This window comes from Dicentrarchus labrax, unplaced genomic scaffold (genome assembly GCF_905237075.1).
Source record: "Dicentrarchus labrax unplaced genomic scaffold, dlabrax2021, whole genome shotgun sequence".
Classification (NCBI taxonomy): domain Eukaryota; kingdom Metazoa; phylum Chordata; class Actinopteri; family Moronidae; genus Dicentrarchus; species Dicentrarchus labrax.
The window spans coordinates 26589691-26659763 of NW_026136705.1; the positions used below are offsets into that span (position 1 = coordinate 26589691).

Sequence of the window (70073 nt, forward strand, 5' to 3'; positions counted from 1 at the left end):
CTCTGAGTGTCCTCATTTTCATAAGTGAGGTTTTAAAGCAACATTAGGCAACTTACAAGAGAAGAAAGAGATACAGCACATCATTGGTGTGACCCCACATGGCCTCAACCGTATGGGCTCATTATGAAGAATGTGGCTCCCTCTGGCCAATGTGTTGGGTTTTGCATTAGTATTTAAAGGTAGCTTTCTGTTTTCTGCTTTCTTTGTATGTTACACCTTTGTTTGCCTTCATCTAACAACGTGCAAATAAATAACAGAATACTGGTACTATATTCCTTTAATTCATTTTATAGTCAATAAATCGATTATGAATGAAAGTCATATTAAAAGTGACATTAGCAGACATGAATTAAAAATAGAAAAACATTTAAAAAGTCAATATAACAAAAAAATGCTGTCCTCTTCTGTATTTCTGTGTAAGGATTTAATTAAGTATGCATTTGATAAACTGTAACATGCCCAGATATTAGTAATAATTACAAAAATGCGATACAAGCTTATATAATATCTACTGTGTAAAACAAGTTGAGACTTTTATACTGAACCTCAGGCAAGAAATCAGTTAATAAATGTGCATCCATTACCTATAAGACAGAAGACACTTTGAAACTGAATGTAAGTTTTAGTCTCAGGGGGAAAAATAAAAGGGAAAGACTAACCCTCAATAAATTAGTATTACAGGCAGATTGTCAGTCAGTAACATTTTGTTTTAATTACATGTTAGCGTTAGTAAAAGCCAAAGCAGGTAGTGTTGAAGTAGTAATGTAGTGACGAAGAGCGAGGAGAGTGGTCATGTGTTCTTGGCGCTGACGAGAACAATTTGGATGTTTCTTCTCCTCATCTCTCTGGACATCTGACACCAGCTGCAGGAGTTACAGAACGTGGCACACAGACAATCCCTACACATGGTGCCCTGCAAACAAAGCACAGCGACGTCAGATCAACAGGTCATCGATCGGATCTATAGGCTGGATCTTACACAGTTGTGAAGGGGTTGAAGTTTGTGATGAACCACTGTACTTTAATTATGAATTCATACACTTGGTATACATATTTCCTTCCCCCATTTACTTATCCTCAAATTGAATTTGTAGCCATGAAATTCTGATACTGTCTTCAAAGGGTAAACAAAGGTTCCCTAACCTTCACAAAGTAGGATAAGATAAACTCTAAGTAACCCTTCAGGTGTAGAAGCACCCCGAGGACAGAAATAAGTATATATAAATAAAGAAATTTAAAAACTAAACAACTAGAATATTATATAAAATAAAAAAGAAGAGAAATAAAAATAGAAACGATATATAAACAAAGTGACCTGCTGGTGTGGTCAGTTGTTATCAAAGCAGTGCATTAAGAGTAATATGATACCATAACACCAGATATAATACATAATATGATTAAGTCATTCTTTGTCTGTATTAATATATAAATATTATGTATTGCATTATCTATAATATAGAATAATAGTATAAAGTGGATGTTTAAACCCAATCACCTTTCCCAGACTCCTACCAATAAATAATTAACCACACATTTAAGGAGGAGAGGACTGCAAATGATTTATTCTAAATGTTTAATGGGTGAATTGTCCCCTTTTGTCTCATATATAGTTTCACCTATAGTAAATAAATGTCAAAAGACTACAGATTGGGACTTTAAGGGGACTGACAACAGCAGAGAACCGTGGCCTTACTTTGATGCCGTAGCGCTGTCGCATGGAGACCCTCATGGACATGGTGATGGCAGGGATGCCACCGAAGATTTCCAGCAGGGGGAGACACAGACACTGGCCGTACTTCTTGGTAGTTACACAGGCAAAGCAGGGACAGCACCAGAAAGCGAAGCAACCTTAACCAGGGGGGGAAATTCAAGGAAATGCAACATATTAACAACATGGATACTGATACAAAACACACACACACACACACACACACACACACACAAAGTAAATTAAATCCATGTCTTACCTTAACAACTATTCTGGTTTATTGCAACAACAATGGACTAACATTTCACATGGTTTTGAATCTTTCTCATAACTTTGTTTCTTTGGTGTACAAATCAACAAATAAGATGGTTTTGAATCAGTAAGGGAACAACTTTGTACTGTAATCCCTTGTATTTTTATGTAGTGTGTTTTTAATTTATAACATACATTTTAGAAAGAAAATACAGAGAAACAATGTAATTTTTATTAATGTTTACTTAAAAACTTTAAGTAACTAGATAAATATGTGATAACGGACTTAAAAGGACATCATTCCATCAACATATCTAGCTGTTTATCCTCCAGCGCTTTCACTGGTCTGATAGATATGTCACTTAAGTGCAGACACTTACACTCAGGTACGTCTTGAAAGCAATCACATATCCCAGATCCCCACTCATCAGATTCTCGGGCCTCCATCACAGGCTGAGGCTGCGTGATGACCATCTTGGAAGACATGATGGCACCTAAATGAGGAACCAGGATGTAGAGTTCACGTTAAACATGTTTAGTATTAGGTTACAAGCATGCACAAAATGCCAACAACAAATTCCTGGAAGCAGGCTTCTACAACACTGAAACTAAAAAATAAAACAAATATATTTAATATTTAAGATATTGGGGTTTTAAAAAAGGGATTTGAGGATTACCCATTCTTTATAAATCAAGGAGATGCTTTGATAAAAGAAATGAAATAGTAAACTGAGGACACAGTATTGAGATTTTTGGAGTGCCGATATACCAGTTTAGAGGTGCAACTTTAATGCATTTGGTCAAACAAGCACATCGTTGAAGCGTATGTGGAGGCTGTGGCTCAGAAGGTAGAGTGGATCCTCCACAGGGTTGTAAGTTTGATCCCCAACTCCTTCGGTTCACATAACAAAGTATCCTTGAGGAATAACTGCACCTGATGGTCACATAAGCACCACGGTAGCACCACGCTTCCACCAGTGAGTGTGAATAAGATGCAAATAGGAAAGTGCTTCGGATAAAAGTACCATAAAAAATAAGTAATAATGAGATGTTTACGTTCAGGTGACAAAGCCACAAAGTTCCCAGCAGGCAGAGGTCAGGGTGAATAGACCTAACCAAACCTTAACTATAGTGTTATCAGAGCAGAAAACAGTTTTACTTTTTGTTTTGGAAGACACTGACGAATGATATCTGATGATAAGCTTCTGATAGGGGTGTCAGATAAGAAAGCACTAATATGTGTCATTGTGGGGGGAAATTTAAAGCATATTTTGTCTTTAAATTTTAGGGTTTTTTTAAAGTTGAATAATCTAAGTTGTCCAAACAAAATTTGTATTTTGCCATTTCCCCGAAAATTTCCTTGGTCTGTAAGGAAGCAAGTGGTAACCTAGCAGTGGAAACAAACGTGAACCCAGGGTTTGTATAGACAATCAGAAGCCGAAGAGAGAGCGAAAACAACTGTCCAGCTTGAATTTCCACCTTTAATGTTTCACAGCTTTGAGTCTGAAAAGTCTGCAAGGAATGTCTCACTGTGAAATCAGCATGATGTGCTTGAGGCCTTCCTTGCTGCCTTTTGATTTCTTAACATGTCAGAACACTTTGAGCCGTCAAGTTGTTGTGATTTAATATAATTACTTTTGTATTCTACTTTCAAAATAAAAATAATATATTTTAAGCCAGTGTATTTTTTATGAAGATTATATGACTGTATCAATGGCAAAATATCTAAAACAGCTCACATTAGACTGATCTATTGGGATACAAATAAATAAATAGTAATTCTTATTTAAATATTTTATGACATTGTTTTAAAGCAAAATCTACAAAGTGCATAAAACCATGACATCAGATTATCATTACATTAGATGACACACCAAATGATGACAACACTAAATATAAACAAGTTAAGAAAAGACACATATATAGACACTTATATATTTATATATTATAACTGAAGTGCACAATGAATGTCTTACCTGTGTATTGGTGTAATAAGGAAGCTCTGAGTTGGACGTCCTGTCACAGCTAACGTCTCCACAGACAAATTTTCATTTCTCAGTTAGTTCAGAAATACCTGCAGACAACAAAACACCTGAGAAACCGGAAAAGCCGGTCCGTCCAGCACTCCTTTACTGTAGCTGCGATTATTTATAGTTACCTGCAGAGGATCGTCACATGATCACCGCCAAACCCGTGAGATCATGGCCTAATGGCTACAATAATGTGACACTGTTTTAAACAACACATTCTGGATGTGAACTTCCTGGTTGCTACATTTAAATAAACTTAGATCAACATGCACCTTCCAGTTGTCTGGAAGTCTGCCAATGATTTCACTGCTTAACAAGAAGAAAGAAACGGAGCTTTTAGCTTGATAAGTGGATTTATTTTCCTAAGAATGTGACAACGCTGTATGGATTGCATTTAAACCTGGCCGACATCCAATCGCAGTGTGAGCCGGTCCACTTCCAGATGTGGTCTGAACGATGCGATTGTAGGCTTGCATTTACACCTGACATCCAGATGGGATATCCAGATACGGCTTACGTGTTATTGCCAGGTGTAAATGTGGGTCAGTGTGTTTCCCTTCCCTTGCGTAGTTACCCATCTTCTCTTCGTATACGACTGTTAAACATTAGTACAAAATGGCAGCTCTACAAAAGCACTCTTGCTCTTTGATTCTGAGGAAGTAATGTGGATTTTGTACGGTGATGAATATGGAGGATATTAAGGAGAGGGATAAACACACAGATGGAGAGGACTGCTCCATTAGTAATTTTTCCATAATGGTAATAGTTACAGTTGGTCTGGGCCTACGAAAATAACCCATATGACTGTTCTAAAGACGACTCATTCGAGTGTTCTCTATTTGGTTTAAGACAATTAAAACTAGTTAAGGTTAGTAAAAGATTGCTTTCATGATTAAAAGAAAAACACAAGCTGCGACTTGCAGGTCAGATAGGATAAGTCTCTTAAACTCAGAACTTCTTGGTGAACTTTGTTCTTTTAAGAAAAGCAAAGAATATTTTATTCTCTAACCAAGGACTCTTAAATACCAAGCAGCTACATTTCTCTTTTATGGGATACAGTAAGTAATAATGGCCCGGGATAAAAAACCTGTGATATAAAGGTCACACAACCAACAAGTCAACCTGATGGCTCCCAAAGTATTCAAATAATTGAACAGGTGGAAGTGATGTAACAGGTGGTTTTGGGAGCAAAAGGGTCACCTGTATGTGCTCGTTTAGAAAACCTGGGCAGGAATCGTGAATGAATAAACCTCTCCCATCCTTTAACAATTACTGTTAAGAAACATTTTAATGAGGCACAACGGCAACCGCAAGCCACAAACCACAGTAGCCCTTACTGGGTGTACTGTGAATGAAGGAGGACAACACCCAAATAACCCTCCATAGAGAGCAGATTCTATCAAAATAAAGGGTGAAGAAGGGTGTATTAAATAAAAGTCAGACAAATGCTTGACAATTGAATTGACATCAGAGCTCAGAAACAAAAACTGATCTCCGGTGGCACGGAGCTGCCCTACCCCGCATTCCTGTTCAGTCAACAAAGACAGCTGAATTCCACAGTGATTACCTGCTTTACATAATCATCCCAAATACAGTGACACATTTTCCAGAAACACAAGATACCACGTAAGTCAATGGAGCGATCTGTTCATTCAGGTAGAACAATGAAGCTTTCATTGACAGATTCATTATGAGTGTTTTAATCAGCTGTGGCTCATTGATATGTCAGCTGATCGGCTCCCAGCTGATGAGAAACACCTATTCATGTTCACACAGGTGCACAGGTAACAGGTGCACCTCGTCCATATTGTTATTGTTCACTTTGCTAAGATCTGGTGTTCCAGCTATCTGTGTGTGCTATAGTGGTGAGGGTAAAATTGGATTTTAAACAACCCTTTGCATTGCAAACACTGTTGTTTAACAGTTTGGTGTTTCTTTAACTATACTTTGAGAGAGTCGGGTGCATAAGGAGGAGCTCATTTATTTTTTGTTCACATTTTACTCTTCACTTTCTATCAACAGAGGTTGTTCAGATCTATCCACAACACCAGATAACCTTGTTTTATGTAAACTTTGTTCATAATCAGCTTCTTCTTGGGCACAATATTTTAGAGGTACAGAAATACATAACACTTTCTTCACCAGTGTTGAAAGACTTGTCTCTGCACTTTTTATGATGCCCTGAAGCTCATCCTCAACTCTAATTCATTCAGGTCTATAAAAGCATGGAAGATGGTTATTAGAAACATTAGAAACTTTTTAACAAGCCTTTCACAACCTTTCGGCAGATTAAAAGTTCAGGAAGATAGAAGGCCACTACAGCGTAGGTAGCAATTATTCATCATGCCCGTAGGCAAACAGTCAAAAGTTCCTGGAAACATTAAAGGAAAAATGTGAGAAATGTTAGAGCAACACTGCGCAACTGAGGACTGCAGGTTCCAGCATTAAAATAGCCATAGTTTTTGCACTCTTTTCCCCCCAGCTTGAATACAACTTCAAGGCTGGATTATTCTCCATTTTTCTTATACTTATTCTTATACAGATTTCAAATAAAGCTAAACCACTGTGTCGCTTTCTGACTTCTCTACTCTGTTTGTAGCTCACATTTATTCCAACTGATGACGAGTCACAAATATATACAGTGGTTTCATTCTTTAAAAAAAGGCTCTGTAATTTCCTAAAACAGCTGTCACTGTGGTCTTTAGCAAACAGGAGTAAATAGTAAACTTGTGGACTATTTTCAGCAGCGAATTTATATACTTTTGGTGTTTCAGTATCTTCTAAAAAGGAACACGTCACCCAGTGCAGTGGTGTGGCCCATTAATGTGTTTTAAATCCTTTTTGGAGTAGAATTAAATATATCAGACTTTGTCTTCATTGTTAGATTTATCTTTTCAAGGGATTTGTTGATAAAAAAAAAAAAAACAATAGTCATAGAGAAAGCTGTAGCCACTGTACTGTAAATGAATGTGAATTTTGGCGGTGCTGCCTGCGTTTCATCAGGTTTCCCATTACCTTTGACCCAGATTGATGACTACCATGAGGCAGCAGATGCCGAGCAAACTTGACCCTTCTGTGCTATGATACAGCTCTTGCTCTCCCCCTGAACTTTGATCCAGGACGTTCTATGAATGTAGGTCGAGCTGCTAGTCCACATATGAACAGCAGCTTTTAAAGGCTGATGATCACATGATTTAGTGAAATACTTAAATAGTTGGAATAGTTCAGAGCAGTTTTAAAACGACCTTATGCTCATGACTTGCATCTTGATTCGCGCAAATGCAACAGCTGCAGACACGAAGAAATCCGGGTTGGGGTTTTGGACAATGCATTACTTTTGAGCATGACATATACGACACATATGTAGACACATAAGCTCAGACAATGGGCCTGCAAGAACATTTTCATATTCTTTCCTGTCAGCTTTGTTCATACGAGTGTTACAAATTGAGATTTAAGAGAAGATTGAGCCAACCTACATAACTGCACCTTAATGAAAATTGCTCTTTTCAACTTCATGAATACCACCTGTTCATGAAAATTCCTGTAGAGCTTCTTGTTCTGCTCCGATTGTGGGCAAGTTTCATTCACAGAAATGCCAAGCGTAAAAAGGAAGGGCATGAACACGGATCAGTAATCAGCAGGCAAAACAAAACAAATTTAGCAGGGCGAGTAGGCGTATTATAGGGCACCTGAAACATCGGCATTAACAACACCATAGAAGAACCTCAACCATGACACAAATAAAGAGGAGATGACTTTATGGGAGGCAGTCAAATCAGTGCGGGAGTCCTGGAAATGGAAGGTGTTATGAGATAAAAAGTTAGTCAGCAGCTGAGAGTCTGATAACTTCTCTCAGTTTAATGACAAGCCATTGATGTTCATCGTACATAAACAGAATAGTAATTTTACTTTAAGTTTTATTTTATATTATATTGTTTTAGTTCACTTCTGTAACATATATTAACTCTAGATTCATCCAGATTAAAGCATTCCTCTCCTAAATACAAGAAAAGTTCTCTCAAATCACTCAGAGTCAAAAGCAAATCTCTTCTTGCGTGAGGTCCAGTGTGCACAGTATATTGAACTACACATACAAACAATGACTTCCTGAACCCCCGTTACTTTATTGCAAAGACCGGTTGTTGAATATGTGGTCACTCAACAGACACACACAAACACACCTTGATACCCCCAGTGTCCAACGGTCCACCTGCTTTGTCCACAGCATATAAACCTGCTGAACTCAGAAGGTGAAGATCAGAGAGCAAAATGTCTGTTCAGAGCAAACAAACCGCAGCCCTGCTGACGGAGGTTACAGTCCATAATCCAGACCTTGTGTATGAAATCCCAAAAAAGGTTTTTTTTTATCAGAGGTGAGTTCAGCAACAAGGCACGTGAGCACAAAGACAACAGGAAGATGATAAGATTCATTTCAATGAAATGCTGGATTTAGCAGCAACCCTGTCTCTAAACAATATTTGCTTTTGCCAACCAGAGCGTCATTAAAATGTTTTATGTTAATGGTCTATGGTTAATAGACAACTCAAAGCACTCTGTTAAAGTCAGGAACATCTCTCAGTTGAACACTAAACATTTCAACGCCAATTTGAGGCATGAGGCAGGACATATATAGATTTTTGTTATCTTGGCTCAAACCTGCATTTATTTTATTTTTTTGGCCACTTGGGGGCAGTGCAACATGCTGTAAACTCAACATATTATTACCAAATAAAGTTGTTATGGCTAACGTGTTTGCAACATTCATTCAGTTCAATACTCATATTTTTTAGCTCTAGTTTTAGTCTCTACCAACTCCTGAGTAAAAATTTAAAAAAAAATCTTAGCAGCTAAATGCTCCACTATGTTCAGTAGCTAGTTGCTAACTTTGTCTCTCCGTCATGGTGCTGGGAAGGCAATGTACAGTCGGTTTATCAGATCTTTTTCACTGAAAACGGCTACCTGCTGTGGCTGAAAAAAAGTTCTTGGGCTGGAAAGGAAGGAAGCATGCTGGTTACAACTCAAATGTGAACAGACAGACCTCCATAAGATCTGATGAAGACCACATGGTACAGTTGAAAGCTCAGGAAATATCTCCAGTTGTTTTTTGGTTTTTTTCCTGTTGTTTGGATTTTTCAATGTAAAATGTATATGCATCACTTTGGACAGGGCTAAAGACAAACAGATAAAGTCACTCTATTAGTATATTTTTCTTGGTGTCCCTTTTATTTTGTCCTCAATCAATATATATTTACATAAACCAAAGTAACAACAAATTGTTTAACTTATTACTATTACTAATTACTATTACAAATATATAGCTGTGTATAATGCCTTTTCTCTTTTTTCATATAGTGTCATTACCTTAAATGAGGGCTGACGTAGAGAGAAGGTCAGGGTTAGTGCGTGACAGAGAAAAAGAGAAAAAGAGAGAGAGAGGGAGAGAGAGAGAGAGAGAGAAAAGAGAAGGGGGGGGAGAGAGAGAAAAGAGAAAGGGGGTCAGACAGAGAGAGTAGCGGTGGAGCAGTCAGTCCTGAAAGGAGGAAGCAGAGAGAAACGAGGATCTCAACCTGAAATCTGGTATTACCTGACTCTACAGCTATGTGATATTTTATTGTGTATATTTACTTGTACAATATGTTGATGTATAGATACACTGGAGGAGTTTGCATGATTGATGATTTTGAGGAAGGTACATATGTATATGTATATGTCTATATGTATATCTAGATAAAATAGAGACTAAGGAACACCTCTGACACTGTTTGGTGGTGTGAGTAAATATAGTACCTTGGTTGGATATTTGCACCGGTGGTTATTACTATGTTAAGTAAAATTTGATGGTTACCATCTTCATTGATTCTTTAGGGGTCCTGTTTTCTGCTTGTTACATATAATTTGCTTTGCTGAGTTTGTTTTAATAGTCATAGTCGCCTATGGCTTTGTTTGTGGTGAAACTCAACAAACTGCTTCCAAAACCAAAACCAGAGATGATGGATGAAATTAAGCCCTTAGAAAACTTCAACCATGTCACAAAAAAGTGCACTGATTATTATGGAACTGCATACTACTGTGTTTTCTTCTTTTCCTTTGTCCTCTTATTATTAATCTTTTCCATATGTTCCTGCAGTACCTCTGCAGCCAGGACCCCGGGGTTTCCATCTTCTAGTCTGGACTGTGGCTGCTGTCGGGGTCTCAAGTTTTGCTCTTGTCTGCCACAGGTTGGTTTAACTTGGTTGGTTCATTTGCACACTGAAACATGACTAAGCACTGGAGAAAAGATCACCTTTTTAAGAACTGCTGCTGTGACACTTACACTGCTTTGCATTGGTTTTGCTTATAATGGACATTCATAGGATTTTTGCCTCCCTCTAGTGGAGACCAGATGAAAACACAGAGACTTCCTCAGCTGCAGCAAATAAATAAAAAAGAATTATCACCAACTGCAACTCAATGGAGAATTTTATAGTCTTTCAGCTAATTGTGTTGATTTTCCAGACAACCACAACCTCAACCCAAAGGCAGTTGTTTTTTGTTTTTTTGTTCTGATAAACCCACTGTGCACTACCAGCTGAGCACCAAGCAGCAGACAGATAAAGTTAGAAACTAGCTGGTGAACATTGTGAAATATTTAGAAGCTAAATAGCCATATATGTATCAAATGCTTTAAAATGTGATTTACAGGTGCTTTAGAACTTCAAACCAGCCGCAGAAGCAGAAGTGGAGACACTGAAGAGCTAGACACTGTTCCTTCTGGCCTGAGCAGGACGTCAGCCATGTCTCTACTCTCGGACCCTCTGGGGAAGCTGCACAGCCAGACAGACTCTTTCCTCACTGCAGCCAGGCTTCTTCGAAGAGGATGGACGGAGGAGGGGAATAAGACAGGGTTGCAATTTTCCTATTTCAACGGCTCAGCGCCCTCTCTCTCCAGGTCAGATGGAAATCAGGGTCCAAACCCTGCTGAGATTTGCCCGAAGGACCACAAGAGCAGACCGGTAACCGTTGTGAACAGCAAGAAGACGACTGAGGAGAGAGAGACGGACTGTAAAAAAAAGGCAGATGAAGTGAGACAGACAACTGAAGGCGCAGAGATCCGTCTGTCTTCCTGCTACAAAACACAAGCAGAAACACAGACGAGTCTCCGCAGTCAGACAGGCATTATTTGTCTCTGGGCGTCTCGCTGTCACACCACATGTAGACAGTCCAGAAGGTTCAAGGCCCCGATGCTACCAGTCATTGCTGAGATGTAGACTAGCTGCCATTTGTTCCATAAAGGACAATGAATCAAAAGAAAGGCACATGTAGAACACTTGTTTGTGCTTCTTCTTGGTTATGATAAAAGTACTAGAGTCTATTTAGACTTTACTTACACTTTGTGTTAAATGGAGGACTTGATGAATTGAATACTCTTGTGGTAATTATGTGATTAATTGGACATGTGGATTTATTTGTATGTGTGAATAATGCGTCAATGCTGATTTTGTTCATTAAAATGCAGATATGTAACTGTTGGTTTAAGTTGGGGCTCTGTTCTAGTAAAAACTTTAATTATGGGTGTAGAATCAATATTAAAACTAAATTGTGTTTGCTTATTACAGCCTTTTATAATTCGTCATCTAGCCATTGCAATCTACAAGTGAGTGTTAGCAACAGCTGGAATACTAAAGCTAAAATACTTATGTGAAGCTAATACATATTATATATAATTGTGTGCCTGCCAACACACCTCTTTCACCTAACTTGACACTCCTATCCCTTAGCAAATTCAATTTCATTGGCACTCTCGAGTTAGTAAAACACCAAGATATACTTCATCTACTGACAATATTGAATTAGAAAAAAGGGGGAAAACTAATATTATTCATAATTATATAAAGAACAAAAAAAAACTTCGTAATTACAAGTTTTTACCTGGCGTTAAACTGTTGACTTGGAATCACTGCTTTTAAATGGGAACAGCGCCACCCTGCCATTACAACTTACATTGTGGTTAGAGTGTGTATTACACCCGCACTGGTAAGAACTACCATAGAGAATGAGTGGAGAAAGTTAAGAGAATACTCGAATTAAGCGATTGAACGTCGTTCACCTCGGTTGTCGACGGAAAACTTTACGGTTCGAAACCGGGTGGGAGCATCTAAAGATTTTTTTTTTTAAGTAGGCAAAATTATACTAAATGTGTAAAACAGCCGCTAAATCGCATCCATGTGGTCTGTGCTTTGTCAATGAATGTAAAAGTATTAAAGTTAAAAAATATATATATATTAAAAACATGGCTTTTGGGTTGGATTTTGACCTTCCCTCTATGGAGTTTGGTTTCTAACAGACACAAAATAAAATAAAAAAAGGTCAATAAGTGTTTCCGCCCGGTTTCGAACCGGGGACCTTTCGCGTGTGAGGCGAACGTGATAACCACTACACTACGGAAACGGTTCTTCTACGTACCACGTGTCCCTCTACTTATTTCCGGATAACACACCACAACTTCAATTAGTCCATTTTACTTTACACACACAGGACCTATACACATACATTCATGGTTGTGGAGGGATGTCAAGAATGATAAGCTGCCGCATAGTCCAATGTCCTGAGCAGGGTGTTTCAGTGGCTTGCTCAATGGCACTTTGGCAGGGCCCAGGAGGCGAAGTGAACTTCTGATTCCCAAGAGATTGTCCACAAATCGGTCTCAGCAATTCCCATAAATAAACGTCTTTTTGATGCCCAATATAAAATATATCCATCTTTGCATATTTATGAAGATAGTTTCATATCCTAGGTGCAGATTATAACTGTTCACAGCATGCAACAAACCCCTCAATCTGAAATCTCTCTATAACAGTTAATGGATGTCTACAGGTCTTGCTTGTGCATGTGTAAAATAACTGAGTGGATTACAAAAGTAGTTCCGACTACCAGAAAGACCCATTTTGATTTGTGTGATCCAACCACCCTTACAAACGTCCCACTAAAACACCCACCTCATGGATTTATACCGTTTTGTGGACATTTTCTTGTGCCCTCGAAAGTTCTGAAAACCAAGTGTCCAAGCACCAGATCATGAGAAATTAGATAAAAACCTAGTTCTCTCTTCTTTAGGATACAATTAACAGTAACATTAAGCATTAGAAATACACAGATCATTACAAACAAGAGTGTTTATTACTAATAAATTGCCATACACTAGCTGAGGAGACTCCAGTGGCCTGAAGTATGTCCAGAAAAAAAAAAAACGACATTTATCTTAAAACTTTCTAAAACCAGCGGCACGTGACAAACAAACTAAACCAACATAGAAATTTTAACAATTTGCTTGTTATTAATAAAAAAAAAAAAAAGTATGTAGTCAACAGAAGTTGTGTGGTGTAATTTTCCCACCATTACATCCCACACATCTATGTTTCAGACGTTAACCTCCCTGGTAAATTCAGCACATCCTGGAAGGAGCTTGCAGTCGTTTGTTTTCAGGAATTCTAACTAGTTCAAATTCTGTTGATATCACATAAACAGGGGAAAAATACCAAATGGTCATCTGAGGGCAAGGCTTTAGTTACGCAGATATTAAATTTAACATTTTTTTCCATTATTACAGATCATTGTTTGTGTAGCTATACAATAGAAATCAATATTAAAAGTTGAATTAAACTGAATTTTAATCCCCAAACCCATTCACCAACTTTTTAATCTTCCACCCCAGAACCTGGAAACATCAGAACAAAAAAAAGTTACTGAAAACTGTTTTTATTTGTCAAAAAAGCTCCTTTACAGCGCCAAGATTTTCAACCTGTAAAGCCAGCAAACATGTAAAATACACGCCTTACAATACATTAGAATCAAAACAGGTACCAAAAAGTACAGTAAAAATTACACTTCCATTGATGGAAATGTGGAGGGGGAAGAAAAAAAAGAACACCAAAGGGAAAAGTAAAACCTAAAAATGAAAGGATTTAAAAAAAAAAAAAAAAAAAGGAAAAGTTACATTTCGGATGTTTTCTGTACAAATGGTCTTCTGTCATAAAAGAGGTCGAGTCATGCCCAGTGTGTCCGTCCAGCTGTCGGTCTCACTGGATCACTGGAGTCCTGAGGGAGGAAAAAAAACGGGGGACATATTTAAAAAAAAAAACCCAAAAAAAAAAGGAATTTAAAAAAAAAAAAAAAAAAAAAAAAAAAAAAATTTTTTTTTTTTTTTTTTTTTTTTTTTATAAAAAAAAAACAATTTTTTTTTTTTTTTTTTTTAAAAAAAAAAAAAAAAAGGGGGAACCCTCGCCCCAAAAATAAAATAAAAGTCCTGAGGGATGGACAGACAACGTAGTAATGGTCACATTTTATGTTAAAAAAGGCACACCTGCCTCTGCTTATGGGAAACGTGATGGTATGTACAGGATGGTATTCATAGCCCTGGCATACCTTGCACTACCATGTGATCATCAGTATGGCTTGTAGCTGGTCTGGTGTGCCCCCCGTCTTGGGGTTTTCCCGTAGCTGGCATTGCCTTGGTCTGTCGGACAAAGAGGACAGACGGGTCAGACACAGACAGGTTTACATTCAGAAAATAAGTCAGGCAAAGAGAGTACTATTCAATCAATGTTGAGGAATAATCAAATACGTTTGGGCAATAGGCTTATTTCCAGAGAATCATATGAGCGTTTCTATATCAATCTCATGTCTGTGTGTTAAGTAGAGTTCATTAACTTAAGTGAAAAAAAAAAAAAAAAAACACACCAACAAGCTCCTCTAAAGCTCAACATGTTTGTACACAAGGTGGAGTTACATGCTGTAACCAGATGAGTTTATCCAGCTGCCCAGTATTTGCACCTCATCGCCAGCTGTAGTGTGGGCTACCAGATATGGTCAGTGAGCACAGGTTTTGGTTTCTGTACAGGCAGGACATTACCCAATCTGGCAACACCACTGTTATGACAAGAGTATGGAAAGCTTTGCACAATCACTGTGTCCAGGTTAAAGAAAATTGCAGGGCACAAAGAAGGGAAAAAAAACACTTTACTCAGTACAGCATTTAAGTAACATAATCAGCATTTTATTCAAAATGTCCCAACACAATATACAGAGTCACATTTAAACCCATACTGACCATGTTAAAATGGACTGAGTATTGGCCAGATGTAAATTATTCCTCACGTTGAGTTATACAGGCTTTCAAAGTATTTACCATAAAAGTACCATTGTCAAATCATTACCCAGCATCCGCCTGTAACTTAAGGTTACATCAGTAGAGATAAATTGACACTGGTGCATCCATAGTCCCATTAGTGAAATCCATGTCACCATGATCCACTCAAAAACTGCCCAGTTGGTATGCATACTTACTGTAATCATATCCGGGACCATATCCATAGTAACCAGAAGAGTAGTCGTAGTTGCCATAGCCGCCATATCCACCATAGCCTCCATAGCCTTGGTTACCGTATCCCTGGTTCCAGTAGTTTCCATAGCCCTGGTTCCAGCCCTGTCCCTGACCTGAAACACAAAGTGCACGGATCACATGGAGGCTTCAGTCGAATCAATTCGCCAAATATATTTTTGAACCAAAAAACCAGAACGCTGTCCATAATTTGACAGATTAACACTAAAGGCGATTTAATGCAACATAACTACATGTAGATAACCTGTAGTATACACCCCGTCCAGTTGGTGGCGAGTGTACATTTCAATTAGCCATTTACTAGTAGTCTTGTCTTTGATTTCACATGCATGACCTTGACGTCTAGCTGGCTTAAGCCATTGCACTGGTAGGCTATATCACTACATAGCTAGCTATGGTGAGGAACTGATACAGTGGAGAATGAGACAATACTGATAACATTTATCAGCCAGTGGAAGCTATGTTACAGGGGGAGCAAGTGGCATCAAGAAGGTCAAAACCACCACATCTGGTTGGTGTCGTATTTACAGTGTCTGTTCATCTTTTCTCTATGCCATTGCAAAAGCATAATCTGTATGTTCTACATGTTAAATGTTAGTGATCGAATTGTTTAAAATTCTATTAAACAAGCCACACATCTATTAAAGAATTAAAAATACCAGGTAATAGATTAAAAAAAAAAAAGTCTAATGCAACTTCTGGTCTCAACAGCCTGAAAAACAACTGTATAACCACAATATGCTGAAAACAACTTAGATTCTGGGAAAAAATAAAATCATTTAAGATACACTTGGGATCAGAGTGTGACTATGAAATGAGAACAGTATTCAATTTCTCCATAGTACTGAACTTTTGTGGGGAAACTGGGATTGTTGCATGTTTTTGTATCAAACTGACCCAGAACATAACGTAAACAAAAAAGGTGCAGATGCCTTTTTCTTACCTCCACGGCCCCTGCCTCCCCGTCCACCTCCATAACTACCGCCACGTCCCGCTCCATACTGCTGCTGCTGGTACACCTCCTTTGGCTGGGCGATCTTTAGCTCACACTGTCAAGATAACAGAAATAAATAGAATAGAACGCTTTTATTGTCACTGTACACATGTACGGTGAAATTAAAAAGAGCCTAACTGTAGTGCAAAAAAATATATACAATATAAACATAGGACATGAAGTAATAATACAAAAAAGGGAGGTAGGGTGTGCAGTCCTAAGGAGGGTGTACATTTGCTAAATAAATACGGTGCTATATCCAGTGTTAAAAAAAAACGTTGGAAGATTAAATGCTTCATACAGAATTACTGCAACGTTATTAAAATGTTCAGCAAATTCAGCAAACATTTACCTTACAGAAGTCAATTGTACTTAATGGCAGATTTATATTATATGAAGTATTTTTCAGAATGAAACTGCTTACAAAAGGCACTGCATATTCTTAGCCCAGGGCTAAATATACCACAGGCTAAGAATATGCAGTGTGAAAAGCCTTTAGCCTGGGGCTAAGACTGCTTTCAGCCCTGGGTCTTAAAAGCCCAAATGCAGATTTAACAATTCTTTTGTCATTGCAACATTGCAGGTTATCACACTCCTCAAGACCTTTTGTCACGTTCATCTATGGTGGGATAAAGTTGTGACCACCACAACCCCCTACTAAGTTACCAAGGGGTTGCAGTTCACATTGCGGGGTCCTTCCAAAAGGTAGCTAGGAAAGTGATGGACCAGACCATACAACCTTAGAGTTGCAGGGCAGTATCACAAATCACCCTGTCTGTGTGTGTGTACATGTACATACCCTGCCACCCTGGATGTTGTGGTATTTCTTCTCCAGACACTTCTTGACGCTGGCTTCATCTTTGTATGTGATGAAAATGAAACCCCTCCTTTTCTTTGATTTGGGGTCAATGGGCAGCTCAATTGTTTCGATCTAGAAGAAGAAAGCAGAGATTATAAGCTCAGGTTTGTTTAAACACTACATACTATTAAACGCGCAACCTGCAACGTTTTTTCAGCCACTTCTTCATTAGCTAGTATCTTAATTAGGAAACAGGCTCAATGATTAGATCAGTAACAAATGGTTGCATGGCAGTCAGGATTAAAATTGAAAACGATCACTTCAGAACCCATTCGGTAGTAATATTTAATTAAGTGTAAGTGCCTTAATGACAGTACCTAGTGCAATGGTTCCATTATAATAATTTAATTCTGTACTTCAGTGGTTCAACCTGGGGTTCAGGGATGTGCAGAAAAACAGGGAATATTTTAATTTCATTGACTAGAAGTTAACCCAATGAGACTATGCATGATGTACATAATAGTTCTGAAGTAACCAAATCTGAGACTACATCTAGTCAAATATGGCTCTGCGGCCTGATGTTAATTCATTTGAGGGTCCTTGACACCAAAAAGTTTGAGAACCATCACCATAGGCGATGGGTGCCATGCCCCACTACTCACAGTTAAATGACTTAACTACATGTGGCTGAGCATACAGGACTATACTGGAAGAAGAGAGGGTCTACTGTGTATCAGCAATTTTAATGGCTCTATTCAATTAAACTGACCTCTCCGAAGGCCCCGAAATATTCCCTGATGGTGTCCTCAGTTGCTTCAGGATTCAAACCCCCAACAAAGATCTTTTTGGCGGGCTCTTTCTTCATTGCCATTGCCTTCTTAGGGTCGATTGGACGTCCATCCAGTCTGTGTTCCTTCTGCTCCAGCACCTGCAGACGATACGTGTTAACATGGTTAGTACGGACACGCAACAATAATGAATCAAGACTGGGAATTGCCCCTCCATCATGTGACAGTTTGGCCATGTTTTTTTTTAAGTGTGTGAAACCTAATTAAATTTTGAGCAACACAAAAGAGATCAACATGACTACTTTGTCTGTGGTCCACTTTAAGAACTGCATGCTCATTAAAATTTAATTAGAGAGCAGTCACAACACTTTACAATCAAGCCTATTTGCTAGCAACAGCTTTTGCTGGTGTGAAAGCTTGCTGTGTGTATAGAAACAATGCTCCGCACCAAATGCAACTGACGATTAAGATGCACGAGCAAGAGCAGACATACCTTGTCAACACTGGCGGGGTCTTTGAAGAGGACGAAGCCGAATCCTCTAGATCGGCCAGTGTTTGAGTCCATCTTGATGGTGCAGTCCGACACCTCGCCAAACTTACTGAAGTAATCCTTCAGGTCTTTTTTACTCGTGTCCCAGCTGAGGCCGCCCACGAACATTTTACTGCAAACACAATGCGACACCTTGCCATTTATGTCTTACTCCTGTACACTTATCTTATGGGGGTCATGGACAAGATCAACTGGAAAGACATGCTACTAATGCCTTCAATACCCTCTGTTTAATTCAGCCACCAGTGAAACAGTTTGTTTACATTTTAGTGCATACCAAACATGCTCATTCATATGAGTGAGACGGGTCTCAGGGACTCAACACTAACCCAGCATCCTCTTCTCCTTTGCTGGCATCGATCTTGCCTCCGTCTGTGCCATTGTCCTGGCCTTCCTGACCCTCCTGCCCCTCCTGGTCCTCCTGTTCCTCCTGGTCATCCTGGACATCCTCTCCAACCATCAGCTCCTGCTCAGCTCCATTCTGGTCTTCCTCTCCCTCGTTGCCGTTCTGGTCCGATGTCTCCATGAGGAGAGTCTCAGCATCTGCCATTCTGACGGTGGGCTCTTAAAGAGACTGATAGGACAAGACAAACTTTAAATGACCTTAGAGATGAATGAATACTGACTAATGCAACAAAGGAGCATCAAATACTAATAAAAACAAACGAAGCATGAACAAACGCGTGCTTTCATCAGGTCTGATAAATTGTTTTGTGGGAAAATGATTGCAAACAAATACAATAAATCATAACTTAATCCTACTTTATTAGTAGCACTATCAGCAAAAAGCAACTGACACCGTTAGTATGGGTTTATTGGAGAACTTCAGGTCCAGGACCAGAGTATAGAAGCCCAGTTGTTAATCTAACCTTGCATAACACATTTGGGTGAACGCAAGGGGTGACCAATTCATTCAAATGCATTTCGTTACACACATGTGCCCAGTTTAAATGATAGCATTAAGTATTAAAGCGGAATATAAAGCTCAGAGCTAACACACCGTTCCTTTGCATGGTTAACACAATTACTTCTCTTTGTTTTAATTACTACATCTTTCGTCTTCGTAGTGGTCACAAAGCTAACTTCACCCTCCGTGCTGCAGGTAGCAATTACTACGAACATACACTGGTCCGTTTACGTGCACATTAAGACTTTTGCATCCAACAAAAAGAATCAATAACCCGGCGTGAATCTCCCATGGTCCAGTGTTCAAGCGGACCGCGCTTTGCATGGTTGCCGCTCGCAGCAAAGCGCAGGCCCCGGCTAACAACCGAGCCATCAAAAAAAAAAAAACCCTAAATCAAAACAACCAGCAAAAACACGGCATGCACTGAAAGATAAAGACCCCCACAAATGAGCGCCACAAAGAACAATGGCTGAATTTCTTACCACAATAGGCTGAGCGCAATAACCGCGTTAACGTACTTAGCATCGCTGCGGCTAATGGACAGCTAGCTGGATTTACTGCTAACTAGAAAAAACACATTAGAGACAAAAGCAGCGCGGGGACAAAGTCCACAGAGGAGAAAAACCCGCGTTAAGAGTCTAAACTTCCTCACCCGAGTTCACTTTAAAGTCTCCACTAACAACAATGTAAGTCTACTTACTTTAAGGGGGGAAAAAATACCGGAGACGCCGACTCGCTGCTCAAAATGGACACTCTCCAAATTCGCCGCTAACTCGTGGCAACATATATACGACCGGATGTGGCCGAGCGTTGGGGGACGTCGCAACGAGGGAGTCTGTGATTGGACAGTCGGCTCGCTTTCGAGAATGAAGACGTAACGTGATTGGTTGATTGACTGGCGCACTGATGACAAACAAACACAGCAGCCAAATGTCCTTCCTGTTTCCATCCTGTCGTCCTCTCGCCGTTTCTTTGCGCTGCTGTTTGAGATTTAAGGACATTTTTTTATTTTTATTATTATTATTTTTTTAATCGATGCGTTAGCTTTGCGTGTGCGGCGTTTTAATGCTATGGCAACGGGCACTCTGTTGTATGCCTTTATTTTGCGTGGCGGATATGAAAAGTGTGAAAAACAGTTGTTCACTGCGGGGTTTCATCTTTCTGCGCAGTTTCTATTTCAGTACAGTGTCTGTACACCGGCAGACACATTAGACTGTTATTGTTATTATGTGAAATTGTAGTTTAAAAATGTTTTTGTTGTTTTGTAATAAACAGATTGTGATGTTTACATTCAAATAAATTACTTTTAACAGAAGAAAAGAGGTAAGGCGGTGAAGCCTCTGTTTTTCTTGATACGATGCACTTACACGAATGATCTTCTAACACTGAAAGTGCTGTGATGCCCTTATCGCAACTTCAAATGCATTCGCTTACCTTTCAAAGAGTTCTGTTTCTTTTCACACGTTACTTTTCATTCAACTATCACACAGAAAGCATGGGGCATTTTGGGGATCATAACACAACTGCAGGTTAGGTTCACCTGGGAGTCTTCTGCAGTCTTGTACATCTGACTGTATTCATTAGGAGTACATGTAAAGATACATATCAGGTTGTTATGCGGTCATGGCTGAGAACAGATGTAAATAGGGTAGGGAAATTAGCTGTGATGTAAGGTGTGCAAATGTAAAATGGGAAAATCCACATGGTTGTCCAACTTTGTTGCAGTGTCATATTGGACAATGTACTATCAGAAGGGCAGGAATATCCACGAATATCAAATAAAGTGATATTTGTGTGCACAAACTCAGATTTAGTCCAGTTACACTCAGTAATGACATTACTGCAGCCATACCAAGGTTGGATTTTCGGTGTCTGAACAGGGAGTAGTATTATTTTCTTTACATGTGATTTTGATGAAGAAGAGGTTTGAAAGCACTAATTATTTCGAGCATTTTCTGTTTTGCAAATGGAAATACTGTTTTTTGGTGTCTACTACACGGGGAAAAACTGAAGCACCCTACATTGTAACCGGTAACGGGAATTACATTTTGACAGAGGAATATAAAATAATGTATTTGTACCTAATTTGTTGGGCTAAAAGTAGTCACCTACCTACCTACTTCCACCACATTGTCACTCTCATGTATTATTATTACATCAAAGACCTTAAATATTCAGTTGGCTGCACCTAAAAAAAAAAAAAAAAAACTAATTTCTAAAGGTGCAACTCTGTTTTTTATTCCAAGCAAAGGGGGTAGCCTGAAATGACCTTGCTCCAATGCATCAGCTCTTATTGCATCACTCGTTCCCTCATTTTCTCTGCTATCTAGAAATGCTTAAAATGCCCCAAAAATACTCAAATTGGTTGTATTAGGTTGTATTATTAGTTCTATTTCTCTGTCTTTTCCGTTATTTAATATGTTATTTAGATTTTTCTTGTGTCAAAACAAGCTAGACAAAAACAGTAAACACATTTAAAGATAACAGTCTGGTCATGTAGTCCTGATGTAATATCGCCACACCTCCAGTCCAAATCACGTCATCAGAATAGTCACTTAGACATCCATCCCATTCAGCTTGTGGAGGTAGTTTATTTCTCCTTTCTTTTTTTATGATTGCTTTTTGGGGTTTTTTATTGCCTTATTTTTAGAGTGGATGTATGGCAGGAAAGTGGGGGAGAGAGAGAGAGAGAGAGAGAGAGAGAGAGAGAGAGAGAGAGAGAGAGAGATGGATGGATGACATGCAGCAAAGGGCCGTCGGTTGGAACTATTGGGTTGGAGAATTTATCTTATAACCAAAGTATAAAAACATCTTAAAGGGGCACTCCACCAATTTTACACATGAAGATTAATCAGCACAAGGAGTACTACTTTGTGAAAACTGTGACGTGTATGCGGGTGAATGATAACCCTGAGTGCAATCAAAGATCTGGGTACTGCAAAGCCTCCAGAGTTTGAAACAGAGATGAGGCTGATAAATGAATACATGTTGTAAAAACATAGAGCGCTGTGGTCATATGAAACGCAGCAAAACTGGCAAATCCTGGGGCTTAGGGCGAGTGTTTACTCCTGCCACTGACTGCTTCTCCCCGGCAACATCAACTATACCTGCCAACCAGGGGCAAGTCGAGGCATGACCTGAGACATAGGCACACACACACACACACACACGCACACAGTAAAATGTAGCTGTGGAGACGGTTGTGTTTCTCCAGCAGTGGTCACTTCTAAACAGAGCGATGAGAACTGCAGCGACCGCAGGCAAGATCACAGCACTCATCTATCCACATATACAGGTTTTATACAGGACGTCACCAGCAGTTCTCTTTAAACCAGGCTGTTGTTCACATGTGTGCAAATGTTTTTGAAGTGTTTTTGTTAATCCAATCATCTGGCCGTGGACGGAGCTTTCAGAAGAAGAGTTTACTTCATTAAGAGCACAGCAGCTGCAAAACCCAACCAACGTTTGGATGTTCCAGCAGTCAGCAACAGCCAATCAGAGTCCTGCTTTCTTGCCTTCTTTCCCAACTCAGCGTCATGAAGAAGAGTAAAACGACGTTGGGAATAAGAATCTATTCTTCATCTATAATTGATTGAATCATGGCTGCCTCAGTGATTGGTAAACTAATTTAATATATATAATAATATATAATTTTATATAACATCATCTAATTGATATTTGCTAATTACCCAATATGTTAACTTGTTAAAATGCCAGTGCCATACAGGAAAAAGACTAACCTTGGCCTATTCCCAGTGTGACAGAGCAAGAAGGGGATGGCAAGGATTCCAAAAACTGATTTTGATTTCTGAGAAATCAATGTTTTTTCCTCCTTCAACATATTCTTGTGTAACAAATGAGCACTGGCTTCAGTAGTTGAATGAGGAAGAAAATTATCCTGTTGATGCCATATAACCAAATCTGGGAGCTCTTGGGGGTTCAGTAAGTACCTTAAAATGACTTATATTTTTAATTGTATTTATTCTTTTGTTTTCATCTTTGTTTGTGCTTGAGCAAAAATAAAAAATACATATGAAGCTTAAAAATGGTATTGCAGTGAGATGACTGGATAGGCCTACTTCATCAAAACTGTAACAAAGACTGTTTCTTGGCTGGGACTACACTGGTTGCCTGGCAACTGCTCAGAACCAGGAAGTAGTCCGAAACATGACCCTCTTCGTTTTTTTATGGATTAATCGAACAAGATTAAATAAATTTCCCTGTGTTTCCAGCTTTGTGCTAAGCTAACTGGCTGCATGATCATCAATCTGATCAAATTCAGAAGAATCAGTCTATATCTACTGTGTTGGTCCTTTCACACTAGCATCTACTGCAATGTTCCTGATTCCTGATGGGTATGTATGTGTATGTGATTGGGGTTGCTGTGTAGGCAGTGTTGTTAGCTGATTGTTCTTAAACTCCAATCACTAACTACACTACCAATACAACCACCACCACAAACAACTGCTCAGCCACAGTAGCTTCAACACTGAGCTGTATTGGCAGTAGATTTAAAAGCACGATTGCTTGTCCCACAGACTTCTCCTTGAGATGTTACACAAAAACATGTTAAGACAACTACAGCACATAGAGGCAACAAAATGAAGCTTTAAAGCTTTTTTTATTTTAATGAGGAAATGCATTATTGATTGTAACACTAACATCTGGCTAAATTAGTGTTAGTGACACGGACGCATTTATTTCTTTTCAATGACAGTTCAATGTTACTTTATTCACACTTTCTTTAATTTAAAAACACATTTATAAAGGCACAATTACTTAAAATACAAATATGTTTAAAAACATGCTTAAACAGCATTACTTTAAACCATGTACGAATAATAAACTCGTATCCTTTAAAGATACATAAACTGTACTGAAACTTTTTTTTCCCACCCCTGCAACCAGGGTCTAGTTTGCTTTGGTCCGGCATCATGGCTGCCGTCCTTGCTCCGGTCCCAAACAGTAACCTGATTTTTATTCTAGGTTGAAGGCTTGGCCTGCTCTAGGATCGGGATTTGCTGACCCAGTGGTACTTATCAACACGAGGCCCAGAAAAGGTGAATGTGGGTCGATAAGACTTGAAGCCTTTCTGGCTGGAGAACTGGGAGGTTGGACCTCCAGGTGGAGGAGCGTGAGGTGGGAATGCATCACCAGCAAAGGCCTTCCGCTTCTCCCTTAGCCAGGTCTGAGGAGCGGCTGGAGAAAACTCGCTGAACTGTGGACAAGAGGAGCAAAAGGGTTTAAGATTCTGTATCTACTAACTGCTCTTTTCAGCTGTAAACTACCATAGGTTAATAGAGTTACAGCTCTTTTAAATGCTCAAAGAAAAGCAGAAAATGTCCAAATTCATTCAGCAGAATTCAAATGTTCTGTGGTCAAAACTCCTTTAGACTCCAGATACGAACATACCAGTAAGGCTGACTTAGCATCTCAGATTCATCAAATTCACAAACCGAAATATAAAAAGACAGCAAGTTATTGTTTCACAGGGTGGTGCTGGAAACCAGGAACAATGACCCTTCAAATATTGTCACTCTGGGGTTGCTAGGCTCCTCGCAAAGAAACCAGAAGTCACTGCCAAGCAAAGATAATGCTGCCTGCCATCCGACTGGTCCAGCATGTAGGATTTAGTGACATCTAGCAGTGTAGTTGCAGATCGCAACTGTCTCGCTTCACTCTCTCATTCCAAGCATGAAGGAGAAACTATGTTGGCTGTGAAAAACATGCCAACGCCCCTATCTGGAACCAATGTTTGGCTTGTTCCCTCTAGGCTACTGTAGAAACATGGTGGTTAAACATGGCAGACTCCATGGAAGGCAGTCCACAGCATCTGTAGATTAAAAGGCTCATTCTAAAAAAACAAAATTATTTTAGGTACACACACAATAATGAAAGCAGTTCTGCATATTGTATTCCATTTCTGACAATAGTCCTGTCCATCCACCTCTGTATGCAGATTTCTCTCACTGTTTATAAAATGACAGCTGACTTTGAGGGCAGGCCCATCCAGACAGTATGCTAGAGGGATACCTACAGCATCATATTTTGAAGATGAGGGACACTGACCTAGCGACAGTATGGTTTAAGTCACAAAGAAATCATGGTTATAGTTCATAGAAACATTTTTTGTAGTCAACCTACCCGGTAGACGCTGTTGGGGTTGCTGACAGTTGGGATGGTTTTGGGCTCAGGGTTGGTGGGCGGGACTGGAGCAGGGCAGAGAACAGATAGGTTGCTGCTACTCATGCTGGTGTCTCTGCTCCCCCCTTCTTCCTCCTCGTCTGAAGAGCTGCCTGATTGGACGTCAAGGCTCGCCCGCTCCACGGCGTCATGGATTCGGCGGGAAAATTCACCATCTCCACGCCGACAGCTGTTCACCACTGAGACGCAGAATGGAGTGCTGTGCTCGCCGTACCTGCAAGGAGGAAAAAACTAATAGGAAAAGAAAATTGCAACCATATTTTGCACCAGTGATAAAAGCACTACTTCTAGTCGGACACTGTCAGCAACATCAGCTCGCCAATGTTCGTGAGCGTCAGGGCTCCGGTAGCGGTCCTGTCATGTTTGAACGTGAAGATTTAGCATCTAGTTTTTTTTAAATCTATACATAAACTGTAAATCCACAACTTGCTGTCTTTGTGTTTACAGAGAGTTTGTGCTGGAACCATTTTTTGGCCAGGAAAGTCTCATCACTGAGGTTGCTAGGCGACTCCAGGAAGACTACAGCAAGTCACTGCTAAGCTACGCTAACTGCTTGCAGCTCTAGCTTCATATTTAGCATATAGACATGAATGGTATTAATTGTCTCATAAATCTTGGCAAGACGACAAATTCTCCCCCTCCAAAACAGTTAAAATGGACTTAAAATGTAAACTATTCATTTAATTTTCCATCAATTAAAATGGGCTGAATGAGCTTTTAACCTAAAATAAAGAGACATCATAATATGACTAAAATAATCTAATTTAGCAATTACTTGGTTGAAACCGTAAGCTAATAGTGAGCAGTGATGGTGTGAAGCCAAAGCTAAAGTGTGGTTCATGCTTAATCCCCCAAAAAAAAAAAAAAAAAACAAATTGCTCAAATTACACATCCTGACCTGCAGGACACCTCTCCAGGGTCAACCCACACAGTCAGCTCCTGTGGAAGGCCCAGATCCTCGTACCGCACTGCGCCCCGCTCGCAGGCCTGCTGCAGAACTGGGTCCTGCAGCTGCATACGGTTCATACGCAGACACCTGAAACACAGCAGTGACAATCGGCAACAAAACACTACTATGCATCGTCAATATTAGATTAGAGGATTTTTGTTGAAAAAGTGGAATATTTAAAATTTCATTAGGTTGGTTCACAGATTAACAAATTTTCTTTTACCTATAGCGCCATCTGTAGATCGCTATAGCTTTATTCATCCAGATTTTTAGGTATATCAGATTTGTGCCTCATTCCCAATAAAGTAAAGTAGAATGAAATTCCATTTGTGATGCTCAGGAACAAAAACTACAATCCCAGTGAAAAGTGCTGAAAGTGTTATCAGAGTGACAATAACTACTTTTTATTTATAGATATAAAAAAAAAGTTACTCTGGATAACAAGAACATGCTGCAACATGCATGAACAGGGTTCAATCTGATGATTTCTTTGGTACAAAGTAGTTTGTAAAGTCTATTCAAGAGTACCTGGGTACTTTCTGGACTGTAGTGTTGCTGCTGAATATTTTTAAAGTCAGACTGAGTGACATCCGCTGAATAAAGGTGAAAATTGTGGGATAATGGTAAATGCTACAACCTCTAACAGTAGCAAAAGTAGAGTCATTAAGTCAGTTCCCCTACCAATGTCTGATAACTTTTGCCACCCTAAATGTGTACTTAAGTGTGAAAGTGTGCATTTTACTGCTCATGAATAAAAATGTCCATTCGTAATAATATTGATGTGCATTTGTATTTATATTTTGTCCCTCTTTGTCCATTATCTTACTTTGATTAACTTGTTTTTTTTTTTTTTGGGAAAACTTAAACTAATCCCCCCCACAAAGAGAAAAGTTTACTGACCTGTAGGCCTGACCCTTGGTGGGTGCGTTTGGGTGCCAGTGGTTTTTGTAGTTTTCAAACAAAACGGAGGTGAGTGCGGCAGCAAAGCGCTCCCTGCCATCATTATCCAGACAACCATATCTCTTCACTAGCCGAGCCACAAAGAACACAGCAGCAGCAATCTCCTCCTTCATGGCTACACGCTCACTCACTCTTTAACCTCTGCCTTAACAAACCTGACCGGACACCGCAAACTCAAACCTGTACTGTTAAAACCTCTACAGAGAATAAAACATGTGTAGGGTAATCCTACTGTTATAGAAAAACAAAATGATTACATAAAACTAACAAGACAAACTGGAGGCCATACAACTTAAGCAAACACATTTGCTGGTAGAGCTCTAGAGAGAGCATTGATTTTTCTAAAGCCACAACACCAATACATAACAAATCATATATATCTCCATATGTCTAAATCTGTGTATGAAGCAGCAGCTTGTTCAGTAGTAGAAACCTCACACACATCAGATCCAAAAAGAGTCACTCCCTCCTTAGTTTCTCATGTGGTTTAATAAAACCACTGTTCAGCTGTGTGAGCTAAGCTGACACACCTGAAGCTGGTTGACTTGATTACTATGTCTGTGTGTGTGTGTGTGTGTGTGTGTGTGTGTGTGTGTGTGTGTGTGTGTGTGTGTGTGTGTGTGTGTGTGTGTGTACGCACAGCCTGACTGCTTACGTCAAAGTAAAAAAGTAAACCTTTCTCTAAGAAAATCAAAAAACTGACCCATTCTTTGCAGCACTTAAGAGAAATGTCCCACATGAAAGAAATTAGAAGACCGCTGTATGGCACAGAAACTAAAAAGTACACTGAATTTGTCTCTAAAATCTCCACACAGTAAACTTTTAAAGGTCAGTTCACCAAAACAACAGAACAAAAGGAGAGTTACGTCAAGTTTCACAAACATCCCTCCACGTTAATTCAAGAACTTCACATATTTAATTAAATTTACCCACAGAACTCAGAAAACAACTTGTTTACAGATCATGTAGAGACAAGGTGAGAAACCCAGTTGAAAGTGCTGATGTGGGGCTTTCACACAGCAGCTCAGTTATGTGTGTACACTACAAAACTGAATTATTAATATTTGTATTGATTTACAGGCTTCCAATGAAAATCAGACTGTGCTGAAATATACAACACAATGCATGTTGGGTAGGGACATTATGCTAAACAAAGACAAAAATTGAATGCACAGGAAGTAGAGAGAAGAAAGGCAGAAGCACAGAGGGTGTGTTGACTCCTTTTGTAAGTTGTTAAGTATGATAATATTGGCTCATGTTAAGATCAACTTGTATTTTCTGTTACTGTGCTCTAATGCGCACAGGAGATGCTGGATGAAGTTAAACTTGGAGGAAAGAAGCCACACCATGTTAAATGTCCACGGTGCAATGAATTCAATATTATTTAGAGGAGTTTTTGTTAATGTGGAGGTCGGTGTCGCTCTCCGTGTCCACAGTCTCCAGTGTACAGACACATAGATCCGCGTCTGTACCCTCACTGCAATGCTTCATTATAAACTTAACTTGTGTGGGTCACATCTCTCTCTCTCTCTCTCTCTCTCTCTCTCTCGCGTCCAGTCACACCCCCAACTGTGACTTCCAGCGTCCCTGCACGCAGTGGTGTGTGGGAACGAGAGGAAAGCTGAGAACAGCAGAGTACCCGAGGTTGAAGGCTACGGGATGGAGCTCTGCATGGGCCTGCTGGATGAGCTGGAGAGCCAGTGTTATGGGCTTTGGGTCAGGCTGAGAGCCCCATTGGCCTACTGCATGCTGGAAGTTGTTTATAGGATTTGGGTTAGGCTCAGTTGGGCCGTTACTGGGGATGGAGACATGCTGGAGGTATGTCGTTAATTAGATATGAGAAAGATTAGGGGTGAGACAATAACTCGTTAATTCGGAAAAACAGAGTAGATTTTTAATTTATGGAAGAATATCTCATGAGATAAGAACTCAGAAGTTAAAGAGGTTGAGACGACCTGATTGAATGTTATTTGACCTCACTTTAACTTCAACTGCCCATTTGATCATTGTCAGATCTGGCCTGGGAAGACGTCAGAAAATCCGCCTATACTCAGCATGTATTCATCAGGACTCGTACTGAGCGCTCACGTGAAATTCCCTCTGATCAAAAAAAATGAGATATGCATCGAGCCGTATCTAAGGTTTTTGGTTAAAAACCATTGGGAATCGGTGGAATCTGGCATCCACGACACCTGTAGTGCGACTATACTGGTTGACTTATGTCAGCACATCGTTAATTTGTCTGCCATGACTATCATGGAATCACTTAGACCTGTTTTTTCAGACTGGCACAGGAAAGCCCCTCGGATATACGCGCACATAAACCCTGACCAGTGTTTCTTTGGCATAGATGAGAAGAATGTCCTGGCTAATTTGCTAAACATCCTTCCACAGTGTTTCTGCAATTCGTTGTATACAAATGTTAACTGCGAAAACTTAGGCAGATTTATCGAGTTAGTTGCAAGAGAAGTGACGGCAAGAGTCAACTGTCGCATTGCTGCGATACTGAACACAGCGGTTTTGCCGATAATACCCTCACATTTTCAGTGTAACTGCATCTCTTTCCCAACGCTTAATACTATGGTTGGTTTAGTTACTCAAATACTTAGATGCTCGCGCCTAGTGAACTGCCATTGCACACCGCTGTGCAACACCTCAGAGATTCCAGCATCACTCCACTGCAAGGCAGAGGAGAGGCCAATGTTTTTGGTCATTGAGCAGGGACCTTGTGAAGTAACTTATTCAACTTCGAACAAAAAGCTAATGGTAATATTGACAGCGATCAACAAATGTTCAAGAGTCAAGAATGCAGTTGTCAGGTTCTTCTCATCTGTGGACAAAGCTGTTGTGAAGCCCTTCCAGGCTTGCTTCAGTGATAGCTCCAACTCTTGAACAGATGACCCCCCTCTCCCACTTCTCCCAGCCCCACCTCCCCTTCTGGTTTTTTTCCTCCCCACATTCATGTATATCCCATATATATATATATATATATATATATACATACAAAAAAATATGACATTTCATTAAATTCAGTCTTGAAGAAGCTGATAAAAGCTTTGAGTTTCTGTCTTCTTCTCCTGTCAGATGGCTACACAGATGCAGATTTGTAAGTTAATAACAATTCCCACACACAAAAGTATTTTCAGAATCAAAAAGGTGAAACATTTTGACTGATGCCTTTGAACTGAAGCCTCTGGAGCGTCGTTATAGTTTTATTTTTGTGTATTTTTTCCCAGTATTGGTAAGGGTTTACTCCAGGTGCTCCGGTTTCCTCCCTCATTAATTTAATATATATATGCATATAAAAAAATATAATATGAAATTTCTTTAAATTTAATCAAATTAAAATTGAAGTAACTAAGATTTAAGGTTGTTAATGTCACCTTATTCCACACTGTCTGACACTATATTGTGTATCATTGCTCAACTCTTTGTTTAAGGTATATGATGTTGGTGCAAAAGAGAGTATCATTTTAGATACATTTCCCACAAATCTCCATTTAAGAGTTTAAGACATAATATATTTACTGGTGTGAGGATTTACATACCATGCAGTTCATTAGAATACACACAGAGAGGCAGCACTTAGTTTTTTATGCACCACATTTTGGAACAACTTCCCTAACAACTTCCACTGTTAGCCTTTGCTGTAATTTTTACACTCAAGCACCATAAAATGCCAAATGTTGGCTCTAAACAGATTAGTAAACATTGGATTATTTTAAGCAGGAACCAGTTATTGTATTCTTTATTCAGACTGAGTCGGTGCAGTTTGTTAGCAATCAACAGTGCCTCTCTGGTCTCAGCTCTGAAGTCCAACTCCTCCCATCTGAGAGACCTGGACCTGAGTGAAAACAGCCTGAGGGATTCAGGAGTGAAGCTGCTGTCTGATCTTGTGGAGAGTCCATACTGTAGACTGGGAGGAATATATATTATTTTCTCAATTAACTTCAATTCCATTAAGTTAATTAAATAATAAATAATCAAAAATGTCCCTCATAATGTCCCTGATCCCAAGTTGATGCTTTCAAATGACTTGTCCAAAAATATCCGGTTCACAATGATAGGGTATAATACAGAGAAAAGAAGCAAATCCTCAAATTTAAGTAGCTAGACAATGTTTGATATTTTTGTTTGAAAAATGACTTTAAAAGATTAACTGATTATCAAAATACTTAGTGTTTATTTTTCTTTCTTCTGTTGAGTTTTTTTCTAATCAAATTAATCAACCAAAATGCTAAAGAGTTGCTTGTTGTAGCTTCTCAAATGTGAGGATTTGCTGCTTTTCTTTGTCAAATGATAGTGAACTAAAAAACTTAAGGTTTAGAGCTGCATAATTCTACAGGTGCCATGTAAATATTTCTGTTTACAATTAAGTATTTTTGGGAAGTCTCCTTAGTGTCATCCTTTCACTCAACAGCTTCATCTTGTGCTGACATGTAGACACTACACAACATTCTTCTTCAGTCTTGAAGAAGCTGGCAAAAGCTTTTCTCTGTCCAGTTTCTGTCCAAAGATTCACAATGAGTGACTCCATGAATTTAAAAATTCATTCTCAGATTTTTTCTCTGAACTTACATATTTTTTATGCACATTTAATATTAACATCCAGGATATTGATTTTTACCAGCCCAACCCAAAAGAGCAAAAAGAAAGAATCTGATACAGAAACAATCACAGCATATATTTTATTTGAGTGAACATTGAATTTATATAAAGCCAAACCCATTCTGTCAAAGGAAAACAAAAATCTTAAAACTTCCACCATAGAAATTCATCAAGTGAAACAAGCGTAAAGGTTATAGACAACAATGACACACAAAAAGTGCAAATGATGGAAGTGAAGAGAAAATTTACAAAAATATTTATAGATTTTCTTCTCCTGTCAGATGGCTACACAGATGCAGATTTGTCAGTTAATAACAATTCCCAGACTCAGAAGTATTTTAAAATCAGAAAGGCGAAACATTTTGACTGACGCCTTTGAACTGAAGCCTCTGGAGCGTCGTAATAGAAGTGGGACACAAACTCTCCCTTTAAAAACCTACATGAAGTTTGTTTAGTAGAGGGTGCACAACTTTGGCCTTTAAAAAGGAAGAATTCCTTTAGAAAATGTGACTGAACAATCATATCAGTAAACAAAAAAACCACAAAAAATCCCCAATTTCCCTGCAGACCCTCAGGCTGCGATCAGGAGGAATGATGCCGACAGGCCAAAATCCAGTACTAAATGAATGGTCGCCAGTCTTCTTAATTTGATCAATGTAACAGTGCTTTTGTTTTGTTCAGCATGAGACAGGGAAACGGTGCTCAAGCGAGGACAAACAAACAAGTCACAAGCAGAGAAAAAGATTGTTGTTTGAAGAAGTTCTCTTGTCAGGAGGGAACTATTTTCTGACTTCTTTCTATCAATCACAAGCGCTCTTTCATAAAGCGCTGCTGCACAATCATAAGAAAAAATTAAAAAAACCCTACTCTTAACAAAAACATTTTATTAAACCAAGCTTTCACATAGAGTGATTTGGACCATTTGGATCTACTTTCCTTATTTTTTGGAGCGTGAGGATTGTTCAAGACAAGTCTCTTGATTCATACTGATGTCAAAGCTGCTAGTTTGCCAAAATAACCTTGACTCATGCTCCCCTTTCAAGCCTTTTCTGGAGCTCTCAAATGAGCAATCTCCCATCCGTTTATGAAGACCGTGAGATGCAGAGTACAAATGGATTGTGTGAATCCAGGCCAGACCTAAGACCAGGACAGGATAAGGAAAACAGCGGGACTCCCTTACATGGCGGAACATCTAGCCACAGTGTCTAGTACCAAGGAGTCACATTCAGATCTCTGCTGGTGTACCCTAAAGACAGGACCCTCCCTGAGAGGAATACACACTTTATACACACAGCTGGTGTGTGACTTAGGAAACGGATGACTTGTCGTCTGGGGAGGTTGGAGACAAATCAATTTAGACTCATCAAAGTTTCCGCCCCTACTTAAATGACATCATTAGTGAGATATTTTACTGCAAACTGATGCAGGTATGAGAGTAAAGTCTTGGACACACCAGCATTTAAACACAGCCCAATTTTCTGGCAATTTCTGTGTATTCTGATGGAATCATCGCAGTTGGTGCAATTAGCTTGTAGGAAGAAGTGAATACACGCAAATCCACTTATCAGGTCAATAGTTCAACAAATTTGTTAGCCACATATTTAACCTCGCAGATTCATTATGCTGTACCACATCCTGGAGTGATGGGCTGTAACTATATCTTGAAACAAACAGCTTATCCAGCTCTTCTGGGAAGTTACGGTGCCCGCCTGTTGTTTACAAAGAAATTGTTGCAGTTTTTCCCTTTAAGAATGATTTTAGGTTACTGCTATGTCCAAAAAAACAAAACTACAGCCACTCTGTATTAACATACAGATAAATAACTTAATTCAAAATATGTCTTTACTAAGAGGTCTTTACTGATCTCCAATGGTTTAGCTTCTCACCGTGCTGCAGTGACATACAGGTGTACTCCAGACCCCTGTGACATCGCTGTTGGGTGTGGTTACAGGTGCAACAGAACACATTTCTGACCACACCCAACAACGATGCTGTGTACGGTCAGAGGTGAAACACAGCTTTTCAGCTTGGTGCTGATTTCCTTGTAAAGGAAGCTCAAATTGTTCACCATAAACATACAATAGTGGTGAAGGGAATGAATTATTAGGCAAATAAGTGACAGCATGTGGTCGACTCAGAGCACATAGTAACAGTTCAAATTAAAAAACTAAAATAAAAATCAAACATGACAGTGTTAGAATGAAATGCTTTATAAAGAGATTTGTGCAGGAATGGACAGCAGCATCCGCTGAACTGTATTCAGGTTCACTGAACACAGAGTCAAATAAATAAATGAATCATTCTAGAGTCAAATCAGATCCACATAAAAAGCAAAACTAAAAAGAAAAAAAGAAGCCCTTAACAGAACATTCCCAAATATGGCTCTAAAATAATTAAGCCATAACGACAACTTTAACAACACAATAATCACAGAGCTGAAACACAGGGCGTTTTAAAGGCTGGACACAGTGAACACATCAGGCTGTGATGTGACGCTGATCAGCTGAGGATGACACGTTCTTCAAATGAACATGATTGATGAACATCGAGAGCGAAAGCTAAAATCAGTCGGCTCCTTTTAAACAAGCACTCCTGGTTGTCCAGCAGGTCTAAGGGTCAGATCACCCAAATGACTCAAAGTACCACAAGGGATACGACTAGAGGTAAGTAAGTATAATGTTCTGTTGGTGATTTGGGCAACTCTGACCCTTTACATATGATGACATGACTTTGTTGTATAGACACACGGTCTTATAATTTACCAGACCAAGTGTCACAATAGCATTTACATTCACAGCATGTGCAAAAGGTACACACAGAGCAACTTTATTACCATAAAAGAAACCTTTACAACTAGCTTAAATAAGAGTTTAGAGATTTGTGTATTGATTTGTTTCTCAATGTGCTGCATCTCAGTCCAGTTTAATGTGTTTCACCTTCCAATGAACATTTATATTCTGACAAAACTACATGTCCAACAAATTCTGTAATATTCAAGCTAATATGAATCGATCTGAAAATGCCAATGTCCAACAGGTTTCCATCCACAGTGGAATTTTGCTTCTAAAGATTTGTTTTTCATCTTACAAAGCCAACACAATTATGGCTGCAATTAATGATTATTTTCATAGATTTGTTTTTTCCATTAATCAATTAATTGTTGATTCTATAAAATGTCCAATATAAGCGAATGCCCATCAGAATTTCATAGAACCCAAAGATGACCTCGATGCCCTCAAATTGTTTGTTTTGTCTGATCAACAGTCGAAAAACCCCAGATATTCCATTATGAACACAGAAAATAAGTAGAAAATGAAAATAAACTGTTTGGAACTTTTACTAAATAAATGAAAATGTTCTTCCTTCCTTCCATTTTGGTAGTTTAAAAACAAAATGTCTCAGCAGGTGAAAGCATCAGTGTGGACGAAACCCAAAACCAAACACAAAGAGGCGTCTTTAATGTATCCGTATTAATCTGGAAACAGCCTCATCTCCATCTGACCTCTGACCTCAGCCTGAGCCATGACCCTATTCCCATGATTAATCCATGCACCCAGACTCACTCTGCTCTCGCACACTGAATATCTGTGAGCTGATTTTCACTCACTTAAAACTCACACAATTTTTTGGAAGGTAAATGTTTTAATGGTAGGTTGCAGTGGTTGATACTGTGATACTTTACTGTACTTGAGTGCTATGCCTATCTGTTAACAGAAGGTTGAAATGGCTCAGAAAAGCAAATGCACTGAAATGTATTTGGTTTTTTTTAATCTTCAATATTGAGGACTGTTACCTCAGTCAGTCACTGAGAGATAAATGATGCATCAGTATAGGCAGAGGGGCAACATTACCACAGAATAACATTATGAACAGGTGACTAACGTAAAGCCTAAGGCTGTAACAGTGCAGGGCTCCAGGACTGTAACATATCTTTACATCAAATTCACCAGAAAGGCAGAAATATGCTGGGAACGATTGACTCTACTGTTCTCAGGAGTTCAACCACTGACTCCAAGACACACTGAGAACACTGCTGCCTGTCAAACCAGCTCCACTCCGCTGGTTTACACTCTTAAATATAACAAAGGCAACTACAGTACAGACCAGGGAACAGCCTTATACATATGGTGCAAGTGCCAGTGCCGTTGAAGCTACAGATTGTAAAATATTTGTCATAGAACTACTAGTTTGTGCTCTAACAGAAGACTTGTCTCCATCTCAAAATCATTTCGGGACACCCATCTGAAGTTATTAAGCCACAAAACATCGCTGCCAACATGAGAAATGTCTGACTGACCATCTAAAAAAACAAAATCTGAATAATTTGAGAAACTGAAACTTTCCCAAAAAAAAAAAAAGGAAAATAAATAATACAAATAAAATATAACATTTTAAAAAGGTTCGGGGATGCAGGTGGATAAAAGGAGCCAGGTCACCTGGCGTAGAGGCTGCACTGTGCAAAGTCAAACAAGGGACAACACGTATTTGCACATAATCCGTAGCATGTGTTAGGACTACTGCTAAGATATGGCTTCCCATAAATAATTATGTTATGTAACAAAAAAAAATGCATTTGGTCTGTTTGACACAGGAAGTTAAAAAAAAATGTGATTCACAAAATTCAAATGTTGTAAGAATTATCTGCAAATTAATTTAACCCAGTTTGGTAGAAACTTATTTTTGGCACAAAGGCCCTCTTTATCCAAACCAGCTGCCACTTTTCTATTCATGCCATCACTTTACCTCAAACGAGGGACACAAAGGTAAAAATAGCAGAACAAGGCATCATATGTACACCTGGACATGCGTAAGATAAAATACATCCACCTCCATGTGTGACTGAGTCTGTACAGTGATTTACATTATGTACCGGATCATTCATTAAAATTATGGCAGCAAGCACCGCTCACAGCTCCCAATACTGACAAAATAAATGTCTCTACAGCAAAAACAAACAAACAAAAACAAAAAAAACTTCATTAGCAGTGACTGACCTGGACTGAATATGTCCTTAAAAATAAAAATTTGAAGAAAAAAAGGCTTTGTTTTGTTGTGAGAGGCTTTGGTTCAGATTTCTGATTGTTTCAGGTTAAACTTCATGTTCAGAGTTTGTGTTCCAATATGACTAGAAATTGCTTTCCCTAACAAAAAAATGATTCAGATAACAGTTCATGTGTTGAGTGTTTTTCTGGCAACTGACCCACTTAAAGATTAAAACTGCATTGTGAAATTTCAGAGGCTTTGCGACACCTTAATATACTTAAGATCACGAAATACTTATGGGAGTGTCACTTTCCTTAGAGAGACTAACTCTTCTGGAGTGCTGTTGAGAATTATGTCCTCCCCTTTGTCAGTGTTCAGTCTTAATGCTGTTCTATCTCTCTCTCTCAGTACAGTAAGTACCTGTAACAGTCAGTTTGTCTTCCATGCAATTCCACAAGATAAATCTGACTTATTTTCCGAGCACATTCATGCAGTGCCCATGCATTTAAAATACAGCGTTCCTACACGTCATTCATTTTAGAATTTCCTATTCATTTCTTCTTTTTCCAATCTCCTCAAACTGAGTTAACCATGCATGTCTGAACTGACATTCTGCAATTCCTGGACTTATTAATAAATTAATTTCCCCATTTTTCCAGACCCGTGTAGGAATCCTGAGCAAAAAAATCACAAGCACTATCTCCGTTTGTCATTTAAGAAAGGCCAAAGTTCACAAGACTCCACTCACCCAATCCACAATGATAAACTCTGTCTTTCTTATCAGCTCAAGGAAATAAACTCAGTCTCCCAAACTTTCCAATTCTTCTGCTACAATCAAACATTTAGCTGCCTGGGGAGTTTCAACGGTGGTTGAGGGTGAGAGAAATCATCAAAGCAGCAGTCCTTAAAACAGTACGAAAACAAAACCAGTGACAATAAATAAAACACTTTGCAAAAAAAAAAAAAAGAAGAGAAATCAACATAAGATTTAGGTGGGCAGGAAGAGATGACTGATACCGTATTGTATCATTCGTATGAATTTGAGGGGAGTGTGAATATACTGGTGCCAAAACTCCAGGTGCTGCCGTGCTCACACCCCACTTATGCCCGTCACAGTCTGACAGTCCTGTGAAGTCCCACTTCCTGCTGGTGTTAAAATGGGAGCTTCTTCAGCTGCTCGAAGGTGATGAAGAACTGAGACGTGAGTTAAGGAAAGCTTCATGATTGATATCACAACAATAGAAACTTCTCAGTGTACTGACATCAGACTGTGCAAGATGCAGTTACAAAACTGTACAGCTGTGTAGTTAAGATCAAAATGAGGGCCAAGTTCGGAGATGTGTGTGGTCTGACCCTTGAGTACTCAGTACTCATATAATAATGACTGCATTATTACATAAGCTGTGTTTCCCATTAATTACCTACTCTGTGGCCCACCATAGTCTAATTTCCCCCCGCCATTACACTTCTCTCTAACACCATGTCTGGCGCCACATCTCTCACTCACATTACAAATATCTACGATCCATTAGTGAGAGAGACTCTCTGGCACTGTTTTTTTTTTTTTTTACCAGCACTGACCAGGTAGAGCAAGAGTGAGCAGCAGTGAACACATCAGCTGTTGCCGATGTTACCATGTTGTTTTCGATCATTATGCTCTGTCATTAACGAGCCTCCTTCAAACGTGGCTCGACTGCTGTTAACCTGTTTGAGCTATGTCTCTACTGTCTCATGGGATATATCTTCATATCCCCCAACTCTAAAGTTATCCAGACAAAAAAATCTGAATTTCAAAGTATAAACAGTCTGGTGTACAGTATATCAGGAGAAATCAAACATGTCATACCCAATTATATGCTTTTTATGGAATTCCCAAATTTCTTCAAGAACTATTTGATCAAAAGTCTGATTTCTTTGTCTTTCCCACCTGTAAAAGGAACTCAGTAGGTTTTAAAGGATACAATGATGTTCCAAGGCCCCAGTCGCAGCCAGTTAGGCCAGAATCCCTTATAGAGAGCGAAGAAGCCCTCATTCTTCCACGTCTGCATCACTCCGTCCAGTGTTCCTTTGTAGAGAGGGCCTCCTGACATAACTCGCTGGTTCATCATACGGGTCCGGACCACGTCTACAGGGTTGGAGGCCAGCGCCCCCGCCAAACCACACGTGAAACTTGAGCTGCACACACATCCAGACATAGGACAAGGTTAACAGACCAGTCCAAAGCTGAGGAGCTTCATTCAAAAGTCAAATGTTCACCCAACAAAAGCAGTTCCAAAGCAAAGCTACTACTTTAAAACATCCTGTATGATCACACAGGATTACCACCCTTGACCTGAAAGAGGAACAAATAAACTTACATGAAATGTGTCAAAATGGTGTCTCCCATGACGCCAGAGCGAAGGAGGTGCTTCTTCGTTATGTCATAGACAGGAAGTTCCACCCCGACGACTATGGCTGCTCGCTGCGCTGTGGGGATGACACCCTGAGGAGGAGGAAGAAGAAAACACGTCTGATACGTCTGAACACTATCACAGTACAAACCCATATTACTACTTAACAAGATACAACATGTAGAGAAGACTATTTTTGAGCTTTTGGAAGGTGTCATTTTTTTATATCTGGCTAGCTGTTCCACCTGCTTCCAGGCTTTGAGCAATGCTAGGCTAAACATATCCTGCTGTAACTCCCAGAAAGGTAGCAAACAAGCTTAAAGACCTAAAATATACCCAAAATGTATTCTTGACTTGAAAGAACAGATTTGTACAGTCTCTTGGGATCAGTGGAACCAAGCTGTGACCACAACACTGACATATTGTCACCTTTTAAGTTGATATAGTGTTACCAAACAGTTGCTTATTCACACATCCAGCAGTTACGGAGCAACATGATCAATAATGTTTCTGATGAATGTCCAATATTGACTCTCTTTAAGCTCTATTTTCAGTGTCTACCAACTCCTTACGGAAATATCTGGCTCTTCAGCTGCTGAATGCTCACCAGCTGGTCGCTAACTGTGTCTGTCTTTAACATATATTAAACTACTGAAAAACCAATTACAATTGTCCACTTAGGTTGCACTTTCAACACATGCTTAGAATAAAAAAAAATAAAAAAATCATAAAAAAGCTCATTAAGAATGAATAGGGCGCCATCCTGGAACACAGTATCCACCACTTGTACTACATGCACAATGCACATACATCCCCTATACAAAGTAATCCAGCACTCACTCTCCACAGCCCTCTGGTGCCCTCTGTCTGGTAGATGTTGATGAAGTTGGCCATCATGCTGCCTTGGAGCAAACTGCCCTGCGCTTGCATTCTGATCTGGAACAAAAAAGGACACACAAAAGAAAAACAAACAAACAAGGTCAAACATTTTTCGCCCCAAATTTTCAACACTTCACTTCACTCAGTGTGTGAACTCAGGTATAGAGATTCATTTTAAGAATCACCTTGAGGACGTCAGTGGGGTTGGCCAGGGAGGAGGACAGTACTCCAGACACGACACCACAGAAGACGTTGATGACCATGGTCTCGTCTGGCAGGAAAGAGAAATTAGATATTAGACACACAAACACAATTCCATTAAGATTAGCCTATAAATAACTATGTATAGATGTCCAGAGGGATGATATGTTATTTCCATATAACACTGTCATGCATGCGCTCCACTTTAAGAAACGGTGTCATTTTCAATACACTGGTTGATCGTGTTTGGGATATTTGTTCAATACAAAACCTGACACAACCGTCCTGTTAAACTATATTTTTGGTTGTATGCTACTTTATTATGTGTTGAAATCATTTTACAATATATGTCTTATTAATAATGTCTGGAAATATCAACACAGAAAGTCTGAATTAATTGAAGTTTATTACAATTAATAAAAAATAAAATGTATTTGATTTGTATTCATTTTTTTTAAAACTGCTGTTTTTTAAAATGTGTACAGATTAAAGCAGATACATAGAGTGACCAGGTATAAGCATACTAGACTTGTGCATGGATATGTTCACAAAAAGGTCAAATGACATGATGCAGCATGGCAGCATCTTTATCCAGGATTAGACCAACAAAGAACAACAAAAAGTACTGGTCAACTTTTGTTGAGTTTTCACTCCCCTTTTTAAATTGTTCAGACCTGGAGCCATATACTCCAGCTCACTTACAATTATTTTTTTCTGTTAATTAACATTATCTCTGTCAAATAAAGTAATAAAATAAAATAGGGAATAAGTAAAGGAACATGCACGTACAAGAACAAGACATCAACACATCCTGCACAAGTAAGAATCAGCCCTTTAAAAATACCTTATAAAGGGTTTAAATCATCTGCCTATCAAATGTATCTTCTTAAAAAAAACGCAGTATTCTCCGATCCAAACAAGACACAAATAAGGGTGTGTTGAAAATGACACTTGAGTGCACTTAGAGATAGAACATCTATGATTGTTTATTACATCCTGTTTGATTCTAGCAAATGTAAGATTGTTATGAACTCTGAACGCTAGTTGCTACAAGAAAGTCAGAAAGGGATTATTGTTTACTACAATTAGTGCCTAATTTATGTTATCCACATACAAGTGTACATATTTGCTCTAACCTACTTGGAACACTACATGGGTGGAGTTAACTGTATTCTATCAACATGAGCTGGATGGACCTTCAAACTGTCTAAACTTTCTCACACTGGTGTCTCTCATGATGTGTCAAACTCCACCCAACTGGCACTCCAAGCTGATCAAATCCAACGCTGAGAATAATTTGATATTGTTGTTTGAGAGAGTACATAGTCTGTGTGTTGGCTTTAAACAGCAACCACTGTTAGTAATTAGTTTTGGTACAGTTTGTCAGTGTTAGCAAGTGGTGGATCTTATTAGTAGTAACCCAGTATGGTGTCTACACTGGAGGAGGAAGGAGGAGGAGGAGGAGGAAAATAATAACGAATTGAGTTTAGAACAATAGTTACAGTGATCCTTGATCAATCTGACCAACAGTTAGTGTGGCGGTCCTCGCGCCGCTCATTTTTTGGACGGGGGAAGGGGGCGTTCGATCCCACCACAACCACAGGGCAAACCCAAGCCTGTGTCAAAACAAGCATTCAAAACACAGTGGTACCATCGTGGCAGAGGGCATGCAAAGTGGAAAGGCAAACAATCAACAAAAACAAAAAAAGACCTCCCTTCCATTGAACCCTCCCTTATCTACTTTTAATCACTGATAATCAATTAGTACACTGAGTGCACAAGACATTTGCCCTGGTTTATTGGTGCTGACACATTAGTTTAACCCGTTAACAAACAAATGTTTTAAGGGACAACCTGGTACAGTGACTATGCAGTTTTCCATCATGGTTTTAAAACAAACCAGAAACTGTTCTCACTGTATCTGGCGACCAACCCCATACTTAATGCACAGACATGAGATTTGTATCACTCTTCTCATCTCAAGCGTATTTTCCAAAATGGTGACCTAGAAAAGCATAAAATACAACTTCACTACTTCATTACTTTCAATCCCTCGGTTCTATTATCCTACCACGATCTACTCTATTATTCATATTATCTATTTGATATACACTAATTGCCCATTAAATATTGAGAGGAGCAAAGAAGAGTAAAAAGCAAAGGGGAAGAAAGAGAACAAAGAAAAAGAAAAAGGGGGCTTGGCATAGAGGCAGTGAAAGGTAATGCCAGATAAAGAGGGAACCAGTCAATGGGAAAAGACGAATAACAAATAAAGCAGGCAGAGAAGGAAGAGAGGAAGTCACAGAGCCTGTGGTCACAAACTTACTGTGAGTCTAAGAAACTTGCTGGCACCGGAAAATCACTGATAAATGTAGCGCAAACCCATTTGGCTGATAACTGAAGTGGCTCTCTGTTTCTCTACATGGAGGATTAATGAACATCAGAGCTCCTGACAACAAAAACTCATCCACTTTCACGTTTCTAGGATGTTTTTCCTCTATTACTGAGCCTGCTTATTTCTGTCCACTTTACCCACTACTACTGTATATATATTTTTTAAATATGGTGTATGTGAGCGTCCCTGTTCCCTCTTCAACTTGACAGTTGTTTTCCTCCATGATGCATGCTGCCTTGTTCCATCACAACCCCTACAAGTCTAAGATTCAAAGATTCAATTTGAAATGTTATATGACAAAGAAAAACAGAAAATCCTCACATCTGAGAAGCTAAAACCAGAGAATGCTTTAGCATGTTTTGCCTGAAAAATGCTTGTAACAATAATTGTGGATACATTTTCTGCTGACCAACTAATTGACTATTTATTTCATCTGTACTCTGAGTCAGTTTCTCTCTGTGACTCTTTCCTAAAGGCCACGTTTGCTGTTTGTGTCGAGGATTTGTCTATTTCCATGTCAGTGAAATATATAAAATGTTGTAAACTGTTTAGACACATAAGCTCTGTGTCACATAGGAAGGTAAAAGCACATAGGAGCATTTACTAACTCACTCTCATGCTACTGTCTCTCCTCCTGTCTCCACTCTTCCCATGCCATCTCTTCCTCGACCACTTCCTTCCTGGAAACTATTTGCTTCTTATTTAGCTTGCAAATTAGTGCAGCCAGGTTTCCACACTCACCCTGCTTCCAGACGGATCAACACAGGTTGTCGCCCTTTTTTTTGGTGGGTGTGTGCGGTGTACAGCCACACACTGAAAGGCACATACAGTATTGTTTCTGTGTAAAGAAATCTATTCAGTAACGTGCTGTTTTGCACCAATATCACCAGGGTAAATTGCTGTGCACTTCATGTGTTTGTGCATTGATCCCTGATTATTTACCATACCAATTCTAATTCTGTTGGTTCAGAAACTGCAACTGAATGTGACTAAACTTTGTGTCCAAGGGGCAAATTGTCTTCTCTAAATTTGACCTCAACCACCTTGTACTATACCATTTACAACAAATGATGAGAATACGTTTAACCCCTTTTCATCCATGTCTGCATGTAAACAGAAGCATCCTACCACCAAAACACCCAACATGTAAAGTTTCCCGGCATAAACAAAGAAAAGAGAAGGCCTGCAAGGGGTTTGACTTGTTTGAGGCACAAAAGATGTTTTGAGTCCAAACAGAAGGAAAGGGAGTGAATGAGAGAATCTCAGATGAGATATGAGAACAAACAGAATGCAGTATAAGCGGGATCGAAAATAAACAGTTGGGCTCACCAACATAGATAATACTAACAGAGGGCTAACTTTTGTCCTGCCTAAAATGAAAAACTAGTAATAATCACCCATACAATTCAGTTCAGTTAGTTTGTTGTCCTGATAGCAACAGATTTAATCAAAATAAGAAAAACCTACGTAATATTGTTTCATTTTCTGCCACCTTCAGGCCACAATAGAGGCTTCCCTGCATTTGGGACTCCACTCTGAACTAAGCACTGTGCTACTGGCTACTCCATAAGGTCGGGTATCAGCCGGCTGCATGCTGTTTGGCACACTGACGATGATGGTATTTACTCCTTAGGTAGCAAAATTTGGTACAGAATGACAAGGCATTTTTTTAATACTCAAATACATCAAAGCAATTTTGTCTTTATTTTGGACACAAAAGTACTTCGGTACCCAGTCCAACTACTTTATAGCCAATAGTACAAAATAGTCAACCACATTCCTACTATAACTTTGGATAATACATCAGTTAACAAACTAAAATGTAAATTTAGGTAAATGAATAAGGTGCTACTGCTGCTAAATGCTTTGCTGTTAAGATGGTGTGCTCTCCTGTTCCAGGTAGGTTGTAAATGCTCATTGTGACACTGGATGGCTCACAGGGATTTTAGTTGGGTGAATGCCGTCACAAATGCTTACTGACTAAACTTAAGTTTTCAAGAGATTGCATCAGTCTGAAAGCAGTCAGAGCCATCATGCAAATATGACTTGAAATTTAATATACCGAGCTGCTCGCCGTCAGTATCTTTCAAACCATCTCCCATAGTCCATTGTTTGGCCAGCTGCTGAGTTCAGCTGACTTTCTGTGAATGTTTTTCCAGACTAATACCTTGTAGTTGAAAAAGGATTCAAACACCTGCGAAGTAAAAAGCTAGTTTCCTTCTGTGCAGGGAGGCTGTAAGTTTCGAGCCTTAAGATGAAAGCGTGAATAAAAAGAGAGGTTAGCACAAAAGGTAGAAGACAGGATGTTGGAGGCAGAAATAGTTAACACTCACCTTCTGGATGAGCGACAAACAGCCTCTTCAGAGAGTTGTAAGTTCCTATCTTGATTGTCCCATAAGAAGCTTGTCTCAACAGGGCGGGAGAAATCCTGAGAGGAGAGGTCAGATATGTTTATTAACCTTTTCTGTGCGACAGAACTGAGGCAGGTGCAGAGGAAGAGGAACTGCTTATCTGTTACTTTGTGTTCATGTGGCGTAGGATGCAATGAAACAAAATTTCAGTAGGAGTGTGAAATCCAGTCTTACTGTCTATTGCCCAAAAGCAGAGATGAATCTTAATAGACACAAAACACTTGAAATAACACCCACTGCTTGAAATGTAAAAGAGAAACTTGTTTTTAAAATGGAGCACATTTCCTGTCCCACTGGGCTTCTTTCAAATCTGTAGCTTGATTCGGCAATATCGCAGTTCTACCACCCACAAAGTGTAACAGCTCTGTGAGGAAAGCTTATTACCGCATATTGTATTGAACACACGCCGTTTCCATCAGCACGGAGCATTTCGCAGGAAGAAGTAACTAGATTAACTTTACAGCACGTTGAGTTTAACTGAAACCTCTCTCCTCTGGGAATGGCAAGGCACTTGCAACTGTATTCACACATCTGGAACTTATTGCTGAAATTACAAGGTAATTCCTAAGCCTTTTCCCAAGAATTCCCCTTCAAACTTAGGATTGAATCCCAGTTTCAAGTATCTTAGCTCCTTATAAAGCTCCACAGGCAAACTATGGAGAGTAGGTATTTCTGTCTGCATATATGTAACATTTACGCATTGAAATGTATGAAGACAACTAGACGTATTCTATATATTTTGTTGAGTTGTGCACTTACAGTTTCTAACAATGTCGAAACCAAGAAAAATCCATCCCACACCACTTCTCATCTCTTTTGTTACCGTTTTGATGTGAAACACAATGTGCGCTTAACCAGAGCAGGAGTTATCTGGTAAAGTGGTACAGAGCAGATTGAGCAGGTATGGCCCATGCTGTGCTGACTGCATCAATTAAATAAACCCCATTATGCGATTAATATCATATAATAGCCTCTGTTTATTTAAATCTCATAAAACATGCACACCAACTGAACAGCATTAATGGATGAAAGACGCCTGTGTTGATAGCACCCACGTCCATGTTAGGGAAAGCCTACTTATGTCGTAGATTTATTTTATGTAGCCAATTTATACTGGCCCTCGACCCTCAAGCAAACACACAACATCTGTTTACTGTGCTCCAAACTAGCGTGCACTTGAAGAACTTCTTGAACCTAAAAAAGCATGTTCCGTACCCAGAGTAGAGCGCTCGGATGCCCTCCTCCTTGCCGATCCTGAAGAGGGCATGGAACATGCCTTTGTACCGGACCTCCGTGTACTGGGACTGACCCTGGACCTGTAGCCGGGTCTTAGTCAGGTCAATGGGAAATGTGCCTGAGGATTAAAAGTAATAATATTAACAATGATACCAGTAAAGATTAAGTCAAAACAGAAAATTAAGGTAATGCAGTTTCACCTGTCATGCATGATTTACATTTTTAAGTGTTTCCCAAGTTGCAACTCCTATCCAGGTACCAGAAATAGCATATTTCTTATGTCTTTACTTTTTGTGTAAGAAAAATAAAAATATAAAACAAATATGTACAACTTTTCTGGAATACTGATGCTTGATCTTTTTAGGTTATTGCAGGTGAAGTAAACAGTGTGGATGTGTACCCAACAACCTGGCTGTATTCTAACTCAGTGCACTGTATACATTTGCAGTCCCAGGATGATGCACACAATGTGCACCAAAAGAAATCTGATATGCATTCGGGCTTCGGTCCCTTTCCTGAAACCGGCGCTACCATTACTGAGCAGATGCAAATTCTGCCCGTGACTGCAAACTCACGGAATTTAAAACCGCCTTATTTGCACAGAACATGCACTGGCACTACATAACAGCCTTTAAACCCATCGATATACATGACGGTAAGGGTCTGCATGTCGTGGTGCATCACGTAGCTTACCGAATTCTGCGACAATCGAGGCCATCCCTCCGTAGATGAACGGCTTCCAGTTCAAGTTGGCCATCTCCGCGGCGGCGGCTGCTTCCACCTGCTGCAGCCCCGCTAGAAACAACAACAGCCCCCCCAGACAGAGGTCAATACAGTGCTGCAACTTCAAACAATACAACATGTCGATGGACATTGGAGAGCTAGTGATGCTACAGATCAACTTGGCTCCTCAGCATCAGCATCCCAGCGTACTGCGCCGGAAAGAGACGCCCGCTGTGTCGAACACCGCGGAGAGAGAGAGAGAGAGAGAGAGAGAGCCATCATATTCGTCGCGGGGCTGCTATTGGCTGCGAGTCCAGTCAATCAAAGTTTTAAGCGATTCAATTGGCTGTGTGTAGCGAAGGGGGCGGGGATGGAATGGAATGGGGGGGGAGGAGTCAGACTGTGAGTGACAGTTCGGTTGATAGCAACAGTATCACGAGAATGAAATTAAGTTATTTATTATCGTTAGCGATTTGACCAACAGTAGTAATAAAACACAAGTCCTTCTTCTGGTTCTGATGTGCACTTTTAATAACTGAAAACCGTTCATTTGAATTGTCTTTCTCGCATAAATGGCCGTCTCCGGCTGTTTTTTTGGGGCGGTTAGCTCGAAGCAAACGGCTCCTGCTAGGCTAACAGCTAGTCGGCTAACACTTGTGGAAATTAAGGTTTCAACAGTTTAGCGAATAGTTACCGTTACATTCAGCCGAAACGTCACGTACCTGTGGTGTCGATAACAAATGGGCGAAGCTGCTATTTGACTCGGTTTTCCATGACTTTTTTTAATGGATATACGTGGCTTGACTTTAAGAAAGTGAAAGCGGAAAACTTCTCGTCTGCTGTTAGCTTCCCATTTCAGCTAATGTCAAACACAGCCGAGCCGTCGTCTTCTTCTTCTTCTTCTTCGGGTTTTAATTGCGGCGGACAAGCGGCTCATACGCGCGTTACCGCCACCTACTGGACCGACCGAGTAGTTGATTGCCAGAATTTATTTATTTATTTTACTCTTAAGTAATTAATTTGAAGATTGCGTATATTCCATTACGTCTTTCCTGGGATATTCCCCAGATTCAAATCTACTATTAATTCCCTTATTTCTTTGTCATATTTGTTTCTTTTAGTAGATTTATGACAGTGTGTGCATAGTCCAGTAATAGTGCATTTTATTTAATCCTGCATGCCTTATTCTTAGATGAGTATTGACCATCTCTTCCCCCTGGGCTCCCACTTCATATTCCACCAACACCTACATGTTTTTGAATACTGGAAAGATGTCTTCCTGTGGCACTTAAGTCAAAGTATTCCTGCAAGATTTTGTCCATATAATTCTTAAGAATAGCTTTAACCTGTGCTTTACCAAAACAAAGGAGATATCCAACCCCTATAATGTAGCCTGAGTAGCAGAAGTTTAATCCACAACATCCTTCCTGCAGGATGACTTTTACGACTTAATGCTTGAAAGCTCTGACGAGCTATTAAGCAATTACAACACTTGGTTGGTTATATTCCATCCAGCCTTAATTCAAACAATACTCTAGATAATGCGGCTGTGTACACTGCAAGATGGTCTGATTATCTCTGTTTATACTGCTACCTCACAAGGAGGGGCGAAGAATGCTGCACCTGTGTCTGGATTTAGTTTTGTCTGGATATAGTTTTGTACTGTTGTCCACTTTGGTACCAGAAGTTTCTCTTTTTCTCTTTTTTTGCCTACATTTTGCACCTTAGCATTCCCTTTCCACTCAAAACTGAAAAGACTTGGGCTCAGTCCTTCCTGTAAAATGGCCTTTGCAGGATTCCTAGAGGCATTTCCCCCATTTCTATTAACACTGCAGATACTGGTGATGTTTTAAATGCTCCACTACAATTTCTAAACAGCCTAAAACCTGTTCAACAAGTTGTTTTCTGCTGCATCTATAAGCAATGCAATCCAGGACTGCTCTCATAAGAGCTCAATAAATATTTAATTAATACACTATACACACACACACACACACACACACACACACACACACACACACACACACACATTATTATACATAAATAAGCCAATGACACACGCTTTTTAAGAAAATTTGTTTTGTTTTATTGGAGTGTATTTGTTATATTTAAATAATGATATTAAGTAATTGAAGGTATCCCATTGCAACACACCTGCTGTATGTCCTTACATATGTTTAGGGACTGACTGCAGTGAGAGAACGGGACGTTAAAGTCATGTCACCTCAATAGACAACTGTCATAGCCCAGTTTTTATTCACCACTTTTTAACAGCTACAGGAGGTTTTATGCAAGCAAACTTCTCTCTCTTCTTTTTTTATTTTTTATCAAACCCTCCAGGGTGGAGCAGCTAATGCTGGGAGTGTTACACATTCACTCAGTTTATACAAAAGTGTGAAAAAGTTGTCACCACAGCAACACTGACACCCAGAGCCATGCAAAAGTACATCATCTCTTTAGGCAGCAGATAATATTATAGCACATTTGCATAACTTGTTGCCCAAGTATTTTAAAAGATATGTCTTCAGCTATCAGTTCTCTTACAAACAAATAACCAGTGAGTTATCATATCCCTTCTTTTTTACAACTTTGATTTGTAAATGTGTTTTCTCTTTTTCTTCTTTTAAATGCATCACAGATTTAAGTATTTCTTTGTGGTTGTTTCCCTAAGTGTGAATCAGACTTTACTCATTCACACATTTTACAAACACAATTCAATTCAAATTCAGACCAGCGGCTCTTAGCCTGATAAGACTAAACGTGTTGATTTTTATTGCACCATCCTTCCATCTTGATCTGTCCCCAGAAAAACAAAACTTCACCATTTCTTGTTCAATTACTAAACATGACCCATGTTTAGGTTTTCCTGACAAGCATTCTCACTGTGAGTTCTGTGTGAATCATTTTCAATGAAACTATTTTCTACTAAATAATAGTCCCTATGAAAACCATTGTGTTCCGTGAATTATCCGGAGTAACAAGGATATTGGAAATACATTTTGCTGTGGAATTCTTCTATGTAGTTTTTTTTATTGCTGTTAGCACCACAAACTAAATTCCATTCACCTCTATTGCACTGGCATAGAGACACAAATCTCACAAAATGAAAACCCGCATTGACCAAAACAACAGTATCTGCATGCTACCACTGTAAGTAAGTGAGAAAATATGTTTTTTTTTTTTTTTTAAATTATTATTATTTGGGACAACCAACAATTAAAGTGCTGCAGACGTGTCTTCATCCTGCTGTTGAGCTCCCCGATCAGCGCATATGCAGTGACATGTGTCATGTGAGGACTTGTCACCCAGGCAACTACATAGCAGTAAAACTGATTCTATATAGAGCACTGTCTCAATAACATAAGCTATGGCCTCTCTGCTACTAGATGTTTGAAGTCTCCCCATCTCCCCCTTCAGTGTACTGTTATTATATATTACCTGCAATGTCATAAATCAACATTTCAGCTGCAGCCTGTTTATGTCCTATATGTAGCATTTTAGCCTAAAATACTTTTTAAGCCCTACATACAAAAACAATTGAGGATGTTTCTAGTTATGCAAAGATACATTAGCACAGTTGCCTTCAGAAATATGACACCTTAGATTCTTATTATGTAACCATAAGCTGTAGTTTCTCTCACATAGTTAAGGGCATTATAGCAACAACAAGGCAAATGTGTCTCATCTGATGTGTGTGGTTTCTCTTTCCCTGTGGTGGAATTTGACGTGTCTCTTGCTGTATTACCCTCGTAGAGCTCTTTCAGCTCCACAGGGAGCTAAAAACACATGTTTGTACTGTGTTACTTGCAAGGGCACAAGGCAAGTGTTGATGTGGAATATGTGTACTTAAGTAGAGGTCTTCACAGGTCCTCTTCCTACTCAAGCTGGGTCCAATATACTGTGTCAGACTGGGTACGAGAGTACCCTAATATGTCTGTTACAAGCTTCTGTCTGAACAGCTTTCACACTCAGACCACAGGTGCTGCTTCCCTCTACAGCGCAGCCACAATGAAAGCTTTCTGCCTTGCTCAGGGTCAGCTTTGTGACGGTTATTAATGAAGGGAAGATTTTGAATTTTGCACCTTCATATATTACAACAATACTGCCATCGTGTCCATGAATTTCAACCAGCAACCTCATGGTTACGAGCCTGTTTCTTGAGCCTTCACGATTGCACTGAACCCTCAAAATGCATTTAAAACAAAACTGTATTTTCCACCTCACTCACATCTCACACAGCAGATACCCACAATCTACTTGAGTAAAAAAAAATGTTTTCACATGCTTGTCGCCTCCTCATCTACAGCCAGAGTAATGCAGTGGTGAACACAGCAGGGCAATTGGTGGAAACTTCACAGTCCAAGAGTGGAGTGACACCATTCCTCTTTCTTCTTTTTCTTCTTTTTAGTTGGCGATGCACTACCGGAGGGCATGTTCGAAAACAGCCACATCTGCCACAGTGGCAATACAGGTCCGGAGTGATTGGTTTAAACACTGGAAGCGCTGTGGATCAGAGAGTGGTGCGCAGCAGTCGAATGACACGCTGGTAAAGCTGCTGGACGACTGACACCAGATTCCTGAGAGAAGGGTGAACAATTAAGGAGAGTGAGGAATGGACAGACAAGTGGATGGAGAGATAAATTGAGAAAGCAATGTAGGGATAAAGAGTGACTTAAGGGAAGAGAGGGAAAAAGAATAAGGCCTTAATATGAGTGGGCCAGCATGCACAACACAGGGGTCCTGGCACTGGAACTCCTGGATGGACCCTGTGTTTAACAAGCCTAAATGTCTGCTGTGAGAAAGGTCCACAATGTGAAAAAATATGCTCATATTCAACTGTTTTTATCATAAGTTGGCATGCCCAAACCCCAGATGCAGTCTTATTTTGTCACCTCTGCCTTTTCTTTTATTATTTCTCAAGCCAAAGGTCAAAGGTTGGGAATGCTAGTTCAAATCATTAGATTATATTTATAGAGATATATCAACATATCTGTAGTCAATGGGGTAATACAGCAACCCTCAACGGCAACACAACTGGTTCAATTCTAGCTCGGGACCTTTGTTAAATCCCCCTCATTTTCTTCTACACTTTGTTCATAACAAGGACATTTCCTGTCAGGTAGAACAAATGTCATCTGGGTATGATGGTTATTGACATTCAACATACCCATTCCAAATACAAATTCATGGCCAAAAAAGGAAATCCCAGAGAACATTTGGAAATGCAGATTAAGAAATGTGTTTCTTTGTTTCTTCTAGGAACATGAGTTTTATCTAAAAACTAGTCTAAAATTTTCAAAATATGAAAACAATAACCTCTAAATAAACATTCAGCTGACCATTCTTAGTAGGTGCAACTTTTAATAGAGCATGTGGGGCAACATGAGGGGACACACGTGTCTAGAAAGTCAGTCATTGTAACACAACAGTTCTTATCACAAACATTTGTCCATGTTTAACACACTGACACACACAGACTCACCGAGCTCCGATGGAGAAGCAGTTGTTGCGGTTTGGGTGGAGGCAGAAGAGCGAGGCCATGCAGTAAACACAGCACAACAACATGGACAGCAGTCGTCTCTTTAACGACATCTTTAGTCTGATAGAAACACAAATACAATCATTTTCAAACTGTCTGAAACAGACTGTGTATCAGAAACGCGAATTGGTGACTGCATGAGGCCGGTGGACCACCCTTTCTTGATCCTTCTTCTCTTTCTTGAACTCTTATTTTTCAAGAGCTGGCCTTTAAGTATTCAAGATTTCTGAAGTTAGGGACTATGAGTTTAGTGATATTTGTTTTTTACACTTTTACAAACTCTGGTGGCTCTTAAAAGCTTATCTTCAAGATCTGGTCTATAAAACTGTTGAATACTCAGAGGGGAGAAAATAATCTGTAATGTTGCCATGTTTATATCCCCCACTCATGTTAAAACAAACTGTGAACACATCACCAGTCTGAGAGTATAGCCTACTTTATTAAAATGACAGATCATGGGTAACAGGGCCTTTTTTGTGAAACACATTTCTACAAGTTTAACAGGTTATTAGAGCTGTCCTCTGTGTGACCAGAACAAAAAGTGAGGAGTGGTTACATCATGAAGTTTAAGTATAATAAATTTGGTATTCTGATCTTGTCTGTCTGTCAGTCAGGTCCAACCGCAAGACCTCCAATACAACTCTAACTCTGCTGCAGGCCACATTGTAATAACAATGGGAAGCAGAAGCTACATCCCTGCTCCTGTTGAATACCAGACATCACCCTGAAAAACATCCCATAACATCACCTTAACAATCCTGTCCAGAAGAATTCTTTCCTGACTGACTGATCCTCCAAAACTGGAAAACTCCTCGCTTTGCTTAAAAAAAAAACACTCAGCAGCTTCTTCGAAACAGATCCCAGGTCCAGGTGGAGTTACAAGAATTTGTCACAGGGGTTGGGGGTTGGTGTTGGCAAAGGTGTAAACAGGATCCTGGCTCCCTGGGTGCTGCTGGGCACTGGGCACAATTACTGCTGACCCACACTTTGTTTTGAAAGGTCCTGAAAGGTCTAGCAGGGGTGAATAACATTCCTATATTGTGTGTCCGTTGGAGCTATTTTGGCATGTCGGGAGCGAGGGGGGTGAGGGGTAATAAAAAAAAGAGGATCTTTCCTCTTAGGTTGCTGTGGACTCATTGTGAACCTTGTGAAACTGGCTGGGATTGTAGTGTTGGGGTTTGAGGACGTCTTTGTGTGACTGAATGGGAAGTGTGAAAATGCTGAAAAGTCAGGCTGGGCTAACACATTCAGACACTTACCAACCAGTTCTGTAGGATTGTCTAAGCTCCGGTTATGTCTAACCTTTTCACACTATGGCCAAGTTAATGACAGATTGTATTTTGCACTTTTTCAAAGCCTGAGAAGACAAAGAGTCTACATGCATGCTAGAATTTCAGTGAGGCTATACGCTGTTAAAATGCTGATTTCTAGAAACGAACATTTACCAGGTTCACCATCGGGCTTGGGGTTATATCAGATTATAGTTACAGTTAGTAAAATATGTATTATTAGCAGGATTACAATTTTAAAATACTCTTGAGTAAAACCATAATCTTACAGTTGCCAATTCATTATCATGGCCTCTACTGACAAAAATGTTCACTGGGTGAAAATTTTGCCATTATTTTGACTTTAAAACAGAAAGGGGAACAACATTATAATAGAGTGCAAGTTCTGCTTTCCAGCTGCGAAAATGGTCTCTGGGCTACTGTCTGAATCTGCTTAATGAAAAGCAAGTTTTTCTTTAAAACATTGTTCTGTCGTCTTATAGAATTTTGTTTTATCAGTTTTGGTTGTTGGCAGACAAATGTAATGAACATAAATTAAGATGTTGATGATCAGCGTAAAGTATGTGAATAAGTAGCTTCACTGTGTTCTAGTAAATAAAATGCACTTTAATAAACGTTCAAAGGGAGAGAAGTGGTAGTACATTATGGGTGAAAACCCGCTTTCTTTTCTTAAAATATGATTCATTTTGAGGACAGTTTGGGCAATCATTTTGGACTTCTGAACAATCGCTACTTGAGATATGTTCCAACCCCAATGTCCTATTTTAGCTGGAAATATGTTGACTTATGGAAGCAAGTGACATGAAAGGTTTCCTTGAGACGTTGACATGATTAATGAAGAAGTTCTCTAAAACACAAGAAACAAAAAGGTTTTTGGCATACACAAGGATGTCTCCAGTCACTTGTTTTTCTTTTAGTATTTTTAGACTATAGACGCTGGTGTGGTGCCAGGTGATGTTTTGAGTGTGTGCAGCGAGAATGCATCATTAGCTAGATCTATCTGTGTGTGAATCTTAGTGGAAAATGGTCCCATCATGTCTCTCCTGGGGACTCTGGAGCCAGAGCGAGACAGCAGCCAGCAAGGTTAGAGTTTAACTAAGCCCATTCAGCTCTATACAGCCCACAAACACTGCCAATAGCGTGCATGCAGGAGTCCACTGTCTACAGGTTTACAGGCATGTCCTCAAGAAAATAGAGAACAGTTTTTAATTTTAGCATCATGACTCCATAAAGGGTTGGAATACACTCAATATATCTCTACTCTGCTCCACTGGCGATGTTCCTGTATGTTATTGCACTACGGGACACTCATGTACATTAAAGCTGAAGCCTGCAGAGCACACAGCCTGCTTGAGTGCACACTGATAAGATGCTGTCACACTCATACTGTGTTTTACCTGCCCTATCTAGACCACCAAATCTGACTTTATAAACTGGATGGATCAATAAAATGCATAAAAATGTTGTGAATAAATCTACAAATTGTGTAATACAATAATTCCACATTTTTATATTTTAAAGGGTTTCATCTCTGGATTCAAGTTTCTTTAGTGGAATTAATTTTCTTCCTGCATGGTGTGATTTAGATGTAAATGAACATGTAGTTTGGTGTTTCATTCTTTAATATGAATATCATTGTATGGTGGCCTTATTTACATTTAAATGTAGAGTAAATGAACATTGCATTTGCATATATAAATGCTTGATACATTATGATGCAGTCATGCAAAGCCTTACAAGGAACATTTCCATCCTGAACGGAAACCCCAGAAATTCACTGGAAAACTGTAAGCAGATGGCTCTCAAGACAATGCTACAAAATATTAATGTAATGCTACCACTCGCCATTCTAGACCTCCACTCTGCAAGACATACCAAAAGTAAAGATTAAAAATATATACTGTACATAACCACATTGTCTACTGGTCTCTTTCCACATGGGGGCCTTCTTTGCATTCACCCCTCCTCTCTGCCACCATAGAAGATGGTAAAATCACAGCAGGAACACAGGAGACAAATGAATGCTTTTTAAAAAGTGAGAGAAAAGACAAATGCATGTGGCAGCAAATTCCATCATGCATCAGAGACAATTGTGCCTGAATAATTATAAAATCTTGTCATGTCTTCGTAAATTTATTTGCATTATTCTCATTTTATTTCGCCCAAATTTCTGAAATTCACACCCCGGGACAAGTCAGGCTAATGGGAGGAGTGACGTCCAAAAGTTGTTTTTTTTCAACTTTAAATTCTCATTCGAAAGTTTCCTTTTGATGATGTCCTTAAAGCAAGAAACCTTTGCAGAACAGTGGTACGGTAAACAGTAAACCATGGCAGAGACGAGTCACAAAGTCATCAGACTATCTTCATTAATAAGAGTAAGACCGTGTTACTTCTTCCTAAAGTTACACAGTCTCGCTTTAAAGTTCCTCAACACAGAAACACAAGCGTCGTCAGGGTAATGTGATGCTTTATGTTACGGCTATTAGTTCTAATTATTTCAACTTCCTCTTCCTTCTGAGAGATTATGTTTTCTCTGTCAGGATGCCCATGACCCTGTAGATCATTGTTGCTGCAGATAAGAACTCAGTCAGAGGTGCAATTCAGAATCTAGCTGCTGAACACTGCAGCATATTTGCTGAATTTATCCCAAATTGAGAATACATACCACTTTAAACTACTGTATTTAACTGCTTAAACTTAACTTAATGTTTTTGTCATTTGTTTTTACATAGTATATTTCACTTTGGATTTATTATTTAGCTATTTAAAATAGTAATTCTGAAGTAGTCAAAAGTATATGTAAATAAAATTGTCGTCACTTAAACTTAAACTAAAATACAACTTCTTTCCTTACAATTTTGACTCTTCATCAAAGGACTAGATATTTTCTTACAGTTGCTTATCTTTTGTACTGATGAGTCAATCAGGAATTTAATGTACAACCCTTCAATTGTCGGTCATATAACACATCTTTGAGAAAACAGGATTTTTACTTCTGGAACATTGGATCAGTGAATGTTCACTATAGTGTTGGTTCAACGTTATTCTCTATAGTTCTGTGATGACATAATGCATTACATGTGAGACATACTGTATCATAGCAGGAAAAGCGTTAAATGTGTTGTATTGTATTAACAATGGCTCCATTTTACTGAAGTGTCCCAGTAAGCCACGAAAGTCTGACAGTGAGCCAGCATGAACAATTCAGTGACTATGAAAGTGAAGCAGCTAAACCATCCTTAAATGTATTATTTACTCTTCTGCTTTTTCTACCGTGACGTGTCAAAATGTCGTCTTTGGAAAACCCCTGTAGCCAGTCTACACTCATTTCATTTATTTATTCCCCAATCATGTAAGGTTTGGTTCTCCAAAGAATATTAACCCTAACTAAACCTTGGTTAAAAACATCCTCTTAACAAAAAATTAGAAATACTGTAAATATAATAAAAATAGAGATCTTCCTGCTTGCAGGGAGCCAGCAGGCAGGCGGCTGGGACAAGGGTCAATCCCAGAGAGGCAACAACAGCAACGGATGAGCAGCGGAAGGGTATGTATGTGTTTGTGCTGGTGTGTGCGCCTGTGCATGTATGTGTGTGTGTGTGTGTGTGTGTGTGTGTGTGTGTGTGTGTGTGTGTGTGTGTGTGTGTGTGTGAGGGGAGGAGACAAGCAAGACTAACTGATAAAGCTGTGAGTGTTTTTGTCCTTCTGCATTGAAGGGATTTTAAGGACACTGATGAGAACAGTTAGATTGAACGGATGTTTAAGCAACAGATTCACTTTTTTAAACTATGATATGCATCACCGAGGAAACATTACACGACTCCGGATTAACGTAACAGGACAATACTGGCTAACAGGATTCTTCATCAAGTTTCAAGTTTTAACCTATTTTATGTTTTAGCATTTGTGCAAATCTCTATTTTTTTTCTAGCTCAGGTACATTTTGTGTTTTGTTGGACAATGGCTGTAAAGGATGAAAGTGTTTCTGATGGCAGCAGTGTCAGCAAATCTTAAATGCATATACATTTTGTGAATTTCACCTTCTCTTTGGGTTTTTTGTTAACAACATGTCATATTTGTGTGGACATGCAAGCACTGAGCCCTCTGTTAGGATGAGTTCTGACTGCATGGACTCCAATGAGTCGACATCCCAAGGCGACATGAGGCCCCGAGTGATGGGTCTGATCCTGAGCATCGCCTCTTGCCTCATCATCTCCACCAACCTGCTGGTGGCAGCAGCTCTACTTAAGTTACTCCTCAAGAAGAGCAGCCAGAGCTGGTGCTTTGTCCTCAATTTGGCACTGGCTGACGCCCTGGTGGGTGTGGCCATCACTGGTCTAGCCACAGAGGACTTCAACAACAACAGCAAAAATATCACTCAGAACCAGTACAGCCATATCACTGCTGGTCCTCCCACAAACGCCACGCCTCCTGCTCAGGGCAAGACACGGTGTTTGATGCAGATGGCCTTTGTGACATCGCCCTGCACAGCATCCATCATGTCCATGTTCCTGATCTCACTTGACCGCTACGCAGCCATCAAGATGCCCCTGCGGTACTCTCAGCTCTCTGGGAAAGGGACAGCAGTTGGGTCCCTGCTAGCTCTGTGGATCAGCTCTCTGATTCTGGGATTCTTGCCAGGTGAGAAGTAAAAATGTACAACAGATTAATTAATTTCTATCTTAATTAAATGTATGGTGTGTTAGACCAAAAGAAGCTGGCATTCAGACAAAAATAGCACTGCATTTAAAAATGCAAGCAGCTTGTTTTTGGGTTTCTTTTCAGAGGTACTGATGAGAAAATGTCTGAGAGGTCTGAGTTTGAGTAACATGTCCTTGTGTCCAAAGGTTTTTCACAGGTATCTATCTTTTTAAACTCCATCCCAATGGTTATCAGGTAAACAGTAGAATTATGTTATAAAATAATCCACCAGGAATGTGCACTTGCATCTGTCTGAGTATGTCCAGATCATCCACTGGCTGGGCTACTTTATGCTGTTACCATAACAGATAACAATTATCTGTTATGGTAACAGCATCTCACTAGTTCTCGACTCCTTGTACAGACACCTTTTGACAGGGCTACTAAATAGCAGCAACAGGTCTGGTTTTCACTAAGCCAAAAACAGCTCAGGACATCTTCAACCTGTAACATAAAGACTGGAGACTGGAGACTGGAGTAAATAGCTAGCCTATTTAAAAATCTGCTTACTATTTATTTTCACCCATACTGAAAAAGAGATTTCTTTACACTGCTAGTGGGGTGAAGCTCAAACGTGACTGACTGCTGCTGAGTGATTTCCCGTATTATTTTAAGTTACAACTTTTGGGGAAACATTAGATGGCATTTTTGTTTTTGTGTATATTGATGGACTTCAGGGACTGTTTTCTTGACAGTCCGAGAATGCAAGTTGTAGTGTCATATGGCAAATAACCTGTCTCCTCTGTTCCGCAGTAATGGTGCGGCAGCTGCAGAGGGATGTCTACAGCGGCTTCTGTGCCTTTTTCTCTGTTATTGAGGTGGGCATGATTGCGTTATTCAGCGCATGCTTCTTTCCTGTGCTCTCTGTATTTGTTTACATCTACCTGGACATCCTGAAGATCGCCTGCAGCCACCAGAAGCAGATCTGCCAAGTTAGGCAAGCCGGTTCCAGGACAGGTGACCACCAGAACAATCAACATCATGAGCATCAGCACCATCAGCAGCTAAGAAGCGGCTACTGGAGTCATGTCAAGGCTCTGAGGACAGTGGCAGTGCTCGTGGGCTGCTTCTTGGTCCTCTGGTGCCCATTCTTTGTAGCATGCATAGTGCACCTTCTGTGTGAAACCTGTGAACTCACCGACGTGTTGGAGAACTATCTTTGGCTCTTGGGTCTATCCAACTCACTGATCAACCCTCTGGTGTACGCCTTCTGGCAAAGGGAGGTGCGGCTGCAATTAGCAGCCATGTTTTCCTGCTTTACAGGCAGCTCGTTGGCTGTTGGACCACCAGGTGTCGCCACAAGAAGTGACCCGCCACCTGTGCTGACTCCAGCTGGTGTCCCTAGTGGAGATACCCTCAACCCTTCACTGTTGCAGTCAGTTATTGAACATGACAAGACTCACATTGTGCCTCTGTCTGCCACAACCAGCTTGTGAAAGAAACTGGGTGGACAGAGTGTACTATCAATGTGATTTTCTAGATAATCTAGACACTGTGGTTGTTATTACAAAGAAAGGTAAACTTACTTTAAGAGCTGTGAAGAGTTACTTGCCTCACCCTTTCTTTCTGAAAAGCTGAAACACATTCCTGTCCAGATTTTAAAAGAAATGAATTTCTACCAGATGGTAAAATATGATGACCCCTTCATTATATCCCAGATAAAACCCTCACAAGGTGAATATCTTTGTTCTGAAATTATAACCATAAATGTAAGAGCTACTTCCGAATGTGAACCGCAATGTTAATTACGTAAGTACTAATTTGACCTTAACGTTTACTTTAAATTGATACAAGAATTAAAGTGTGTTTTAAATCTTCAGCACTGACCTGCGCCCCGTCATCAAGATGTTTTTGGGAAACAGGGCATTGATCAGAATAGAGGTCTGCAAGCCAAAAAAAGTATTAAGTATTACATTCCATATTAAATTTACAATGGCACACTAATTCATACAGACCTGTCCTTGTCTCCCTCCATCACACATGCACCATTCTGCAACCCAATCACTCTGCACCCTACTGCCCGATTTGGCCCAGTTCCATTAGGCCTAAGCCTGATCATGGCCTGACAATTAATAAAGTTTGAAAGTCAAACCTTTCAGAGTAGCTTCAGAATAGCCATCATCATGTGTTCAGTACTAATGTATTTGCAAAATATGTTTGCTGTAAACAAATGACGGATATGTGGGATTCCCATGAGCCTCAGCTGTACTCTGTATTAAGTTCAAATGAGCAAATATTAGTGTGCTAACACATCAGACGATGATGATGAACATGGTTTACCTTATACCTGCTAAATATCAGCGTCATATTTGAGTGTGATAGCATGCTGTCGTTAGCCTTTAGCTTAAGCAGTCTGACAGAGCCGCTAGCATAGCTAGACTTTAAGACATGTGCAAATTTTAACCATCATTTCTAGTTTTTATTTGCCTAGTTATGATAATATTGTACATACCAAACTAAAAAACACATGATGATCAGGTTTTAAACAGAGGTAGCCAGGTAAGCCGAGCTTGTGTGGAAGAAAAAATTTAAACAAGCTATGAAACGAAGATCCAGGTAACCAGAAACCTTCTTTCAGAACACACTAATATAACATGAGATTGCATACAAGTTATCATATGTAAAGTAGAGCTCCACATTCAGGCCAAGTTTACCTAGACTATGGCCTCTCCCTGGTGTTCACTCTGTTGAATGATAGTGGGCAGGAGACTCATAACAGTGATAGCACCATAGTAGCCTATAATTTAGAGAGATTTGTTCCAGACATCCAGGTGAGAGCAGTGGCGTCAGAGGTCAGTGGCAGCAGAGGCAGGAAGAAGTTCTACGTTGCGGTTGCACAGAGTGTGACATTCGTTCCTGATAAGTCCACAAGGGTTCAGGCCTGTCCCACTGTAGAATAAGTAAGTACATGAGGGGCGCTCACTGTCCCTTTGAGTCCTTTATGCACACTAAGATCCCGCAGAGACTTGCAGAGGACACGGCCAAGGGAAAAAACCCACAAGAAAGGGGGCTGTAATGTAAAAAACGGGTGAAAATATAAAGTAAAATTTGTCTGACTTGTGTGTTTATTTGGTAGTAATTAGTACCAGAATTTATCATGTGTCATTAGTGTTCTCCTGGGAGCATGATTTTTTTGTCAGTAAATACAGGCAGTGATGCCTTCCAAAAATGTTTAATTAAAAAACAAATATATTTTACACATGAACAACTTAAATATTTATGAAATATGAACCTCATTTTATTGCTACAGAGCACCTCATACCCTGAACAACATTTCTAATACGTAAAGCATGTGGGGCCTTAAAAAACTTTACAGTCACACATTTACACTAATGCATTTATGTATCTATACCATTCACATTAACATTCAAGTCTCCGATATTTATGACAGCTGTAATATATCCGATTTGGTGCTATAGAAAATACAAGTAGCTGAAAAACAAACAAACATGGATGGGACACGTGTGTGTCAATTCAGGTAATTTAAGTATAGCGCTATGTTGACCATTAAAAGTATTTTTACCCTTGACACGACCAGCTCTTCTGTCATACAGTCAGAGCTCTTCAGTCAGACAGACCGTCTTGAGTTGTCCAATGACGCAAATGAAACGTTGTAAACATGGGAATCTTTACAATTGCTACCATCCCACCTCTTGTTAAGTTAATAAAAGCCTCTTGTTTTTTATTTAATTTGGCAGATAACAATAGTTTTAGGGCATTTGGATAGTTTCCACCAACAAAAAGCAATAAATCGACCCGTCTTCTCATCCAAGTAGCATGATTGAGAGTGACTGAATCAGCTTTACATGCAATAACTACTAACTGATGGCATTCAAAACCCATTGTCATCTCAGTTTATTATAATTTAGTTGAAATCTCTTTTCCCATTCCAATTATTATCTATTATTATTATTTATATCGTAGCTGTGATACATGACTTGTGAAAGCTTACATCTGTTCATATAATGCTTAATTTATCATTATCTAAAAGACTTTGATTTTATTTTAACTTTTATTATCCATTTTTCCTTATTTTAACCATGGTTTTGAGTTTGTCTTATACAATTGGATGGATTCTAGGCTGTAATTGGGCAACTTTTTGTCAATAAGACAACACTGTTCAGGACTTGGGTTATAACTAGTCACTGATGTGTGCCAGCGTCTCACTGAAAGACAGCAGTAATTCGAGATTCAGAAGTTTTAATTGCTGAATTGACAGTTGCCAGGAATTTGTTTTGGTGTGCCCTTCATGAAGTTAGAACTGTCCAGGTTCATCATCCAAAAAAAGAACCTAATATTCTTATTCAGCATTTGAGTTTTTCTCTAAAAATGACTGTATTCTGGCTTCAGATTTGTCTCTTCTGTGCCATGTAACCTGAGGCTGGACGGATCACAGATAACATGTAGCAAAGGTCATAAGACAGACTGGAACCCACAACATTATACATAAATTGTGTGCCTTAGCCCTCAGACCCGCTTTGTTTTATACTGTTTTATTATATCCATGTGATTTAGTAGCTTTAAACTGATGGTCCTAAGATAGCAGACACACCTGGCATTTATCTGAGTGCTCGCTATTGCGAATGTTATATTTTATAGCTGGATAACTATTCAGTCATGGAAACTTCCTCGGCTGCTTGAATCTTGATAAATATCCTCCACTTTACGTGTCAGCAGTCTGTATCAACAAGGCAGTTGCACCATGTGATGTCAGAGATTTCTATGCGGGAGATAGTTAACATTTACTTTAGACTGACAGTCTGTCTACATAAAGCTTAATCGTCTGAGCTGGAAAAAGAGCTAATTTATCTTTGGTTCTTTCGTCATTTGTCATATATGTTATACATCTAGGCTTTCAGCGGTGCCCAGAAGGATCATGCTCGGTCATTTGTGTGTTAACCTCAAAACAGCCTTTGGCAAAATCAGATTTCATTGAACCCTGGTCTTATTCTAATAACATTGTTCATAATTTCTACAGCACCTGAACTGTGAGTAATTGCGTTGTTGTGTGCACACATATTTGCTGTGAAATGTGGGATTATTACCTAGATTTTGGATGCGCACGCATTGTAGTCTTATCCTTGCTAAAATGGCTGATCAACTTGTCGTTTCTTGCACGTAGAAAGCGATTGAACGGTTTTCCCATATCAAAGTAATGACTTTATATAGTCATGCCAATAAAGCCTCTTTAAATTTGATATTGGTGAGTTTAATGTTATGACTTTGTTATAGAATAGCAATAGAAATGATGGTAGTTTTTTAAAATATCATTTGGGTCTTTTTTATTGCCGTTATTAGATAGCAGCTGAAGAGTGACAGGAAGGTGAGAAGAGAGGGGATGACATGCAGCAAAGGACCACTGGTCAGAATCAAACCCATGCTGCTGTAATAAGGTTTTTGTACATGGGTCACACGCTCTACCAGGTGAGCTAACAGGACCCCCTTGACAGCCGTACGTGATGTACAATTTTCTAGGTATTTAGTTGTTAAGTATGGCTAGTTTTCCCGCCTCTGATGGCATATGAGCAGATGTTATAGCAGTAAAAATTAATTGTATGAAACAGATTTAAAACCAAAATGCTAAATATTTATTAACAAACTGCTGACAAATGTGACAAAGAATCAATGAAGGAAAACACGCGATTGTTTCACAATACATTTGGCTTTTTACAAAGACATGCAGACTGTTGGGATGTCAAAACAAATATTTCAAATTGACAGGAATGCTCTCTGAAACTGTTAATGAACTGTTAAATGAAACTAAAAATCCTCCAACTCATCAACTCAGACCTACCAACCCAAACAGTTTAGAAATCGCAACTCTTAAATTACAGCCCGAGGTAGATGCTGAATGTGTGTGTGTGTGTGTGTGTGTGTGTGTGTGTGTGTGTGTGTGTTGTGTGTGTGTGTGTGTGTGTGTGTGTGTGTGTGCGCATGTGCTAGCTGCGCTGCTGATTCTGCATCCTCAGCGGGCTGAAGAACGGGTGCCACAGCGCCTCCTCCAGGGTGAGCCGTCTGTAGACGTCGTACTCCAGCATGCAGCTGAGCAGGTCGAATAGCTGCCTCTCGTCCTCGGTCTTCCTCTGCATGTACAGCTGAGAGACACACAGACACTCACAGTTAGTGACCTTCCACAGCTACCTCCTCTACCTCACGGCTGCAGGTGATTGGCTGATCTGAGTGCTGTGTAGCTACCTTGAGAGGTTTACAGTGTTTCCTTATGTAATCATCAGAGGAGCTCTTCTCGGCCCAGTTCAGACGCTCGTTGTGCACGTAATGCTGCTTTCTACACACAGCACATACACATTAGTGGTTAGTTTCAGATAAGATAGAAACACCATTTTTCAACTCACTTCCTCCCCGCCAGCACTCACATTTCAAGTCACACTTGCAGCTGTGGAGAGTACATTAAGAAACGGCATAAACAGATAACATGTGGCACTCAATCGTTAACAGGAAACAGCCATTACCATGAAGACTGATAGACACAGTGACAGATGTATTGGTTTAATGGCCCCAAACTGGATAATTAGTGCCATCAGCTGTTCATCTTGATCTGCTGATCTCCTAATATTTGTTTAGTAGATGGAAACGATTCAAATTTGCACAACATTTGGATGTAAACTTGTTTTTTGTGTTCAACATAGCATACAGACTTTTCATCTCTGTGCCAGTTTCATTTAAGGTAGTTTGGGCAACAAGTAGAGATGCCTCCTATGAACACTATTGACCCTGGAGACCCTGGAGACCCTGAGGCTGATCCAGATCACCTCTCCTAACTGGCCTTGGAAATCTGGGGGACCGAAAGAGGATGTGGATGGAAATTGATAGTTGAGCTACTCTGCTCACCTTTATGTCACCTCGTCCCTGACCAGGACAAGCAGGTTTGAAAATGGATGGATGGATGAACTGATTCTGAAACTGATTCAAGCCCATAGATGCTAATGTTTAGCTCAACATCATTATTTCAGAGCAAAATACAATGAGAGCCATTACAGTCAACTATACTATACTGTCTGTGAAGTCAAAGAATATACAGAGGGTATACGTGTGTGGTTACCTGGTCTGTTTCAGCAGGTGTGGGGGGATCGGTCCCAGGACTTTCTCCATCATGGCCAGATGTTCTTTGCTGTCGTGGGTCTGAAACAACAGACAAGGCAGGGCAGTTAAACCTACTACTGTTTTTGTGTGTGTGTGTGTGTGTGTGTGTGTGTGTGTGTGTGTGTGTGCGTGTGTTTGTACATACCATGAACAGTGAACGTCCCAGGTAAAACTCCATGAGAACGCAGCCCAGACTCCAAACATCACACGACTGGTTCCAGCCCAGATCTGAGCACACAGTTAAAATGATAAACATGGATTATTTGCCATGCAGGTAAACCAATCCAATTTCTTAGTTGTGTTGTTGTGAGTGAGAGTTGTGTGTATACCCAGTATGACCTCTGGAGCTCGATAGTGACGCGTTGACACCAGGGATTCATGGTGTTCGTGGTCAAATGTGGCGGTGCCAAAATCCACCACCTTCACATCCAGTCTCCTCAGTTTCCTCACCGCACAGTTCTGACACACGCACAAACACACACTGCTAAACATCCTTCACTGCATGGCAAACACTGAAATGACGTATTTGGGTTTGTCTGTTTGTTTGAACTTTTACCGTCTTGTCATTGTACTCCAGGTCGTAGTCGGAACACACAAACAGGATGTTCTCTGGCTTCAGGTCTGTGTGAGTCAGCTTGTTACGATGCAGGACTGTAAAACACACACACAAAAAAAGACATAATTGTGTGCTTGTTAATTTTTTTTTCCTTCTCAAAGATCATCAAGTGAGTCGTACAACACGTGCTGTCAGGAAGGTGCTTTTCATCTGCTTTCAACTGTCTGCCTGAATCCATGTGAATGCAGCATTAATTGTACGTTTGGCTGATGTCACCCAAAAGTCTCAAGTCTTTGGCATACAAGGAAATCAGGGTCAATATCAACCAACAGCTCTACACTTCACAGCTCTGTCATTTGGTGTCTGTTCTCTTGCCCAAATAAACCTCCAGTGAGAACAAGAAGATCCAATTCCAAGATCGCCACCACCAATAATGACGGGGTCAGGAGTCAGAAGTCACAGGGCGTGGTAGAACACTTGACTCACAGCAGACGGCTTTGAAGATCTGGAAGGCCATGTGTCTGATCTCCTCCACGCTGAACGGCAGGAACTCGTTCTGACGGAGGAACTCAAAGGTGCTGAGGCCGAGCAGCTCGAACACAATGCAGATGTGACCTTCGTGCTCGAACCAGTCAAGCATCCTCACACAGGCGCTGGTAGGAGAGAGTCAGTGATCCATAAACATGTGGCGTAGCATTTGGATAACTAAAAAGCTGAAGAATTAAAATGCTATTAATGTTGACAACTTATTTTGCATGCATTAGTTGAACCAAACAAAACCAAAAACCCAGCTAACCTTAGAACAAGAACATGATTCATGAAAGATTGCTTTTAGAGGACAAAGTTGCTGTCAAGGATTAAGTCTGAGGGTCTGTTGCAGCTCTACTCACAATCTGTTGTCATCATCCAGGCGGTTGATCTCCTCCAGCACTGCAATCTCAGACCTGGCTACTTCACGGAAACACTCAATGTTCCTCACAATCTTCACGGCTACGTGCTCCCCTCTGTTGAACACAGTTAGGTGCACACAGGCACACAAAAAAGAGTAACTGCACTAATGCCACAAAAACCCATAGATAAGCAGCATAGCCATCCAACAGTTAGAAGTTCAAGGTTCAATCAGCATGCGTGCTTACTTGTCTCTATCAATACACTCGACCACCTTTCCAAAGGCTCCTGCCCCCAATGTACATAACACTTCATCTGGGAAGGACAGACAGATATAATGGCTTGGGTGAGCAGTGTCTTAAAAAGGCAAATGCAATGGTCAGTGCTACTGGATCAAGAGCCTGAAACTATGCCCCTTTTTTATTTGAATTCAGAATCGCTTTTGAAGCGAGAATCAATTCTCAGTGGAATCATGGCACCAAGATTGGGAATTGAATCAAAATGTGAGGTCGCCAAAGATTCCCACCCCTAACTGAAAGGTCCAGAAAAAGCTGGTTGCAAAAGCTGAACATGTTCAGATATGCTTAATGTGCTTTAAGATTGATTTCTTAAAATGTCACAAATTTAAGACATTACTAATTAAGAGTTTAACAACAATCTATTTTATGTTTGTTTGTTTTTCTTGCAGTTCAACTACAGTCTGTATATACAAGTGAAACACACAGTCTAATGACATACAAAAGGCATACAAACCCAAACTAGATCTGCTCTTACACCACTGGTAATACTCCCAACTTGAGCTACGTGACAGTTTACATGATAACTAATGTACTGTACAAATCTTAAATGTGATGTAGACACTGATGGGTATAAATGCAATGTTGCCTACATCCAGCATTTCTGCACAAACAAAGGACATTATTTATCGTGTTGCTGGTGGTGTGAGCGCACAGTTAGCTTCGTGTTACCCTTTTAGAAAGCTATGACAAGGACAGAAAAGACACTAAAGACAAAAGGTTGGTGTCATGTACATCTTTCTTTCATCACGAGACCGATGTGATAGACCAGGTGGCCCTCTTCATCATCCTCACAGCTCTTTCCCCTGTGACTCCTGTTTACTCCATCATCAGCGTTGACAGCATTGTCACCAAGAAAGGCAGATTCAAGCTGGAGCGCGATGTCATCAGGCTGACACATGTTTTCAAGATATACAGGTCGACAAGACATATTGGAAAGAGAAATAGGTCACTTGTCACAAAAAAGCACTTAATTCCCATGGGGAACACTTTGAATCACACAAAGCATAAGAAACCACCAAAAAGAGCGTGAAAAGCCCAGTCCTGTTTGCAAGTGTCAACAACCAGAAACAGTGATTTCACAGATTGAGTCATATAACAAACAAGGACAGTCTGAGTATATGAGTTTCTAAGGATCTCTAAGGAAATATATCCCTATATTGAAAGCTCTCACAATGGCAAGCAAACAGTTCCACAAAATTTAAGTAATTAAAATGTTTAGTCCCATATTTTTGGTTACTTTAGTTTTATAGCTGGCGTGTCTCCCTGAAATCCAACTCAAGCCAAAAGTGTTATTTGAGTCCATAAAATACTAAACAAAATGCATTTTTTATATATTAAAAGCCAAAATGTTGAATGACCATCCAAGCTCACTGACAGAATCTGGGAGAAAGAGAAGGGCAAACAGGAGGAGGAGAACCATACCAAGTTACAGATATCTGGTGAGTTGCACAGTGTGCCCGGATTGAAGCTTCCCATCTTTTTGTCAGCATGGACGTCTGTTTTGGGGTCATCACCGTCTACCAGCAGAAACAGACAGAAAGGTGATTTCCTGCTGGGTGAGTACATTTAAAGCAGTTACTGTGAAAAGTCTTAACAGAGACAACAAGCACCACTGGCGTCATATGAAGGTGGGTCATGATTCAGATTCAGACACATGCTAGTGAAACCCACACACACACACACACACACACACACACACACACACACACACACACACACACACACACACGAAAACCTCTCAAACATACAAGTAAGAAACATTTAAACGTTCTACATACAACATTCACTGACTCTACATGTTGCACGCGATCAACAGCATCTCAGATCAAACGAATGGGCGCAATAAACTGAGATGGAACTGCTTAAATTGGGAATGACTAGAAAGCTGAGACACATACTTCATGCCACCCCTGCATAAGTCAATGCCACTTGTGTCATAAAAGGCTGGAAATGCTCCTGGGACTCACATGCACTAATATTCACTAACTCACAAACACCATGAAATACACAATTATACTTTTATATATTACTAAATACTTATTTGTTGAGATCTTATCGATTTGAGTTACAGTAAAAATCAAACACATTGTTGCTAATGAAGAGGTAAACAGAAGAATTTTCTTGCAGTAGGCTATAATTGAATAGTGCACTATTTCGAAAACCTCTTTTAACTGACACTCTAAGATGAATAGTAATTGTTAATGCACAGAAGAAGTGGACTATTTCCATTAACTAGAAGAAAAAAACATATTTAATATACAATATATCTTGTTCTAGTGTCATTGAGACTCTCCTACATACAAGACATGACTATGACAACAACACATAATATGGTTACCTCTCCAAGAACCAC

At 39.7% G+C, this 70073-nt stretch overlaps 6 protein-coding genes, 3 long non-coding RNA genes and 1 other non-coding gene across 18 annotated transcripts in view; 3 read left to right on the plus strand and 7 right to left on the minus strand.

The window, feature by feature from the left end:
- Positions 1-259: 259 nt before the first annotated feature.
- ponzr2 (plac8 onzin related protein 2) lies at positions 260-5673 on the minus strand. Its single transcript, XM_051402104.1, has 5 exons — positions 5558-5673; positions 3937-4034; positions 2341-2454; positions 1694-1848; positions 260-913 (listed from the first exon to the last, which is right to left on the minus strand). The coding sequence occupies exons 3-5, from the start codon at positions 2444-2446 to the stop codon at positions 791-793; spliced, it is 384 nt and encodes a 127-aa protein (XP_051258064.1). The 5' UTR covers positions 2447-2454; positions 3937-4034; positions 5558-5673; the 3' UTR covers positions 260-790.
- A 3774-nt stretch (positions 5674-9447) lies between these two features.
- LOC127364607 (uncharacterized) lies at positions 9448-11496 on the plus strand. Its single transcript, XR_007885042.1, has 3 exons — positions 9448-9570; positions 10121-10211; positions 10675-11496. It is a non-coding gene; the product is annotated as an uncharacterized LOC127364607 (long non-coding RNA).
- Positions 11497-12347: 851 nt separating this feature from the next.
- trnav-cac (transfer RNA valine (anticodon CAC)) lies at positions 12348-12420 on the minus strand. Its single transcript has one exon. It is a non-coding gene; the product is annotated as a tRNA-Val (tRNA).
- Positions 12421-13712: 1292 nt separating this feature from the next.
- Positions 13713-20223, minus strand: LOC127364288 (heterogeneous nuclear ribonucleoprotein A/B). Its single transcript, XM_051401699.1, has 9 exons — positions 20109-20223; positions 18831-19075; positions 18445-18613; positions 17933-18091; positions 17164-17295; positions 16314-16419; positions 15316-15465; positions 14395-14485; positions 13713-14067 (listed from the first exon to the last, which is right to left on the minus strand). Exons 2-8 carry the CDS (start codon positions 19049-19051, stop codon positions 14415-14417), a joined length of 1008 nt encoding a protein of 335 aa, XP_051257659.1. The 5' UTR covers positions 19052-19075; positions 20109-20223; the 3' UTR covers positions 13713-14067; positions 14395-14414.
- A 2338-nt stretch (positions 20224-22561) lies between these two features.
- Positions 22562-27335, plus strand: LOC127364504 (uncharacterized). Of its 3 annotated transcripts, none has more exons than XR_007885034.1 (4): positions 22562-23026; positions 23126-23350; positions 24395-24468; positions 25699-27335. It is a non-coding gene; the product is annotated as an uncharacterized LOC127364504 (long non-coding RNA). The 3 variants fall into 3 exon arrangements; XR_007885033.1 differs by having other exon boundaries at positions 22564-23026; positions 23165-23350; XR_007885032.1 differs by lacking the exon at positions 22562-23026 and having other exon boundaries at positions 23033-23350.
- btg4 (B-cell translocation gene 4) lies at positions 24011-27997 on the minus strand. Its single transcript, XM_051402105.1, has 4 exons — positions 27462-27997; positions 26511-26648; positions 25553-25826; positions 24011-24626 (listed from the first exon to the last, which is right to left on the minus strand). The coding sequence occupies exons 1-4, from the start codon at positions 27632-27634 to the stop codon at positions 24414-24416; spliced, it is 798 nt and encodes a 265-aa protein (XP_051258065.1). The 5' UTR covers positions 27635-27997; the 3' UTR covers positions 24011-24413.
- Positions 27998-32195: 4198 nt separating this feature from the next.
- slc25a14 (solute carrier family 25 member 14) lies at positions 32196-48234 on the minus strand. 2 transcript variants are annotated; one of them, XM_051400959.1, is made up of 9 exons: positions 48070-48234; positions 47318-47419; positions 46604-46742; positions 45311-45405; positions 40567-40652; positions 40343-40438; positions 39470-39594; positions 39074-39287; positions 32196-38306 (listed from the first exon to the last, which is right to left on the minus strand). In XM_051400959.1, the coding sequence occupies exons 2-9, from the start codon at positions 47379-47381 to the stop codon at positions 38265-38267; spliced, it is 861 nt and encodes a 286-aa protein (XP_051256919.1). In that variant the 5' UTR covers positions 47382-47419; positions 48070-48234; the 3' UTR covers positions 32196-38264. The 2 variants fall into 2 exon arrangements, with proteins under 2 accessions (XP_051256919.1, XP_051256918.1); XM_051400958.1 differs by lacking the exon at positions 48070-48234 and having other exon boundaries at positions 47318-47576.
- A 1809-nt stretch (positions 48235-50043) lies between these two features.
- LOC127364098 (uncharacterized) lies at positions 50044-53717 on the minus strand. Its single transcript, XR_007884977.1, has 3 exons — positions 53635-53717; positions 52830-52946; positions 50044-51924 (listed from the first exon to the last, which is right to left on the minus strand). It is a non-coding gene; the product is annotated as an uncharacterized LOC127364098 (long non-coding RNA).
- A 3809-nt stretch (positions 53718-57526) lies between these two features.
- Positions 57527-60820, plus strand: LOC127364644 (glucose-dependent insulinotropic receptor). Of its 2 annotated transcripts, XM_051402316.1 has the most exons (3): positions 57527-57722; positions 58269-58816; positions 59630-60820. In XM_051402316.1, the coding sequence occupies exons 2-3, from the start codon at positions 58288-58290 to the stop codon at positions 60310-60312; spliced, it is 1212 nt and encodes a 403-aa protein (XP_051258276.1). In that variant the 5' UTR covers positions 57527-57722; positions 58269-58287; the 3' UTR covers positions 60313-60820. The 2 variants fall into 2 exon arrangements, with proteins under 2 accessions (XP_051258276.1, XP_051258275.1); XM_051402315.1 differs by lacking the exon at positions 57527-57722 and having other exon boundaries at positions 57907-58816.
- A 3621-nt stretch (positions 60821-64441) lies between these two features.
- The window catches only part of LOC127364642 (dual specificity protein kinase CLK4-like), a 10015-nt gene continuing 4383 nt past the window's right edge, over positions 64442-70073 (minus strand). For 3 of the 5 annotated variants that reach the window (XM_051402310.1, XM_051402311.1, XM_051402309.1), the window contains exons 2-13: positions 70059-70073; positions 69143-69237; positions 68453-68609; positions 67670-67736; positions 67424-67537; positions 67020-67186; positions 66534-66628; positions 66307-66436; positions 66123-66205; positions 65937-66016; positions 65072-65162; positions 64442-64971 (exon numbers count right to left, since the gene is read on the minus strand). The exon at positions 70059-70073 is cut by the window's right edge and continues 92 nt beyond it. In XM_051402310.1, the coding sequence (XP_051258270.1) occupies positions 64816-64971; positions 65072-65162; positions 65937-66016; positions 66123-66205; positions 66307-66436; positions 66534-66628; positions 67020-67186; positions 67424-67537; positions 67670-67736; positions 68453-68609; positions 69143-69237; positions 70059-70073 (1250 nt within the window). In that variant the 3' untranslated portion in view covers positions 64442-64815. Of the gene's footprint in view, positions 64972-65071; positions 65163-65725; positions 65798-65936; positions 66017-66122; positions 66206-66306; positions 66437-66533; positions 66629-67019; positions 67187-67423; positions 67538-67669; positions 67737-68452; positions 68610-69142; positions 69273-70058 lie in introns of those variants that run through there. The other 2 variants (XM_051402312.1, XM_051402313.1) reach the window with 2 other exon arrangements.

Bases quoted from the DNA above. Each gene is read 5' to 3' on its own strand.
- ponzr2 (XM_051402104.1), bottom strand. From the start codon at position 2,446: ATGTCTTCCAAGATGGTCATCACGCAGCCTCAGCCTGTGATGGAGGCC. The intron at 1,849-2,340 runs GTAAGTGTCTGC...CCCCTGGTTAAG, and splicing joins CTTTCAAGACGTACCTGAGT to GTTGCTTCGCTTTCTGGTGC. The intron at 914-1,693 runs GTAAGGCCACGG...CTTTGTTTGCAG, and splicing joins GACAGCGCTACGGCATCAAA to GGCACCATGTGTAGGGATTG.
- LOC127364288 (XM_051401699.1), bottom strand. From the start codon at position 19,051: ATGGCAGATGCTGAGACTCTCCTCATGGAGACATCGGACCAGAACGGC. The intron at 15,466-16,313 runs GTAAGAAAAAGG...TTTGTGTTTCAG, and splicing joins GGGAGGCAGGGGCCGTGGAG to GTCAGGGACAGGGCTGGAAC. The intron at 14,486-15,315 runs GTAAGTATGCAT...TTTGTCCGACAG, and splicing joins TGGTCCCGGATATGATTACA to ACCAAGGCAATGCCAGCTAC.
- btg4 (XM_051402105.1), bottom strand. From the start codon at position 27,634: ATGAAGGAGGAGATTGCTGCTGCTGTGTTCTTTGTGGCTCGGCTAGTG. The intron at 25,827-26,510 runs GTCAGGATGTGT...TCCTCCTTGCAG, and splicing joins CCTGGAGAGGTGTCCTGCAG to GTACGGCGAGCACAGCACTC. The intron at 24,627-25,552 runs GTAGGTTGACTA...TCTTGTCCACAG, and splicing joins ACCCCAACAGCGTCTACCGG to TTCAGCGAGTTTTCTCCAGC.
- slc25a14 (XM_051400958.1), bottom strand. From the start codon at position 47,498: ATGTCCATCGACATGTTGTATTGTTTGAAGTTGCAGCACTGTATTGAC. The intron at 40,439-40,566 runs GTGATTCTTAAA...TTTTTGTTCCAG, and splicing joins ACCCCACTGACGTCCTCAAG to ATCAGAATGCAAGCGCAGGG. The intron at 38,307-39,073 runs GTATCCTTTAAA...CTCACGTCTCAG, and splicing joins TGGGGCCTTGGAACATCATT to TTCTTCATCACCTTCGAGCA.
- LOC127364644 (XM_051402315.1), top strand. From the start codon at position 58,243: ATGTCATATTTGTGTGGACATGCAAGCACTGAGCCCTCTGTTAGGATG. The intron at 58,817-59,629 runs GTGAGAAGTAAA...TCTGTTCCGCAG, and splicing joins GATTCTGGGATTCTTGCCAG to TAATGGTGCGGCAGCTGCAG.